Source organism: Bombina bombina, chromosome 5 (assembly GCF_027579735.1).
Source record: "Bombina bombina isolate aBomBom1 chromosome 5, aBomBom1.pri, whole genome shotgun sequence".
NCBI classification, from domain to species: domain Eukaryota; kingdom Metazoa; phylum Chordata; class Amphibia; order Anura; family Bombinatoridae; genus Bombina; species Bombina bombina.
The window spans coordinates 146,153,517-146,225,605 of NC_069503.1; positions in this window are offsets into that span (position 1 = coordinate 146,153,517).

A 72,089-nucleotide genomic window follows, 5' to 3' on the forward strand; every position below is an offset into this window, starting at 1 on the left:
AGTTCCCTTTCATGTTTTGTATATGTCTAGGGTGATTACATATTCCTGTGCACCCTTCCCTTGTTCCCAGTTTGTTTGGATTTGAAAGCTTGCATTGTGTGGCTGTTTTAGGTTCTCAGGTATTGGAAAGGACCTTGACGTGGTACCTGAGCTTGTCCCATTTGGCCAGATGCGGTAACTAACCTTTCCATTTTTGCTTTTAAATCTTAGCTGAGAGCTTGTAAGTGAGTGCTGGGTTTTCTCTGTGTGTTATATATATATATATATATATATATATATATATATATATATAAATCAATGAAAATATTTTCATTGATTTAATTTTGAGACATGGAGGATTTTAATTTCAGTTTTTTATCTCCCCCCCCCATAATTTTAATGAATATATATATATATATATATATATATATATATATATATTGTTATATTATTTTTTTTTAAATTGTATTCTCTATCTGAATCACAAAAGAAAATTTTTGGGGTTCATATGCTTTTAAGTAAAAAAAATTTTTTTACTTAAATTTGAACTAATACTCCAGTTTTTTATTTATTTTTTTACTAATCTTCACTGACAAAAATACAACTCACACCTTTATTGGGGAGACCATTAAGTATTTGATAGCCTAAGCAAAGTCGTAAGCACTATGAGAGTTAAAATTTGACTTCTCTTCGGGAGCAGTCGCACACTGAAGGAGCTCCTCTGTTAAATAATTTATGTACTGCTTTACTCGAAGTTATCTCAAAGGGCTTGCAAAAAAGGACTACAGGTATACACCAAAAGTACCCTAAGATGGATCTGGCACCTAAATTGGGGTAGATATTGAAAGCACATATTTCACACCCCGGTCTGCAACGCCAAGGATGTACCTAACAGGCCCAAATGCCATTTCTGTGAGTACTCTTGACCCCACTTCCATTACAAGAACATAGAGCAGTAGCGATCTGATCAACCCTGCAAAGACTCAGCGCGGCGACACAACAGACGGATAAGCGGCTCATTAACTTTACTATAACACTCCATTTGAGTGGCGCGAGTCGCCATCTTTGTCAGAGACTGCTCTGTATTCCACTCCCGGCACCCGCATCAACTTATCCTACAGAAGTGGCACCTATACGGAGTTATCAGCACCAGTATCAAATAAGCCTGTACGTCATGGAGCTGGAGGTCTCTCTATTAAGAGCGCTATGTGATCGGCTTGACTACTACCAGGCGAGCCTAGTGGATACTATACATACAGCTATGACATCCTCCTTCACTACGGGCCCCATCACGATCCTCCATACTAGCAACTCTGAAGCCCTACCCGATGTACTAGATGAGTGCGGTTGTCAATTGCCCACTACCAGCTGTGAAACTTTCCCTAAGTTCGCTCTACTAAGAGAGCAAGAGCCTGATGACACTTTGCAGTATTCAGTTTCAGGAGTCACTGAAGGCCTGCAGCCCGGACACTGTTTAGCTTCACCTGCAAGCTGTAGGTTGGAGCAACAAGACGCAGGAACTTGTAATTCTCATATAGTGAATGCAGATAGCAGCAGAAGCCTCCAATCTGAGAAGGGGAGAGATAATCAGAAGTCTGCATCTGGAATCCCATATCGAAGAACGCAGCTGTTATCCCATTTTAATTGGGCCCACGGGATCCTGACAATCACAGACCTGATGCCGCATCACCTTAGGTTTCATAGAGGATCATCACAAATGCTGGGAAGCACTGACCGCAAACCTAATCTAGACTCGGTGAGATTAGGGGTGGGCTGAGTCACCCCTGACCCCAGGACAGTGACTGTTCAAAACTGGACTTGAGTTACTTAAATTGTACAACCACATTGCTCCTACTGTCGGACTCCATTAGATCCCTATCCTGCAACAGATAGCTTTCCAAATGTTTATGTACTACATTATTTTCTGTTTATTTGGTTAAATGTCTATATGATATAATAATTGCTCAAGTTACAGATTGAAGCTACTTTAACACATCTTCATACAGTTTAAAACTGAGTATATATTTTGGAAATACCTAATATGATGTTGTTAGTGTCCAGTGTCATAATATGTTTCATCTGGGTAATATTCAGATAGCGCTTGATATTCTCTGTCTTTTTTTTTTTTTTTTTTTTTGCAGCTAACGTTTAGGACTTATATATCTGCTCATTTATCTTTAGATAATAATAGCACTCATTTAAGTCCATTAACATGTTCTGTAATGATTCTCTCTGCTTTATAATTTATGCAGCTAACGCTTAAGACTTATATATCTGCTCATCTATTCTATACAGTCCTTTTGAATATAGACTTCAGAAATACTTATATAACTTGGCCAATAAGGACTTGGATTCTAATGTCTAGTCTTACTGTGCTCCCTCAGAAGCTAGTACCCTAGGCCTGCTCTTAATATTTTATATGACTTAGCTTGAATCATTTTGGCTCTAATATTACTGGGTCAACACTATAGCAATTACATTTGAACTCACTTGTACGCAAGCATATACAGCACCTATTTGTTGTTATATTATAGTAGTTTCCTATGTGAACAGTGATAGGTGTCTCTAGAACCTGGCTTAAGTTGATCACTCTGAACCTATAGTTGGCGCTAGCTAAAGACCCCGCATAAGGACTAATGGTTCCTTGCCATTGCTACACAACTTCGAAATCTTGACCAGTGTCTTGTTATACTGTGCTACTATGCTGTTATCCGCTTGTATTTATATTTTTACCAGGTATATTTTGTATGCTTCACTAACACTACTATAATATCCGCTCATCTCATTGTCCTCACAGGGTAAACTGGTAGTGTTAAGATGTCTTTATTTAGTTAGTTAAACTACAACTGCCATATAATTGTCTATTTGAATGTAATACTAACATAAGACAGGAAGTTAGGTATTAACACCATGTTAGCTTATCTTATACCTGTCCATAGAAGTGTATTATTGCCTGTTTATTGTTAACTATGCCTACTGTATATTTTGTATAACGCAGGAATATTTACAATGTTTAAGCATTCTACATTGGACACATTAGGGGATTTCCCATCTCTTACTATTGCTCTCTTGTACATTAATTTGTCCTTTAAGGACAACGATATATACCTCTTGTATGTTACTTTTGTGTCTGACTTGTTTTAGCGTGATGCAGAGACTACTTTCTATTATATTTGACCCTGCTCCCTCTACAACTCTTAAGATAGCAGGTTAAATGGAGGGACTCTGTGCATTATGTAGACAGGTATTTACACACCTACTTAACACCTCTATATTATATTTTTATAAAGCTTCCCACTAGATACCTGTTACAACTGTCATTAGAGATAGCGCTGCTTTTTGCATATCAGAGGTATACGGGGAATACTTTGATATATAGCCGTACAATTTGCCCTACCGCCCACGCCAGAAACACTGGGTCCGTTGGAGAGCAGACCCTTAGCTGAACTCATTACTTTTCAGTTTGAGGGACTACTTTTGATATATTGTGGTACCTCAATACATGGTCTAACGGATACTGCTGGGCCGTGTTAACTGGGAAGACACGGCTCAGCATGTCAGATAAATTAGGGATTATAGTTGAGGTATATATGCAGTAGCTGACAGCGTACACGGTATTAGAGATGTATAGCTATGTGGGTGTCCTCTTTATCTTTAGTTTTTAATTTACCTAGTTATCCCCCCCTGTCTATATCCTACTCGGGAAACTACCCTTACTCTTGCATGCCCTAGCTTAAATTTGTTCACGTTATACATAGAGGAATGGTCTATGTCGTAGTCTATCTTAAAGCTCTGAGGTCTTAATACATTTACAAACTTGTCATATTAATTGGCTCCCCCCCCCACCCCTCCTACTCTACTTAAAGTGGCTCTGGCCCACTGACTTCCCCCTCCCTCAAGCCAGACTACTACCCATGTATACTTATAAGTACCCTACTTGTATAATTGAATTCATAAGGTTTTTCAATTCAGAGATGCCTAACTTTCCATAATCCTAAACTATTCTACGCAATATCTACCTTGTCATTAGGATTCCTGAACACGTGTGCTTACTTTATATCTTGTCTTGTTATATATGGTAGTGGCTGGTTTATGAAGAAAAAAAAAAGAGGTCATTCCTACCCCTGCACAGGTTAGTTTGATAGTTTTCACTACCTTTTTGTTATTATTTAACATGAATACCTGATTTGCACCGTTCTCATCTTATGTACTAAGTATTAATACTGCTTTATATTTTGTATTTACCTTGTGTGGGTGGAACATTGTTTGTTACCTATGACTTTAACCTCAATAAAAAAAATATTTTTCAAAAAAAAAAAATTTGACTTCTTAACAAATTTTATGTGAATGACTCTAAAGTATTTAAAGGACCACTCAATCAGTAGAATTGCATAATTAACAAGTGCATAATAAAAACACAATGCAATAACACTTACTCTGAATTTCAAAATAAGCAGTAGATTTTTTTTCAGACAAATGTATTTCTTCTCCCATTTTCCGGCCCCCTGTATCATGTGACAGACATCAGCCAATCACAGACTAGTATACGTATACCCGGTGAGTTTGTGCACATGCTCGGTAGGATCTTGTTCCATAGAAAGTGTGAATATAAAAAGAATATGGATAATGTGATAATGGAAGTAAATTGGAATGTTTCTTAAAACTGCTGCTCTTTTTTAACCATAAAAGTTTATTTTGACTTGAGTGTCCCTTTAAGTGCAAAGATTACCTAATTGATCATAATTTTCCATAGGTATAAATCAATGGAGAAGCAATTATTACAAATGCAGCACTTAGAAAGCACACATTCAAATCAAGGCTAAAATGCTTGCGTTACAGCCTATACTGCCGCAACTCGTAATATGCGCTACCAGCCATTGCACTCAAAATGGCCAATTTTTCAGCGGTATAACCGTACCGCACCATAACGAAAAACTTGCAATCTAGGCCTTTGTTAACCCCTTAACGACCAACAACGTACAGGGTACATCCTACAAAAAGAGGTGCTTAATGACCAATGATGTACCCTGTATGTTGTTAGTCTTTCCAAGAAAACACATATTCAAATCACGTTTTGTAAATGTTTTTCACCTAAAACTCATTAAATTGTGCATAATTTATACTTTATGCAGTTTATTTATTTAGACTCTAGTATCCTGTGAATATTCATCTCGATGAGTCTGTCTATTTCTTATTTTAGTTATTTTTATCTGTTTCCAAGTTTTTTATTTTGCATATGTTAGAGTGGACTGTTTTATAGAAGGAATTTGTATTCATTTATTTGTGTAGTAAGTTTTTGAAGGTAAAACATAGAATTTGACAGTAGATAAGAACCAAAGGCTCATAAAGTCTACCGATATTAGGTCCAGTTTCTATTGAGGTACTAAAAATTCTCTGTATCACCAGTTTCCAACTTTACTACCGTAATGGAAATTTTATTCCTTACCGCTTAGTTAGAATCAAGCGCTGTTGCTAATCAGTAATTCCGATTGCTCCAGCTTGATCATGCTGTACTGGTTATGCAGACCTAAATTGGATGTCTAGGTTTCCTTTTTGGTCTTTACTACTCACTCAATATTCCTCTTTTTCTTTTATCTCAGGAGCTTTAGTTTAACAACCCATAGATTGATCTTTTGATTCATAAACTAGGTTTTATGGTTTTGGAGAAGATAGGGGAGACCTTTATTTAGGCAATGCAGCCTGTAACCAGTTTTGAAATAAATGCCCCTTGTTCCTGGTGAAAAACATGACTTTTGCCAATATTTCTCAGAATTCTTAGAAATTCTTCAGTTTTTATAAATAATTTAGACAAGGATTTATCTGAATGTTTCTGATAAGAACCCTGACATTTAGATCTTTGTTTTATATCTAGTCACAATATATCAAATAGACATCTTCTTTTCCTGAGAAGGCTATTGGTTTTAATAGTTTTATAAACTCTTTTTTAACCTATGAATGGTTTATACATTCTGCTTATTTTGAAAGTCATTGTGTCTTTTGCAATATTTTTACCAGCAGAGTGTTTGGTTTCTTAGTTTTTCTGTGAGGTATCTTATCTTAGTTTCTTTTAGAATAATGAGTTTTTTAAGGGTTCTTTTTATTTGTCCATGTATGAGTCAGAAGACTACAGCCGTTGCTTTAGCTTCCTGGTTAAAGCAGTTATTAAGTATGGCTTTACTTGCATATTTTTTACAGCCCATTCTACTAGATTAGTTTCTACTTTGTGTGCTTTTTAAAAGGAGACTTCTGTTGTGTAGATTACCCAGAAGCAGCTTGGTCATCTTTACTCTCCTTTTTTTTGGGATAGCTTTTGCCAGGAATGTCCTACAGTTTTAGTGGTTAATTAAGTGACTGACTAAACTATTAGCCACCCATTTCCTCATGGACTCCACAGCTTGGGAATTAGATCTCAGGAGTAAGGACTCATGGACTCCCACCATCTTATGAAAGAAAACAAAATTTACTCTTACCTGATAAATTAACTTCTTTCATGGTGGTGAGAGTCCATGAGACTCGACTTTTTATATTTTTTCCAATAGGCGGCAGTTTTAGTATGCACCTCATTTACCTTGTCCTTTTTTGCTTCTCTATTTTTCTCCTTTTCTCAGCTATACGTTAGACTGGGATATCAGAGAGGTGAGATGGCTGAAAAGCTTGTAAAGTGTACGGTACCTTTGCCTCCCCCTATGAACCAGGAGTTGAATTCCCACTCATGAACTCTTACCACCATAAAGAAAGAAGAGGCGCACTACTGGAGTCAAGTTGGTGACTCCAAAACCTTGGGGTTAAGCTTTAAATATTTTTGTGGGTGCTTTTAGTTTTTTGTGGGAGCTTTTAGTTTTTTAACCCCCCCCCCCCCAAAAAAAAGAGCTGTTTAACTTTAGGGCAATGCCCTACCAAATGCGCTTTTAAGGGCAATACTTTTTTTTTTTTTTTTAGTTTAGTTTTCTTTTTTTATACTAGTTTTTTTTTTTTGGGGGGGTGGGGGTTGCAGTATTTATTTGAAAACAAGCTGTGACACTTTAGAACACTGCCATAAAAAAGCCATTCTAAGGGCTATTGTTATAGTAACTGTTAGTGTTAGTTTAGTTGTTTTTTTTTATTTTGGAGTGTTTTCTTTTTTTTAAAGATGGTTTTAGTACAGGCATAACTGTATGGTTTTTATTTTTTGTAAATGTAGTGTTAGTTATTTTTTGTAACTTAGGGGGTTTTTGCTTAGAGGTTGGTGTTTTTTTTTAGATGTTAGGTAGTTAAGTAGTGTAGGAGCAGTTTGCATAGGGGAGTTGTGGCAGTAATGGGGTTAATATGTTAAGGGTATTGGCAGTATAGGGGTTAAGTATGTAGGGGGTGTTTGCGGAGGGCTATTAGGGGTTTAGGGGTTAATAGGTTAGGAAGATAATTGTGGTGGGCTATTGACGGTTTAAGGTTAGTTAGTGCAGGTTTAGTTTGCGGTGGTGGGTTATGCTGGTTTAGGGGTAAATAGGTATAGTTATTAGGTTGTGTGTGATATATTTAAAAGGGATCCTTTACTTTACATTGACAATGTTGGTGCCAATGCTACTTGGAATATTTTGCGAGCATCGGTACCCAATGCAATGTATAAGCCTCTGCGGTGCTGCCTTTAAAGAGTAATGTCGTCACTTTTAAATATTTCGCCGGCATTCTCAACATTGCATCTCTTTTGAATATATTGCCGCTTCACAAAACTTTTGATCCTCAGGGCTCTGTGAGGAGTTAACAACTGTGAAATTAGAATAGAGCTGATCTCGCAACTCGTAGCTGTGATGTGGTAAGACTACAAAAGTGCAAAATTCTACAATATTGTTCCGCTGCAAAATATTAATGACATTAATTTAATTCTGGCCATTGACTCTACCGTTTGTAAAATAAATTTAAAAAAAATAATTATTCTCAAAAAGTTTTTACTTGCTATTAGTAAATTTGTTTAATTTACATTTTTTTTTCACTAGCATTGCATGTATATTTAATGTGGGGTATCCAGCAAATGTAACATTTGTTCAGTGCTTTAATGTTGGAGTCATAAAAAAAATACACATAATTGCACTTAGGTAATTTAATTGTTATTCTACAGATTTGATATTTTTTTTATAAAAATAGTTAGCTGACAACAATATAAATCACAGCTTATTAGAAAAATAAATATAATGAAACTCGATACTGCTCTCAGATGTATAACTATGAAATTCTTATCTCATTTTCAGTTTGTTTTATCTTTTTATATTTCTTGTTAAATATAAAAAAAAGCAGGTGGACAGAGCTATTTGTTGCCTTTGGCATCTCAGAAACAATTTTCTATAACGATATTGTAGTGACAAGGGAAATAAAATAAATAAAACATACATTATATTTTATCTCCCCTGCCATTACCTGAAATATACTCCAGTAATATTACATTATGTCATTAATCACATTCACCTTTAATTTCTCATCTGACCCTGAAAGTATTAAAGGGACATTAAAGGGATATGAAACCCAAACTTTTTCTTTCATGATTCAACTATATAACATAATTTTAACACCATTCCATTTTACTTCTATTGTCTAATTTGCTTTATTATTTAAATATCCTTTGTTGAAGAAATAGCAATACAAATGGGTGAGCCAATCACAGATGGCATCTATGTGCAGCCACCAATCAGCAGCTACTGAGTCTATTTAGATCAGACATCCTCAAACCTGGCCCTCCAGAGGTTTTGGAAATACATTTCCTATGATGCTCAGCCAGCTAATATGCTGGCTGAGGATCATGGGAAATGTAGTTCCAAAACCTCTGGAGGGCCAAATTTGAGGATGTCTGATTAAAATATTCTTTTTTTAACAAAGGATATCAAGAGATTGAAGCAAATTAGATTATAGAAGTAAATTAGAAAGTTGTTTACAAATGCATGATCTTCCTAAATCATGAAAGAAAAAATTGTGTCTAGTGTCCCTTTAATGTATTTTATTCTGCAAATATTTATATGGATGTTCATACAAACAAAAAAAAAACAACAAAAAACAAAATTTTTGCTTTAATGCACAATGATTATGTCATTGTCCAAGAATAGAACAGCAGAGTCCTATAAAACCAAGGAACAATAAATCCCTAGGGATTTATTTTGCACCCTAGAGATGAAGACTGCACATACGTGCATTTTCAGTTAGAATTATAATCAGTTAAAATCAAAGACCAAAATAAACAACTTTAACTTAACTTAATTTTATTTTTATTTTTTTAAATGCAAAACTTAGGGCTCCATGTACTAAGCCGTCAATTCATCCGTCATTTTAGACGCGGATAAACTCGCCGTTACTCGCCGCGGGCGAAATGGTGTCCGCTGTCACTATGTACTAATAATCCCCCAATAAATAGACAAGTCTAGCCCGCCGCGAGCAGTGGCGGATTATTGATAAATTTGACGCCTCGCTCGCCACGACTAAGCTGATGTACTTAACTTTCAGTTGAATTGTCTGGCCAATTATTAACACGTGACATGCAAGGTGTCACGAACATCATAGTAGTCGCGGGAATAGAATTTTGCTCCTATAAAAGTTCAACTTATCTAAACAACTTTATTATTGTTCAAAATTTTTTGAAGAGTGATAACAGAGCGTTATTTTTGTAATATTTATTTACAATTTGGATATGGCTTCATCTGGATCTGATAATATATAAATATTAATATAAAAATAATTATAAAGATTGACAACTATACAATACAAATTTAAAATATAGATTACTCTTTAATTACAGTTGACAAATTTGGCGCAATTTATGTACATGGAAATGAGAGACAAATTAGACGCCAGTTATGCTGTAAGTACAATGCTGATATTACTGCCTTTTATATATGTCTAGACTGGCGTCTAGATTGACTTTCCTATTGTTTTGTACCTTGCCCGCCACCTAAAAGGTGGCGAGGCAAAAATAACGAGGTGGGAGCGGAAATTGTAGCGAGCGGACAAATAGATTTTTTAGTACATTCGTTTTTGGCTAGTTGGTGGTCAAATGTGTCTAATTACAGTGAAAAATGGAGAGGTAGCGAGATTTGGCGGATAAGTACGCTCGCAATTTTAAAGATGCAAGTTTGAACATAGTTGACGACTTTGTACATATCAGTTTGCGAGTTTTGACGCGAGATTTGTTGCGGGTAGCTCGCTGACTGCTTAGTACATGGAGCCCTTAGATTTATATATTTTCATAGTGGTATTTCATTCACATTAATAATACAATACCAGCAGCACTGTGAACTTGAGATACAAATACTCACCTTTATTCCAGCATAGAGGGAACAGTAAAACGTTTCGGGCTATCTGCCCTTTTTCATGGTAGGTAGCCCGAAACATTGTCTTTTTCTGTCCCCTCTATGCTGGAATACAGCTGAGTATTAGTATCTCAAGTTCACAGTGCTGCTGGTATTGTATTATTACTTTGATAGTTTGGGGTTGCAGGCCCCTACAGCTTGCATGGGAGTTAAAAGGAGGTCACATTGACTGTTTTCTTCTGATATTTCATTCACATGAAAGATTTTGCTTCATGTAATGCCCTTTTGAAAAAAAATTATTAAAATCATCCTAATATGTAAATAAAAAAAGTAGAAGAATTTGAAATGGTGCGGTAATGCACTTAAAAATTCAAATGAAACAGTTGTGTATTTGCGGAAGGAAAGTTCTTGTTAAAAGGCGTTGATTGAACAGGTTTACAGGAAAGACATTCTATGTGCCTTATTTTTGAAAGCACTGTTTTATTTAATAAAGGAGGAACTTCTTTATGGAATTACACTATGTTGCAAATTTTCCTTGGCTACCGATAAAGTTTTTTTTTTTAAATATTTTTTTTTTATTGAGGTTTAGTTCCCAGCACAAAAATAATGCATTTCAGTAAAATCCATACATAAAGGTTGTTTCAATTTATACATCTGAAAGAAGTTCAGCAAAAATATACATAGCATAGTTATATGGCATTGTTTAAAATAAATCAGTAGTGTAATTGTGTATCTTCTAAATGGTGTCTGAGGCCACTTTTGGACCACACTATACTACAGAGGGTATGAAGCTACAGAAGACAGCCATGAACAGTAGGGGACCGCTTTTGGATCCCAACTGATAAACCTCCATTTAAAATTTTATAGGATAATTTCAGCAGGTTTTAGTCTTCAAGTGTTATGGGCTCTAAATGAGAAGAAACTATATCATCAATTTAGAGCACTTAGGGGCCCTTATAAACTATTTTACAACTTGTGATAGGTTAGGTAGTAGATAATGTAAAAAAAAATGTCAACAAGCTGCTAATAACAAGAATGTGCACCTTTGAAGACTAATACAAAACCACTCATGTTTAGAGTCTAGTAAGAGTTTATGGAACTATTAACAACAACACAATATCTGGAAGGCTGTTGGAGGAAATAGATTATGTCTTAGGGGTAGGTAGGAGTAAGAGCTAAAGGAGCACAGGGGCTATTATATAAAGGATCATATCTCTTGGGGGGCGGGGGGTTAAGGAGGGATCTTGGAGCAACTTTTTATAAACAGAGTTATAAACAATAAGAGTAGTTCTGCTCCGGTATGTACTATGCCCTTTGCTTAAGTTGCTAGGAAAAGGTTGTAGAACATATGCGTATTAAAGATGAAAACCAATAAAGATACATGAATTCCTTATATAAAGTCATGATGCAAGACCCCTTAATAAGAGAACAGAAAACAGAATCCAGAAGGAACAAAAATATTTGTCAAAGATGAAAAAATAGGCAGGATTTTGAGTCAAAGACTTCTATTTATCCGTTCCACATATCCCAGACTTATCTCTATTGCATACACAATAACATATAGTATTTTGAGTGCCAAAATGTTAGGTTGTGGGCAATACACCCAAACATAATTGTATATGATGGATCTCTCCTTAAGGTCTGAACAAGATACATATCATCTCCTTTAGTTTAATGTGGGCGCCCTGCCTTGGCCACTGGCACCACGCCTTTCTGATCAAATAACATAAATGAAAGGAGAAAGGGTGATAAATGAAATGCAAACATTCTTTTAACACAAATACATTAATTTGTATCAGCTTTTTAGTGTACCTTATCTAATAGAGCTACTGTAAGGGATTTGATTAGCTACTTCGTCTGCAAGTTAAACTGTATATATGCATATACAGATAGCACACACAAAAAACAAACAAAAAATTGGAACTACTATATTAATTCTGTGCTAAGTAATCTAGCATTAGCATCTAATCTTATCTATGATAGGTGCATACAACCATATGATGAGAGTGTCCAAGTTAGTCAATAGTGAGTATGTGTAGGGGATAGTAATTTGTTAATGGAGTTTGTAGAGAGCTTGTTCGATAGCGACTTCAGATCAGTCCGTTCCTCATTCGATGCCAGCTCTTTTGTGGAGGTCTTCATCTGTGGGGCTAGCAAGTGGCTTCCAAGGTAGCACTTTCCTGATCTTGTCTCCTCCATCAAAGGGTCGGACCTCTATTGGCAACAGAGCCCCAGTCCTTAGCTTATTAGCGTCCTTTTGTTCCTCTGAGTCTATCAGTGGCTGCATGTGCGGCTCTGTACAAGAGAGATGTGAAGCTAAGAGGCGAAGATGTGGAGCTACCTTCGTGCTGTTCCCTTTCTCATAGGCACTCATGTATACAGAAGCCTTCCGGTCCTGATCGCCACGTGGAGATATCTGCAGCTTAGAGAGGTATGTCCACTGACAATACTGATGTCTCTGAGCTGTGCGGGAGATTATAATTTTCTGTTCGATGTCGGTCCACTAGTGACAGCACTAGTCTTAAACTTTCTAGTAGGTCATGTTAGTGCTGGGGGGGGGGGGGTAGAGATGGTGTGGTGAGGCCGCCTCAAATAGCTAACAGTCTGGTATCGGTGTTCCAGATAATGCAATCTTCTTAAAAATAGTATAGATTGGTCTGGTAATGTTTCATAGAGCTGCGTCAAGGTAACAGAAGTCTGAATTTTTTGTAAATGTTCAGGTAATTCGCAGATTATCCATGAGTTATCAGGAGCTCTTATTTTTATGGCTAAACATGGCCTACGCCCGGACACTCCCGGCTACCAATAAAGTTGATACAAAAACACTACCACTTAAAAGGAGAGTTATTAGGTGCTGTATTGTAAAGAAATTATTGTATCTGACAATAATTCGTAACAGATAAAAAAATAAATAAATTATATATATATATATATATATATATATATATAATAAAATAAAATATAAAATAATAAAAATAAACAATGTTAACAATAATAAAATAGGATATTTGTAATAGAATGTTCAAGAAGTCCCTTATAGTCCTTGTAGTTGGGAAAGAAGTGGTTGTGATATCCCAAATAGTGTTAAGGACAAGATGCAGGCAGCTCTTCAGGAGTGAGATGGCCTCTCACCATGATAATACACCTATAAATAAACAGAATAGAAAGCGCCCATACCGTAATATGTTCCAAATGTTGGTGGAGTATATAAAGGTGAATAATATGCACTCACATTTAAGGAAGCACTATCAAGTGCTATATGGACAGGCCAGAAATTCTAGAAAATAGAAATAGGTAGGAGAATATTTTATCTTCTTCCTTGAGATATATCAGCAAAGAGCATCCATAGCGCAATATGTATAATACATAAAAAAAGATACCAAATCTTTTGCACTCACATTTGGTGAAGCACTTCCAAGTGCTATATTTGCAGGCCAGACATTCTAGAGTAGTCTGACTAACTATTTAGCCATATCAGGAACATAAAATGGATATCTCTCAGTAGTTGATTGGATACAAAAAGAAACATATAGCAAATAGCAAGAAATTGGCAGTGTTCAAATATATACTACTTGCTAAAAAATGTGTATAAAAATCAGTTTTGATTAAAAAAATATTATTTATTATCAAAACTAAAACACAGCGATGTGTTTCTCAGTATAACACTGTTTCATCAGGCTGATATTGTTAGAAAGTTTTTGTAAGCCTTTTATACACATATTATCCAATCAAATATGTTACATTCAAAAAACACTCCCCTTCCTAGAAACTCCCCCCTGTATAAAATAGGCGCCATACAACGACCTTAACATATTCATTAAAATCTTTCTAAAAGTCCCTTCTTTGTGTGACTCTCCAAGTGATAATGCATCTAGCTACAATATAATTGTTTTGAACATGTATAAAATTCTAGTATCAGTCATTGTTGTTTAAAGCCTAATTTGTGGCCGTGTTTTTAATATTCGCACTATCGAGTCTACTCTGCCTATTGGTTTTGCGTATGACCATATGACTAAACATCTAATATTGTGTAGTTCTAATTGGCTAATTCCTATACAACCTACAACTCTCCCCTGTATGAGAATGACACTTTAATACAGCTTTAGTATGATAGTTAAAAATTGTTCTAAAAGTCCCTTCTTTGTGTGATTCTCAGTGTGCTAATACATCTCGCCACAATATAATTTCATAAAACATGTAGAATTTTATATCAGTCATTGCTGTTTAAAGGGTATTTTATGGGCGTGTTTTTGTCATTCTTACTAGCGTGTCTGCACCCTTAAGCTATTGGTGATGCATGTGGCCATGTGACTAAACATCTGATATTGTGTAGTTCTAATTGGCTAATTCCTCTTCTACCTCTATTGTATATGATAATTTGGAAAAGTTCATTCATAAAAAAGAGAGTCAACAGTATTACCATCGATCTCATACTGAAGAGATGGACCACAGAGCCCCCGTTATTCCTCCGTACAAGGACCTCCACCCTCAGTGACCCCAGCCACGGGACACAAGCAATGGATGATGATACCTCAATGGCAGTGACAGCCACTCAAGCAATGGATGGTGGGACATCATTGACAGTGACTACAATTGTATACCACAATCACACCACCCACTGGAATCGATCTCAAAAACTATCAGTTCACATTTGTCAAACTTCGGAATATTAGTTTGTTGCACTTTATTATATGTATAAGACCATAGTGTATAGGTTATGTGTAATCATAAATAATACATATGTGTAAGTGTAAAAATAAAATAGCCCCAAATGTATAAACACTAACAGACAAGTGAAGATTTGAAAATGACATATGTAATGAGTGTAAGATGCTTATATAGTGTAAAAATTGGAAATAAATACATAATAATAAGTTTATATATAATTATTTTAAATCGTGATAAGAATAATGATAATTATTATTATTATTCTTTATTTATAAAGCGCCAACAGATTCCGCAGCGCTGCCCATGGGTACAAGGATAACAGTACAATGGAGAAACAATATGATAAGACAAATACAGGGAGAATTGAGGGCCCTATTCCCCTGGGAACTTACAATCTAGATGGGTAGGAGGATGGGAGACAGGAGGTGGGGACTGCAAAGGTGAGAATGATAGTAGTGAGGAGATAGAGGGCAACTATTAGTAAAGTGAAGTTAGTTTGTTAATAAGTCGGATGATAGGATTCCCTGATCAGAAAGGTCTTTAGGGAACGTTTAAAAGAGGAGAGGTTAGGGGCAAGTCTGACAGCTTGAGGAAGTACGTTCCAGAGGTTTGGTGCCGCATGAGAGAAGTCCTGTAGTATAGCATGAGAGGAGGTGATGGTAGAGGACGCAAGAAGCAGATCATCGTTGGATCTTAGGAGACGGGCAGGAGTACATTTGTTGATGAGTGAGGACAGGTAGGGTGGGGCAACATTGGTGAGGGCTTTGTAGGTCAGGCTGAGAATTTTGAATTTAACTCTGTTGTGAATGGGGAGCCAGTGAAGGGACTCACAGAGAGGTTCAGCAGAAACAGAGCATCGAGAGAGGTGGATTAGCCTGGCAGATGCATTTAGGATGGATTGGAGGGGAGAGAGGCGGGAGAGAGGGAGGCCAGTTAGTAAGTTGTTACAATAGTCAAGTCGGGAATTTACCAGGGAGTGGATTAGCTGTTTTAGTAGTTTCAGCATTCCAAAACGGATGAATTTTGGAGATTTTGCGAAGGTGGTTGCGGCAGGATGAAGAGAGTAGTTGGATGTGGGGAATGAAGGACAGATTTGAGTCAAGCCTGACTCAGAGGCAGCGGACTTGGTGTGATGGGGAGATAGTGGTGCCGCCAACAGGGATAGAAAAATTAGAAACTGGAGTGGAGTTAGAGGGGGGAATTAGAAGTAGTTCAGTCTTGGACATATTTATTTTTAGGTGGTGAGAGGCCATCCAGGAGGAAATGCCAGATAAGCAGTCGCTGATGTGAGAATTGACAGAAGGAGAGAGTGCAGGGGTGGAAAGGTAGATCTGGGTGTCATCAGCATAGAGATGATAGCTGAAGCCATAGCTGTTGATAGGTTTACCCAGTGAAGAAGTGTAAATAAAGAAGAGTAGAGGACCCAGGACAGAGCCTTGGGGTACTCCAACAGACAGAGGTAATAGAGAGGAGGAGTCACCAGCAAAAGAGATGGAGAAGTATCTGTTAGAGAGATAAGAGTGAATCCAGGAGAGTGCAGTGTCACAGAGACCAAGAGAGCTGAGAGACCATAGGAGAAGGGGGTGGTCAACAGTGTCAAAGGCAGCAGAAAGGTCAAGTAAGATGAGTATGGAGTAGTAGCCTTTATTTTTAGCAGAAAGGAGATCATTAGTAACCTTGGTGAGGGCAGTCTCAGTTGAGTGTTGAGGACGGAAGCCAGATTGCAGGGGGTCGAGCAATGAGTTGGAGGACAGGAAGAGGGTTAAGCGATTGAAGACTAGTTTTTCAAGTAATTTTGAAGCTAGCGGGAGCAGTGATACGGGGCAGTAGTTTACAGGGGAGTTAGGGTCAAGGGAGGGTTTTTTGGGGATGGGGGTGACCTATGCATATTTGAAAGAGGCAGGGAATGAGCCGGTAGAAAGGGATAGGTTGAATATGTGAGCAAGAGCCGAAGTGAGGGTGGGAGACAGAGGAGGAATTAGATGTGAAGGAATAGGGTCAAGTGGGCAGGTAGTGAGGTGTGAGGAAGACAAAAGGGAAGCCACTTTACTCTCAGTGGTTGGGAGGAGGGTGCAGAGAGTGGCAAAGGGGGTGACTGGGAGTGGAGTTGGGAGATTGCAGGTTTGTGTCGGGATGTTTCCTCGGATTGCAAGTGTTTTATTGAAAAAATTGTTGGCAAGGTCTTGAGCACTGAATGCAGATGAGGGGGGTGGTGCAGGTGGGTGGAGGAGAGAGTTGAAAATGGAGAAGAGTATTTTGGGGTTTGAGGAGTGAGTGGATATAAGAGAAGAGAAGTAGGTTTGCTTAGCTAAGCAAAGGGCAGAGGTGTAAGAGTCAAGAATGAACTTATAGTGCATGAAATCAGGTTCATATATATCATCAATTATTAATTAATATCTACTATGGTTCCCTAATGTGTGATGTATAAGATGACAGTGCAAGGTGTCCTTTGTGATCTCATACAAGGTAAGATTGCAATATAGTGATCAAATTCATTAAATTGTTGTGTGGGGATCAATATTTGTTTTAAAAAAGGCAAAGTTCATTATAGTGATTTTGTCTATACTAGACGTGTTGTGTAAGCTAAAACTAGTGTTTATGTATATACAAATATATACTGTATATACATATGGAACATAACCTGGTGTCTTACAATATAATTTCATACATATAAATAGTTAATCAAACGCTGCTAAATCCATATTCGTGTTAAGACCTTTAGGGAATAAAGCATTCAAACGGAAAATCCAGAAAGTTTCCCTTTGCCTAAGTCTGATATATCTATTGTATAGGTGAGATGTGGGGATCAGGGATTAGAAAAATGTTGGTGTCCCCATTGTGTTGTAAATTACAGTGTCGAGATACACTATGATGTTTGTAATTTTTCTCCATATTACGGAAGTGTTCATTCCACCTATCTCTTATTTTTCTGCAGGTTCTAACAACATATTGTATCCCACACAATTGGCATGTCAGAATATATATAATGTATGTAGAGTTACATGTGATATAACTATGTATTGGATAAGTGGTACCTGCAGTATATGATTTGAACTTGTTAGTACCTGGCTTGAAAAAAATACATTCTACAATTTTTAATTAGGCATTTATAAACACCTTTTTTCTTTATAATACTGGTGGATCTAGTTTGTTGTGTATTTATATTCCTCCTACATTTGTTGACTACAACTTTACTAGGTGCCAAGATGTTTTTCAAAGTCGGTACCCTTCTATATACACATATTTGGATTATTACAATATTCATTATACTCCATGGAAACGTAATGTTCCATATGGACAGTTTAAGAGATTAATGAGAAAATGTAGTCACAAATCAGATTTCATAAACCAGAGTAAAATATTAACCAAAAGGTTCATAGAAAAAGGATATGAATTTAATACAACAGAGCTTTATGAAAGCAGAGTCAGAGAATAGGGTAGAAATGAACAAATACTCAAAACCGACAAAAAAAATAAAAATGAACAACAAACTATGTTCATTACACAGTATATCTCTAACCACCAGATAAAGAGAATTTTAAATAGACATTGGAAGATATTACGTAGAGATCCAAGGTTAGGTAGTGTACTGAATGAACAACCAAGATGTGTTTATAGAAGGGCACCGACTTTGAAAAACATCTTGGCACCTACTAAAGTTGTTGTCAACAAATGTAGGAGGAATATAAATACACAACAAAATAGATCCACCAGTATTATAAAGAAAAAAGGTGTTTTTAAATGCCTAACTAAAAATTGTAGAATGTGTAAATTTTTCAAGCCAGGTACTAACAAGTTCAAATCATATACTGCAGGTACCACTTATCTGATACATAGTTATATCACATGTAACTCTACATACATTATATATATTCTGACAAGCCAATTTTGTGGGATACAATATGTTGGTAGAACCTGCAGAAAAATAAGAGATAGGTGGAATGAATACTAATAATATGGAGAAAAATTACAAACATCATAGTGTATCTTGAAACTGTAATTTACAACACAATGGGGACACCAATATTTTTCTAATCACTCCTATAGAACAGATCCCCACATCTCAATTATACAATAGATATACCAGACTTAGGCAAAGGGAAACTATCTGGATTTTCCGACTGAATAGTTTATTCCCTAAAGGTCTAAACATGAATATGGATTTAGCAGTGTTTGATTAACAAATTATATGTATGAACTTATATTGTAAGACACCAGGTTATGTATATTTTTACACTATATAAGCATCTTACACTCATTACATATGTCATTTTCAAATCTTCACTTCTCTGTTAGTGTTTATAAATTTGGGGCTATTTTATTTTTACACTTACACATATGTATTATTTATGATTACACATAACCTATACACTATGGTCTTATACATATAATAAAGTGCAACAAACTAATATTCTGAAGTTTGACAATGTGAACTGATAGTTTTTGAGATCGATTCCAGTGGGTGATGTGATTGTGGTATACAATTGTAGTCACTGTCAATGGTGTCCCACCATCCACTGCTTGAGTGGTGGTCACTGCCAGTGGAGTATCGTCATCCATTGCTTGTGTCCTGTGACTGGGGTCACTGAGGGTGGAGGTCCTTGTACGGAGGAATAACGGGGGCTCTGTGGTCCATCTCTTCAGTATGAGATCAATGGTAATACTGTCAACTCTCTTTTTTATGAATGAACTTTTCCAAATTATCATATACGATAGAGGTAGAAGAGGAATTAGCCAAATAGAACTACACAATATCAGATGTTTAGTCACATGGCCACATGCATCACCAATAGCTTAAGGGTGGAGACACGCTAGTAAGAATGACAAAAACACACCCATAAAATATGCTTTAAACAGCAATGACTGATATAAAATTCTACATGTTTTATGCAATTATATTGTGGCGAGATGTATTATCACACTGAGAATCACACAAAGAAGGGACTTTTAGAACGATTTTTAACTATCATACTAAAGCTGTATTAAAGTGTCAATCTCACACAGGGGAGAGTTGTAGGTTGTATAGGAATTAGCCAATTAGAACTACACAATATCAGATGTTTAGTCATATGGTCATACGCACCACCAATAGGCAAAGAGAGTAGACTCAATAGTGAGAATAATAAAAACACGTCCACAAATTACGCTTTAAACAACAATGACTGATACTAGAATTTTATACATGTTCAAATTAATTATATTGTAGCAAGGTGCATTATCACTTAGAGATTCACACAAAGAAGGGACTTTAAATTTTTTTTAATGAATATGTTAAGGTCGTTTTTAGCGCCAATTTTACACAGGGGTGAGTTTCTAGGAAGGGGAGTGTTTTTGAATGTAACATCTTTGATTGGATACTATGTGTATAAAAGGCTCACAAAAACTTTGTAACAATATTAGCCTGATGAAACAGTGTTATACTGAGAAACGCGTCGCTGTGTTTTAGCTTTGATAATAAATAATATTTTTTTAATCAAAACTGATTTTTATACACATTTTTTAGCAAGTAGTATATATTTGAATACTGCCAATTTCTTGCTATTTGCTATATGTTTCTTTTTGTATCCAATCAACTACTGAGAGATATCCATTTTATGTTCCTGATACGGTGAAAGAGTTAGCCAGACTACTTTAGAATATCAGGCCTGCGAGTATAGCACTTGGAAGTGCTTGACCAAATGTGAGTGCAAAAGATTTGGTATCTTTTTTATACTTTATATGTATTATATATATTGCGCTATGGATGCTCTTTTTTGATTTATCTCAAGGAAGAAGATAAAATATTCTCCTACCTATATCTGCTGTTGTTACAGGAAGAGAGTTAGCCAGTTTACTCTAGAATTTCTGGCCTGTACATATAGCACTTGATAGTGCTTCCTTAAATGTGAATGCATATTATTCACCTTTATATACTCCACCAACATTTGGAACATATTACGTTATGGGCGCCTTCTCTTCTGTTTATTTATAGGTGTACCAATAAAGTTGATCTGTTAAGAGTTCATATTTTATACCATTACTCTTTCTTTCATGTAATTAGCAAGAGTCCATGAGCTAGTGACGTATGGAATATACATTCCTACCAGGAGGGGCAAAGTTTCCCAAACCTCAAAATGCCTTTAAATACACCCCTCACCACACCCACAAATCTGTTTTACAAACTTTGCCTCCTATGGAGGTGGTGAAGTAAGTTTGTGCTAGATTCTACGTTGATATGCGCTCCGCAGCAGGTTGGAGCCCGGTTTTCCTCTCAGCGTGCAGTGAATGTCAGAGGGATGTGAGGAGAGTATTGCCTGTTTGAATTCAATGATCTCCTTCTACGGGGTCTATTTCATAGGTTCTCTGTTATCGGTCGTAGAGATTCATCTCTTACCTCCCTTTTCAGATCGACAATATACTCTTATATATATACCATTACCTCTGCTGATTTTCGTTTCAGTACTGGTTTGGCTTTCTACAAACATGTAGATGAGTGTCCTGGGGTAAGTAAGTCTTATTTTCTGTGACACTCTAAGCTATGGTTGGGCACTTTTTTAATAAAGTTCTAAATATATGTATTCAAACATTTATTTGCCTTGACTCAGGATGTTCAACATTCCTTATTTTCAGACAGTCAGTTTCATATTTGGGATAATGCATTTGAATCAATCATTTTTCTTACCTTAAAAAAATTTGACTTTTTTTCCCTGTGGGCTGTTAGGCTCGCGGGGGCTGAAAATGCTTCATTTTATTGCGTCATTCTTGGCGCAGACTTTTTTGGCGCAAAAAATCTTTTCTGTTTCCGGCGTCATACGTGTCACCGGAAGTTGCGTCATTTTTTGACGTTCTTTTGCGCCAAAAATGTCGGCGTTCCGGATGTGGCGTCATTTTTTGGCGCCAAAAGCATTTAGGCGCCAAATAATGTGGGCGTCTTATTTGGCGCTAAAAAAAAATATGGGCGTCGCTTTTGTCTCCACATTATTTAAGTCTCATTTTTCATTGCTTCTGGTTGCTAGAAGCTTGTTCCTTGGCATTTTTTCCCATTCCTGAAACTGTCATTTAAGGAATTTGATCAATTTTGCTTTATATGTTGTTTTTTCTCTTACATATTGCAAGATGTCTCACGTTGCATCTGAGTCAGAAGATACTTCAGGAAAATCGCTGTCTGGTGCTGGAACTACCAAAGCTAAGTGTTACGGTTACCCTTAGTCTCGCTGAGAGATGGACCGCTTAGTAGCCTGGATCCCTATTGCTAAAGAGGGGAGAAGCTGCTTTCCATAGTATTCTATATGAGTCTCGCAAATATAGAATAATCTCCCTTAGCTGCAGTACAGCTAGGATACCCTTCTGCCCACAAAAACGAGTCAACGCTGCGATTGAGGGTCAAACAAGAACTCAGGACTGGGATGCCCAGCCTGCTTTTTATTAAGGTTACATGCACACAGGGCACTCCCAGGGGGAGAGGGGGGGAAGCACAAAATCCCCCATCACACATTTAGATAGAGAGCACTGTCCTTTGACAGGCCACAATAGGATTACAGTACTTAAGATAACAAGTTTACAAGTTCATCTTATCAATTAGCAGTCTGGCTCCAGAGGTGATTAGACAATAGTTTCTAAAAGCTGAAAAAAAAGAGTTAACTCTTTATGAAATGATACTTGTTACGGTTTTCTTGGAGCCCTTCTTAGGCGCTGGCTTGCTGGTTCAGGCATTGCTGCTGGGAAATAAGCTCTTCACAACAAAATAACTAATGCTTCTGTAACAGTGCTCCCTTTCTGTGGAACACTCTGGCAGACACGGTCTGACCCCTTTTCGGGGCAGACTAAGGCTGTCCAGACCGCTGGTTATGCGGGGCTGAGGTCAGTTTGTCTGGACAACCCGTCGGCGTTGCCATTCTGTTTCCCAGGTCTGTAAGTAATGGTGAAATTGAAGGGTTGCAACGATAAGCTCCAACGTAATAGCCTGCCGTTATCTCCAGAGACCCGGTTCAGCCACACCAACGGGTTATGGTCGGTGACCAGAGTGAACTCCTGACCATATAAATAGGGAGTCAATTTCTTTAATGCCCACACCAAAGCCAAACACTCCTTTTCGACCGCTGCATAGCTGACTTCGCGTGGCAGGAGCTTCCGGCTGATGTAGGCAACTGGATGCTCCCCTCCATCTTCGCCTACTTGGCTGAGGACGGCTCCCAGCCCGAACATGGAAGCATCTGTATGGACGATAAAACGTTTGTTAAGGGCTGGGGCCGCCAAGACAGGAGCGTTAATTAGAGCATTTTTGAGAGCCTGGAAAGCCATTTCACAGTGGGGAGACCACAGGACCTGTCGAGGTAAGTTCTTTTTGGTCAAGTCAGTCAGGGGTTTGGCAAGTGTGCTGTAGTCTGGTACGAACCGTCTATAGTACCCTGCCGTGCCCAGGGAGGCTAGGACCTGAGTCTTAGTGATGGGGTGGGCCAATTGGCGACAGCTTCTATTTTGGCCGGCTCTGGTCGCTGCGTTCCACACCCCACCCGGTGACCCAGGTACTGTACCTCGGCCATCCCAAAGTGGCATTTTTCTGGCTTCAGAGTCAGGCCAGCAGCCCGGATCTGATCCAGAACCATTCCCACATGAGCTAAGTGGTCCTCCCAGGACTCACTGTGGATCGCTATGTCGTCCAGGTAGGCGCAAGCAAAACTCTGGAAGCCATCCAGGAGCCTATCCACCAAGCGCTGGAATGTAGCTGGGGCATTCTTCATCCCAAACGGCATTACCCTAAACTGATATAAGCCGAATGGAGTGACGAATGCCGACTTGGGGATAGCCTCCGGGGCCAGGGGAATCTGCCAGTAACCTTTGCAGAGGTCAATAGTGGTCAGGTAATTTCACCTGGCTATACGATCGAGTAGCTCGTCTACCCTGGGCATAGGGTAAGCGTCCGTCACGGTCTTTTCATTGAGCCTCTGATAGTCTACGCAGAACCGGGTGGTCCCATCTTTCTTGGGCACCAAGACAACTGGGGAGGCCCAGGGACTATCGGAGGGCTCAATTACCCTGAGCTGGAGCATCTCATCGATCTCCTTCTTCATTCCTGTCCTAACTGCTTCGGGGATTCGGTACGGAGCCTGGCGCAAGGGAGCTTGTCCCGGAGTATCTACCTGGTGGGTGGTTAAAGTAGTGTACCCTGGCTTCGGGGAGAAGGTGAGGTGTTTGGACTGGAGGAGTTGGTTGAGCTGCTCCCTTTCAGTGGGGCTAAGTCGGTCCCCTATCTGAACCTGCGCCACTATACCTGTGGGGAGGCTCTTTTCTAATAGGTCTGGAATGGGTAAACTGTCGGGGTCTTCCTGAGGGGAACAACATACGGCCGTCACGTTCTCTGGTCACTCAAAATATTCCTTGAGCATGTTTACATGGAATGTCTTTCTAAGATTGTTGTCGTGGCAGCTAGCTATCACATAAGTGGTGTCTCCCCTTTTCTCTACGATCTGGTAGGGACCCTGCCAGGACGCCTGCAATTTGTCTGTCTTCACCGGCTTAAGTACTAACACCTTTTGTCCTATGGTGAAGATTCTCTTTCGGGCCCCCCGATCGTACCATACTTTCTGTCTTCTCTGGGCCAACTGGAGATTAGCCCGCACGGATTTGGCTAATTGCTCCATTCGGTCCCTGAGTTCCAGCACGTATGGCACAATGGGGACACCGTCAGCCTCCATCTCTCCCTCCCAGTGCTCCCGGATCAGGTTTAGGGGTCCCCGTACCTTTCTTCCGTAGAGCAACTCGAAGGGAGAGAACCCTGTCGTTTCCTGGGGCACCTCCCGATAAGCAAATAGGAGGTGCGGCAGGAAGCGTTCCCAGTCTCGGTATTCCTGAGTGAACGTCTTGAGCATTTGCTTGAGGGTCCCATTGAACCTCTCACACAGCCCGTTCGTCTGGGGGTGGTATGGGGAGCTCAGGAGGGACTTAATTTTGCAAACCTGCCAGAGTTGTTGGGTCAATTCAGCCGTAAATTGGGTGCCTCGGTCGGATAGGATTTCTTTTGGAAATCCTACCCGGGAGAACACCTGTACTAGTGCATTCGCTACCGTATCCGCTTGTATGTTGGATAGGGCGACAGCCTCTGGGTACCTGGTAGCGTAGTCCACTACGGTAAGAATGTATCGCTTACCGGAGGGACTAGGGGTAGCCAGTGGTCCCACTAGGTCAATAGCAACCCGGCTGAAGGGTTCCTCTACAATGGGCATATTTACTAGCTGGGCTTTAGGGTGATCGCCTCGCCTTCCTACTCGTTGACACACATCGCAGGTGTTACAGTAAGTTCTAACGTCAGCGTGCACCCCTGGCCAAAAGAACGTGTGAGTAATGCGGTGTAGGGTACGGGTAACGGCTAGGTGGCCTGCTAAGGGGATGTCGTGGCCTATTTTGAGGATTTCTTGACGGTATTTGTGGGGCACTACCAGCTGTCGCCTACGCTGTCCCCTTTTCTCTGTCCAGCGGTATAGTTTCCCTTTTTCCCATAAGAATGTTTCGTTATCTGCCCCGCCCCCTCCGGTCTCTGCTCGTTCCCGGTACTTTTGTAAGGTCGGGTCAGTCTTAGACTCTGCCTCGAAAGCATCTGGGGTGTCCCAGGGTATAGGGCCTAACCTGTCAGGCAAGGTCGGGGTAGGTCTTACCTGTGTCTCCCGCACTGGTGAGAGCTCTCGCTCCGTCCGGGCTTGGGCCCGTGTAGTCACTGGGTCCGCCTCGTTGTTGCATACTGGAGCATAGGCAGAAGTCACGGGGCCTAAATCGTTGCCCAGTAGTACTTCGGCAGGTAAATTATCCATTAGGCCCACGTTCACAGCCCCCTTTCCCGCTCCCCAATCAAGATGCACTTTAGCTGTTGGAATTTTGTACACATCCCCCCCCGCCACTCTAACGGCCACAGTCTGTCCGGATCGCTTGTGCTCTGGCACCAAATGACTCTGTACCAGCGTGATAGTAGCCCCTGTGTCTCGCAATCCCTCGGTAGATCGCCCCTCGAGCCATAAACTCTGCCGATGGTGCTGGCGGTTATCTGAGGCAGCATATACAGGGTCTGCCTCGTGAAGCGGCCCCACATATCCCTCCATAGGGGCCTCTTGGTTAACACAGAGGGCCCGGGCCGGACGATAGGACCCAGAGGGGTAATTGTAATTCCTGGGTGTCTGGTGCTTATTAAGGGGGCAGCTAGCCATGAAATGCCCTGGTTGCTTGCATCGGTGGCAAGTCGGTCTGGGACGCTCAGAGCTGTTATTGGGTGGTCCTGAGTGTCGGACGGGCCCTGTGGGCACCGGGGCTCGGAATTCAGCACGAGGGGGTGCACGGTAAACCTCTCTGGGTTCGACCCGTGCTGGAGCTCGGTAGTTCATGGGTTCGTGAAGACGGGAGTCATAATGTTCATCGGCCAATTTGGCTGCTTCTTCTAAGGTAGAAGGCCGCCTGTCTCGCAGCCATTCCTTCCCTTGCTGTTCCATGCCATTATAAAAATGTTCTAAGAGAAACAATTGTAAAATTTCCTCCCCATTCGGTGCGCCCATTCCATATGGGTATCGTTAGGCTTCTTTTCCGTGCCCCGAAACTGTCGGCGATACGTGTCCGGAGTTACAGCGTACCGTCGCAACAGTGTCTCCTTAACTAGCTCATACTGTGTCACTTCCTCAGCACCCAGAGTACGAAAGGCTTCCAGGGCTCGCCCGGATAGTTTCCCAGACAATATCGTGGGCCACTCTCTGTTGGGAATCTGGTGCAGGGCACATTGCCTTTCGAAGTCCGCCAAATATTCATCAATCCCTGTCTCGCTCTCTAGGAAGGGTCGAAATGCCGCATAGGGTATCTTGGGCCTCCCAGCATTTTCGACAGGGATGATTACCTGCGGGGCTTCAGCATTGCGGTGTGCGTTCGCTAGGTTGAGTTTGTGGGCTCGAGTCTCTCGTATATCCTCGTCCGCTTCCGCCATCAACTGCTGTACCAATTCCATGGAGGGGTTCGGCCCGTATAATGAGAGCCTTTCCCGAACAACCCTTGTTTTTTCGTCACTAATCGTGGTCGGTGTTTCCGCCATTGTGAAGCTCTGATCCAGTTCGGTCAATTCTGCGATCAGCTCTCTCCTCGGCCGGTTGCTGGCGTACCCCCCTCTGCTTTCAAGTAAATCTTTTAGGGTTGTACGCTTCAATTTTTCGTAAGCGCTCTCCATCCGTTCTGTACCTCTCCTAGGAAATCCAGGAAAATCCCGCCGCTGCCGCCAAATGTTACGGTTACCCTTAGTCTCGCTGAGAGATGGACCGCTTAGTAGCCTGGATCCCTATTGCTAAAGAGGGGAGAAGCTGCTTTCCATAGTATTCTATATGAGTCTCGCAAATATAGAATAATCTCCCTTAGCTGCAGTACAGCTAGGATACCCTTCTGCCCACAAAAACGAGTCAACGCTGCGATTGAGGGTCAAACAAGAACTCAGGACTGGGATGCCCAGCCTGCTTTTTATTAAGGTTACATGCACACAGGGCACTCCCAGGGGGAGAGGGGGGGAAGCACAAAATCCCCCATCACACATTTAGATAGAGAGCACTGTCCTTTGACAGGCCACAATAGGATTACAGTACTTAAGATAACAAGTTTACAAGTTCATCTTATCAATTAGCAGTCTGGCTCCAGAGGTGATTAGACAATAGTTTCTAAAAGCTGAAAAAAAAGAGTTAACTCTTTATGAAATGATACTTGTTACAGTTTTCTTGGAGCCCTTCTAAGGCGCTGGCTTGCTGGTTCAGGCATTGCTGCTGGGAAATAAGCTCTTCACAACAAAATAACTAATGCTTCTGTAACACTAAGTGTATCTGCTGTAAACTTTTGGTAGCTGTTCCTCCAGCTGTTGTTTGTATTAATTGTCATGACAAACTTGTTAATGCAGATAATATTTCCTTTAGTAAAGTACCATTACCTGTTGCAGTTCCATCAACATCTAATGTTCAGAGTGTTCCTGATAACATAAGAGATTTTGTTTCTGAATCCATCAAGAAGGCTATGTCTGTTATTCCTCCTTCTAGTAAACATAAAAAATCTTTTAAAACTTCTCTTTATACAGATGAATTTTTAAATGAACATCATCATTCTGATTCTAATGACTCTTCTGGTTCAGAGGATTCTGTCTCAGAGGTTGATGCTGATAAATCTTCATATTTATTTAAAATGGAATTTATTCGTTCTTTACTTAAAGAAGTACTAATTGCTTTAGAAATTGAGGATTCTGGTCCTCTTGATACTAAATCTAAACGTTTAGATAAGGTCTTTAAATCTCCTGTGGTTATTCCAGAAGTTTTTCCTGTTCCTGGTGCTATTTCTGAAGTAATTTCCAGAGAGTGGAATAATTTGGGTAATTCATTTACTCCTTCTAAACGTTTTAAGCAATTATATCCTGTGCCGTCTGACAGATTAGAATTTTGGGACAAAATCCCTAAAGTTGATGGGGCTATTTCTACCCTTGCTAAACGTACTACTATTCCTACGGCAGATGGTACTTCGTTTAAGGATCCTTTAGATAGGAAAATTGAATCCTTTCTAAGAAAAGCTTATCTGTGTTCAGGTAATCTTCTTAGACCTGCTATATCATTGGCTGATGTTGCTGCAGCTTCAACTTTTTGGTTGGAAACTTTAGCGCAACAAGTAACAGATCATGATTCTCATAATATTATTATTCTTCTTCAACATGCTAATAATTTTATCTGTGATGCCATTTTTGATATTATCAGAGTTGATGTCAGGTTTATGTCTCTAGCTATTTTAGCTAGAAGAGCTTTATGGCTTAAAACTTGGAATGCTGATATGTCTTCTAAATCAACTCTACTTTCCCTTTCTTTCCAGGGTAACACATTATTTGGTTCTCAGTTGGATTCTATTATCTCAACTGTTACTGGTGGGAAAGGAACTTTTTTACCACAGGAAAAAAATCTAAGGGTAAAAACAGGGCTAATAATCGTTTTCGTTCCTTTCGTTTCAACAAAGAACAAAAGCCTGATCCTTCATCCTCAGGAGCAGTTTCAGTTTGGAAACCATCTCCAGTCTGGAATAAATCCAAGCCTTCTAGAAAGCAAAGCCAGCTTCTAAGTCCACATGAAGGTGCGGCCCTCATTCCAGCTCAGCTGGTAGGGGGCAGGTTACGTTTTTTCAAAGAAATTTGGATCAATTCTGTTCACAATCTTTGGATTCAGAACATTGTTTCAGAAGGGTACAGAATTGGTTTCAAGATAAGACCTCCTGCAAAGAGATTTTTTCTTTCCCGTGTCCCAGTAAATCCAGTGAAAGCTCAAGCATTTCTGAAATGTGTTTCAGATCTAGAGTTGGCTGGAGTAATTATGCCAGTTCCAGTTCTGGAACAGGGGCTGGGGTTTTATTCAAATCTCTTCATTGTACCAAAGAAGGAGAATTCCTTCAGACCAGTTCTGGATCTAAAAATATTGAATCGTTATGTAAGGATACCAACATTCAAAATGGTAACTGTAAGGACTATCTTGCCTTTTGTTCAGCAAGGGCATTATATGTCCACAATAGATTTACAGGATGCATATCTGCATATTCCGATTCATCCAGATCACTATCAGTTCCTGAGATTCTCTTTCCTGGACAAGCATTACCAGTTTGTGGCTCTGCCGTTTTGCCTAGCTACAGCTCCAAGAATTTTTACAAAAGTTCTCAGTGCCCTTCTGTCTGTAATCAGAGAACAGGGTATTGTGGTATTTCCTTATTTGGACGATATCTTGGTACTTGCTCAGTCTTTACATTTAGCAGAATCTCATACGAATCGACTTGTGTTGTTTCTTCAAGATCATGGTTGGAGGATCAATTCACTAAAAAGTTCATTGATTCCTCAGACAAGGGTAACCTTTCTGGGTTTCCAGATAGATTCAGTGTCCATGACTCTGTCTTTGACAGACAAGAGACGTCTAAAATTGATTTCAGCTTGTCGAAACCTTCAGTCACAATCATTCCCTTCGGTAGCCTTATGCATGGAAATTCTAGGTCTTATGACTGCTGCATCGGACGCGATCCCCTTTGCTCGTTTTCACATGCGACCTCTTCAGCTCTGTATGCTGAATCAATGGTGCAGGGATTACACAAAGATATCTCAATTAATATCTTTAAAACCGATTGTACGACACTCTCTGACGTGGTGGACAGATCACCATCGTTTAATTCAGGGGGCTTCTTTTGTTCTTCCGACCTGGACTGTAATTTCAACAGATGCAAGTCTTACAGGTTGGGGAGCTGTGTGGGGATCTCTGACGGCACAAGGAGTTTGGGAATCTCAGGAGGTGAGATTACCGATCAATATTTTGGAACTCCGTGCAATTTTCAGAGCTCTTCAGTCTTGGCCTCTTCTGAAGAGAGAATCGTTCATTTGTTTTCAGACAGACAATGTCACAACTGTGGCATACATCAATCATCAAGGAGGGACTCACAGTCCTCTGGCTATGAAAGAAGTTTCTCGAATTCTGGTTTGGGCGGAATCCAGCTCCTGTCTAATCTCTGCGGTTCATATCCCAGGTATAGACAATTGGGAAGCGGATTATCTCAGTCACCAAACATTGCATCCGGGCGAATGGTCTCTTCACCCAGAGGTATTTCTTCAGATTGTTCAAATGTGGGAACTTCCAGAAAAAGATCTGATGGCGTCTCATCTAAACAAGAAACTTCCCAGGTATCTGTCCAGATCCCGGGATCCTCAGGCAGAGGCAGTGGATGCATTATCACTTCCTTGGAAGTATCATCCTGCCTATATCTTTCCGCCTCTAGTTCTTCTTCCAAGAGTAATCTCCAAGATTCTGAAGGAATGCTCATTTGTTCTGCTGGTAGCTCCGGCATGGCCTCACAGGTTTTGGTATGCGGATCTTGTCCGGATGGCCTCTTGCCAACCGTGGACTCTTCCGTTAAGACCAGACCTTCTGTCGCAAAGGTCCTTTTTTCCATCAGGATCTCAAATCCTGTCAGGAATATAGCCACTTCCTTATTTCAGTTACTGTTTCTTTAATTATTGGGACGTTCATCAGCTCCTCCCCTATAAAAGAAGGACTAACCTAACACACATTGCTTGTTATTGAGTTGTTACCTCCTGCAGGTAGCTAACGTACTTGCCATTCTAGGATTCCTATTCCCAGTGTACTGTTCTTTCGCTACTGCTGTCTGCTGAAACTTACAGCCGGATCTACACCGGATCACTACGCGGTGACGTCACACGCCAACCAAGGACCGCAACTGAGCTGCAGCTCTCTCCTGAATCATCTCCGGTATTTATCTGCTCTTGACTAAAAACCATTACCGATTCCTACTCCTATCCAACATTGGGTATTCACCCCATCCAGGTACTTCCAACTTAATTACTCCATATTCCGGACAATTGTATATGTGAGCTCTATGATCTGGGACTTTAACATTTCTTATCATGTTTGTTTAAAAGATCGAACCACACTGGTTTTCTGTTTATTTTAGTTAAAGTTATAAACCAGGCACTTGTTTCCGTTACATTATACACTACTGTTAATGGTTAATATGTGAGAACACTGCTACAATTATTTGGTGTATATTTCGCACAGGTGGTAGCTATAGTGTTTCCTCACTAAATAACCTAAAATCAATTTAGCTACCTGAGTTATCTATTGCTTGACACTATTCTATTGGATATTCATGTTAAGTAATAATAAATCACTTGCTACAAACCAAATATTTAATTATAAACACATAGATAAATCTCAGCAGCTGAGGCTCCACTCTTACAATTTGATTTTTTCCTTGAATATTTAGTGAACGAAAAACAGTTCCTGACAAAATAACAAGCCTTAAAAATTACAATGGACCCAGCTGAGATGACTGCTCACATACAAACCTTAAATCAAAAGGTAGATTTACTTACAGAGGGGTTAACTTCACTAAAAGCTGAAAACGATGCCCTTAAAGCTTATATCAAGGACCATGTTGAATCTAAAATAAATACACCCGAACCCCAAATAAGTTTGCCTGAGAAGTTTTCTGGGGACAGGTCCCAATTTAGAGACTTTAAAAATGCTTGCCTTTTACTCTTTACACTTAGGCCCCAATCATACCCCAATGATAGGATACGAGTGTTAACTGTAATCTCTTATCTAAGAGGGGAGCCCCGTTCATGGGCCAACACTTTCTTTGAAACGAATGAAGCCATACTTAATTCTTTGAATGATTTTTTTTTAGCAATGGGTCAGTTGTATGAAGATCCATTTAAACAACAAACTGCTGAGACAGCACTTAGGGCTTTAAAACAAAAGAAACGAATTGTAGAAGAATACATCAGTGATTTCAAGAGATGGGCAAAGGATTCCCAGTGGAATGAGATATCTCTTAAAAACCAGTTTAGACTCGGCCTTTCAGACCCTATTAAGGATGAGTTGTCCCGCACAGAGCTACCTCCCACTTTAGAAGGCCTTATCAATCTCAGTATCACAATAGACAGACGCCTTAGAGAAAGGATACATGAAAGATCCTATCAGGACACACATTATAAAAAACATAGTACAAACACTAACCCTCATGCTTCCAGTAAGGCAGTAGTAGAACCAATGGATATAGGGTTCTTAAAGGGGCCTCTGACTACTCAAGAAAAAAACAGAAGAAGAGAGAACAATCTCTGTTTATACTGTGCCTCTGATGAGCATACCGTGAGGGACTGTCCTTCTTTGCAAAGACAACGAAAGGGTAAGATGGATTCTACCATATCCTGTTGTAATACCTATGACTCAACAACTGCATACTGTAAACTCACTCTTCTATTACAGTGGGATCTCCACCGAGTCAACGTTCCAGCACTTATTGACTCCGGAGCAACAGCGTGTTATATTGATAAAGAATTCACAAATAAAAACAAAATACCACTTGTGCAGAAAAAGTCTCCCATTCTTTTGCGTGGTATTGATGGTAGGGTTATTACATCAGGACCGGTTGAACATCAAACCATACCACTATTGGTTAGCACGAGTGACCATCATAGAGAATATATATCTTTTGATGTTATAACCTCTTCTGGAATCCATATGGAGGAGACAAAAGTACAAACCATCAAAGATTGGCCTACCCCTAGATCGCGAAAAGAAGTTCAACAATTTTTAGGTTTCGCGAACTTTTATCGAAAATTTATTAAAAATTTCTCTAAGCTTGCCAAACCTCTAACCATTTTAACAAAAACCACAGTGCCATTTGTTTGGAATCAAGAATCACAAAAAGCTTTTGACTTTCTGAAAGTACAATTTACAACCGCACCAATCCTTAGGTTCCCAAACCCCGAATACCAATACATTCTGGAGGTTGATGCCTCGGATGTCGCTGTTGGTGCAGTTCTCTCACAACGAGAAGCAATTAAACAACCGCTACATCCAGTAGCTTTTTTTTCTCGATCACTAAATGCAGCCGAACAGAATTATCCTATTGGGGACAAAGAACTGCTCGCCATTAAGATGTCCCTTGAACATTGGAGACATCTCCTAGAAGGTACTACTCTCCCAGTATTAATTTATACGGATCATAGAAACTTGCAGTACCTCAAAAGCACAAGAACTCTTTCCGCGAGACAAGTTCGCTGGAATCTGTTTCTCACAAGATTCAACTACCAAATAGTCTACCGACCAGCAAGCAAGAACCACAAAGCAGATGCTCTCTCTAGGTTACCTCATTTTGAACGTCACCGCACACCTGATCAAAGCTTGATACCAGAAGAAAGATTTGTATTCTTTACTTGTAACTTTAAGTCTAAATTCCTTCAGGAACAAACAGTAGATCAAACAAAACCTCTAACCCTTTTACAAAGAAAAGAGGATGGATTATACTACCATCAGGATCTTTTGTACATTCCTCCTACCTGTAGACAGATGGTATTACAGACATCCCATGATTCCTTGTTAGCTGGACACCCAGGGTTTAAAAAAACTCTAGAACTTGTAAGAAGATCATACTGGTGGCCCACCATGTGTTCAGATATAAAGGATTATATCATGTCGTGTCATACATGCACCGTTTCAAAGTCCACAAAACAAGCACCTTATGGGCTACTCCTACCACTTACCACTCCATCGAAACCATGGTCTGAGATCGCTATTGATTTTATAGTTGACCTACCAAAATCAAACAACAACAACACCATTCTGGTAGTAGTAGACCTATTCAGCAAGATGTCCCATTTTATTGCATACCATAAATTACCCACTGCTATGGAAACCATACAACTCCTTATAAGACATGTATTTAAACTTCATGGTCTTCCAACTTCTATCCTTAGTGACAGAGGAAGTCAATTTTCCAGTAGATTATGGACAGAGTTCTGTAAAATATTTAACATCAACAAAAAACTTACAACAGCCTATCATCCTCAAAGTAATGGACAGACTGAGAGATGTAACCAATGGATCGAACAATATTTAAGACTTTATTGTTCAACTCAACAACATCTATGGTCCATATATCTCCCTTATGCCGAATACTCATTTAACAATACTGTCCACTCTACAACCAAAACCACACTTTTTTTTCCAACTACGGGTTCCACCCCAGGTTTCATCTGCTGCCAGATAAACAGAGTCTCTTTCCCAACATATCTGATCTCACGGATACTATATCATCCAACTTCGCTAACATACAAACAGCAATAGAAGAATCCAAGAAAACACAGAAATTCTATTATGACCGGAAAAGAAGGAAACCACCAACTTATGCTATTGGAGACCTTGTCTGGTTGTCCACCAGGAATCTTAAACTCAATACACCCACAAGAAAATTCTCACCCCTATATATCGGACCCTATCCTATAACTCATGTCATAAATGTAAACGCAGTAAGACTCAAACTACCCGACACCATGAAAGTACATCCTACTTTCCATGTCTCCCTGCTTAAGCCTTACAAATCTTTGAGAGACACTCCTTCGGATTCTGGTCCCCAGGTTTCCATAGATCCAAACACCGAATATGAGGTTCAAAACATCCTAGACTCTCTGAGATTCCGTGGAACCCTACAGTATCTTGTTAGTTGGAAGGGTTACTCTTCGGAACATGATTCTTGGGAACCCGCTTCTAACATCTCAGCCCCCCGTATACTCTCATTGTTTCATCGCAGGAATCCAGATCGTCCTCGACCTTGAGCACCAGTGTTGCTCTTAGAAGGGGGGATACTGTCAGGAATATAGCCACTTCCTTATTTCAGTTACTGTTTCTTTAATTATTGGGACGTTCATCAGCTCCTCCCCTATAAAAGAAGGACTAACCTAACACACATTGCTTGTTATTGAGTTGTTACCTCCTGCAGGTAGCTAACGTACTTGCCATTCTAGGATTCCTATTCCCAGTGTACTGTTCTTTCGCTACTGCTGTCTGCTGAAACTTACAGCCGGATCTACACCGGATCACTACGCGGTGACGTCACACGCCAACCAAGGACCGCAACTGAGCTGCAGCTCTCTCCTGAATCATCTCCGGTATTTATCTGCTCTTGACTAAAAACCATTACCGATTCCTACTCCTATCCAACATTGGGTATTCACCCCATCCAGGTACTTCCAACTTAATTACTCCATATTCCGGACAATTGTATATGTGAGCTCTATGATCTGGGACTTTAACATTTCTTATCATGTTTGTTTAAAAGATCGAACCACACTGGTTTTCTGTTTATTTTAGTTAAAGTTATAAACCAGGCACTTGTTTCCGTTACATTATACACTACTGTTAATGGTTAATATGTGAGAACACTGCTACAATTATTTGGTGTATATTTCGCACAGGTGGTAGCTATAGTGTTTCCTCACTAATTAACCTAAAATCAATTTAGCTACCTGAGTTATCTATTGCTTGACACTATTCTATTGGATATTCATGTTAAGTAATAATAAATCACTTGCTACAAACCAAATATTTAATTATAAACACATAGATAAATCTCAGCAGCTGAGGCTCCACTCTTACAATTTGATTTTTTCCTTGAATATTTAGTGAACGAAAAACAGTTCCTGACAAATCCTTAAATTTAAAGGTATGGAGATTGAACGCTTGATTCTTGGTCAAAGAGGTTTCTCTGACTCTGTGATTAATACTATGTTACAGGCTCGTAAATCTGTATCTAGAGAGATATATTATAGAGTCTGGAAGACTTATATTTCTTGGTGTCTTTCTCATCATTTTTCTTGGCATTCGTTTAGAATACCGAGAATTTTACAGTTTCTTCAGGATGGTTTAGATAAAGGTTTGTCCGCAAGTTCCTTGAAAGGACAAATCTCTGCTCTTTCTGTTCTTTTTCACAGAAAGATTGCTAATCTTCCTGATATTCATTGTTTTGTACAAGCTTTGGTTCGTATAAAACCTGTCATTAAGTCAATTTCTCCTCCTTGGAGTTTGAATTTGGTTCTGGGGGCTCTTCAAGCTCCTCCGTTTGAACCCATGCATTCATTGGACATTAAATTACTTTCTTGGAAAGTTTTGTTCCTTTTGGCGATCTCTTCTGCCAGAAGAGTCTCTGAATTATCTGCTCTTTCTTGTGAGTCTCCTTTTCTGATTTTTCATCAGGATAAGGCAGTGTTGCGAACTTCTTTTCAATTTTTACCTAAGGTTGTGAATTCCAACAACATTAGTAGAGAAATTGTGGTTCCTTCATTATGTCCTAATCCTAAGAATTCTAAGGAGAAATCGTTGCATTCTTTGGATGTTGTTAGAGCTTTGAAATATTATGTTGAAGCTACTAGGTCTTTCCGAAAGACTTCTAGTCTATTTGTTATCTTTTCCGGTTCTAGAAAAGGCCAGAAAGCTTCTGCCATTTCTTTGGCATCTTGGTTGAAATCTTTAATTCATCATGCCTATGTCGAGTCGGGTAAAACTCCGCCTCAAAGGATTACAGCTCATTCTACTAGGTCAGTTTCTACTTCCTGGGCGTTTAGGAATGAAGCTTTGGTTGATCAGATTTGCAAAGCAGCAACTTGGTCCTCTTTGCATACTTTTACTAAATTCTACCATTTTGATGTGTTTTCTTCTTCTGAAGCAGTTTTTGGTAGAAAAGTACTTCAGGCAGCGGTTTAAGTTTGAATCTTCTGCTTATGTTTTCATTAAACTTTATTTTGGGTGTGGATTATTTTCAGCAGGAATTGGCTGTCTTTATTTTATCCCTCCCTCTCTAGTGACTCTTGCGTGGAAAGATCCACATCTTGGGTAGTCATTATCCCATACGTCACTAGCTCATGGACTCTTGCTAATTACATGAAAGAAAACATAATTTATGTAAGAACTTACCTGATAAATTCATTTCTTTCATATTAGCAAGAGTCCATGAGGCCCACCCTTTTTTGTGGTGGTTATGATTTTTTTGTATAAAGCACAATTATTCCAATTCCTTATTTTATATGCTTTCGCACTTTTTTCTTATCACCCCACTTCTTGGCTATTCGTTAAACTGATTTGTGGGTGTGGTGTGGGGTGTATTTATAGGCATTTTGAGGTTTGGGAAACTTTGCCCCTCCTGGTAGGAATGTATATTCCATACGTCACTAGCTCATGGACTCTTGCTAATATGAAAGAAATTAATTTATCAGGTAAGTTCTTACATAAATTATGTTTTTTTGACATGCTAATACTGATATTTAGAAGCTTCAATTTACTTTTACCTTCATTCTGTATAAGAAAGAAGGCTTTACAACTAGTTGGCACTTTGAAAACATGCAAAACAATTACATAAAAAAATCCAAAACATATGAATATTTAAGAATGATGCTCAATCTCTCTCTATTTCTTTCTTACTCTCTCTCTCTCTCTCTCTCTCTCTCTCTCTATTGCAGCTGAGTTGATCACATGTAAATATAGGTTGTGCAGATCAATTATTTTATACAATTGGGTTTCAGTTGCTAAGCAATATGCTCTAAGACACTAATAATCTTCTATGACTCACCAGGCTGCTGAATGTTATAGGAAAATATAGTTACTTTTAACACCTGATAAAATTTCTGGGCAATTGTAAAATGGAGTAAAGAAGCAACTTAACAAGTTGTAAGTAATTTATGGCCGAATTTAATTATACTTTTTTGCTCAGTTTTACATTTGCAATGTAGACTAAGTTATAAGTTCATATTCATACCAGCACTACATTTTATTGGGCTTTAAAATATCCTATAGAAGAAATGAAGCATATCTGGACCTACAGCATTTATCAAAATGTATTATCTCACTAGCTACTTATAGTTTGTTTCTAATTATCCAGCCTGCAGTACATAATTATAAATTGTAAATAAATTTGACTTGAATTAAGCTGATTTTATTTATATATATATATATATATATATATATATATATATATATATATATATATACTGTATATATATATATAATAATAATAACAACAACAATTATAAGAAGAAGAAAGATTACGAAAGAGGAAACGTAGCAGAACTCAATGAATAAGCATAAGCAAGCGGCCAAAACCTTCTCTATCATTATTAAAATTGAATAAAAAAAATATTTGACAGGGTCTTGCTAACTACTACAGAAATAAAAATATAGAATGACCTATTGTACACAAAAGTAATGTCAAGTTTTTGATTCATTAGTTAACACAGGCTCCATTCATTGTACAATTAAAGTCATTTTAGGTTTATCTAAATACCAGTGTCCTTGAGCAAAATAAGTTAAAATATATGTTCATATTTCTATATACCACAGTATTCTTGATGAAGGTCTATTGTTAATTTAAGCTTATATATTTGGCAGCGAAGTCTATGTACATGTCATGAATATATAAATATATCTAGTTTCTGGCACAGAGAAGAAGAGATTAGATATTCCCAAATGGGTTAGTTCATGTTTCTCCTCCAAACATAACATAATACCAACTGTTTTACATCCTAATTAGTGATGCATTTTATTTATTTTCTTTAGTATTTTATAAATATATTGTATATAGTGTTGTACTAATTTCCTGAAATTCTTTCTGAATTTTTTAATATATTTTTTTATATATAAAAGAGTAATATATTTCTCCATATTAATTATACAGGAATCAAATTAAAGATAATTTTCCTTAAGTGTACAAATGAGGAGAGGTTTCAACATAAACTTTGTAACTCCAAATCCCTTCGTACCATATTGCTGCTTTTTTTTTACATACACTCTTAAAGTCTTGAAAGAATTGGAGAACGATATTATACAGAGCTGCAAGAGAGTTAAAAATCATTATGCATTTATCATTGCTGGAATTTTATTCTGTATTATAGTTTTTTTTTGTTTTGTTTATTAAAAATGATTGTTCTTTTATTTGTATATACAACCCCAATGTCCAAAAAAGTTGGGACAGTATGAAAAATGCAAAAAAAAAAACAAAATTTGAAAATTCAAATCACCCTGTACTATATTGAAAACACATTATTAACACATTATCTGATGTTTTACTTCAAATCTGATTACTCATTCCAAAAAAGTTGGGACAGGGGCAATTTAGGACTTATAGTGATGTGACAAGTTAAAAAAAGAAGGTGATGTGAAACAGGAGAGACAATCGTGTAATCATAGTATATAAGGAGCTTCCAAAAAAGGCCTAGTCCTTCAAGAGCAAGGATGTGTTGAGGCTTGCCTATCTGCCAACAGATGCGTCAGCGAATAATCCAAAACTTTGAGAACAACATTCCCCAAAAACAAATCGGTAGGATTTGGGGCATTTAACCTTCTACAGTGCCCAATGTAATTAAAAATTCAAGGAATCTGGTCAAATCTCTTTGCGTCTGTAATGGATATCCTGACATGGGCTCGGAAATACTTTAGCAAACCGTTGTCAGTCAACACCATTCACCACAGCATCAACAGATGCAAGTTAAGAATTTTTTATGCAAAGCAGAAGCCATACATCAACACTGTCAGGAAGCGCTGCAGACTTCTCTGGGCTCAGTCGCATCTTAGATTGACAGTAGCACAGTGGAGTCGTGTTTTGTGGTTTGACAAGTTAACATTTCAAATAGTTTTTGGAAAAAACAGCCGTTGTGTTCTCTGGACCAAAGAGGAAAAAGACCATCCAAACTGTTTTCAGCGCCAGGTTTAAAAGTCAGTGTCTGTCATGTTATGGGGTTGTGGCAGTGCCCATGGCATGGGTAACTTGAACACCTGTGAGGGCATCATTAATGCAGAAATATATGTATACATTTTGGAGCAACATATGCTGCCATCCAGATGTTGTCTTTTCCAGGGACATCCCTGGATTTTCCAGCAGGACAATAGCAAAATAGATTCTGCCCAGATTACAAGTGCATTGTTGAGTGCAGGTGCTAGCATGGTCTGCCTGCAGTCCTGAATTGTCTCCGGATGAGAATGTGTGGTGCATTATGAAGTGCAAACTAATGCAATGAAGGCCCTGTACAGTTGCACAGCTGAAGACATGTATAATGGTTGAATGGGGAAAACTTTGCTTGCTAAACTTAACCAACTGGTGTCTTCAGTGCCCAAATGCTTAGTTAGTGTTTTTAAAAGAAAAGATGATGTTGCACAGTGGTAGACAGTCGACTGTCCCAACTTTTTTGGAGTGTTTTGCAGTCATCAGATTTGGAATGAGTCTATATTTTCAAAAATACATTAAATTCACTAAGTAAAACACCAAATAAAGTATTAATGATGTGTTTTCAATATAGGACAGGGTAAATTGAATTTTTAAATTACTCTTTTTGTTTGTTTGTTTGTTTGTTTTGCATTTTTCCATACTGTCCCAACTCTTTCGGAATTGGGGTTGTAGTATTATTTGCTAAAATATTAGAAATAACATGTATATCCAGAGCAATTTGAGTAGGGCTATTGAGGGTGCTACTCACTCCTATTAATTACTATTGTCCCTATAAACCTCAGACATGCCAGCTGCCTTGTTTTAGAGAGGTAAAGAAGAGATAAATATAGGTAGAAAAAGGTTGCATAATTTGGGTTACACCACCTGTATCCCCGCAACCTGGATATTTCGCTTTGAGATCAACTTTTGCACCCAAAAATTAATTTTATATTCTAGAACCAGTGTTTCATCTAGAAACAGAGGTTGCTTTGGAACTTGTGAGAACCTCAGCCAAGCATTCCAACCCTTTTGTGAGATATCTTCTTTTTTAGTAAAGTGTGACAAATTATTTTCTTACACACCAAATGGTCTTCTGTTTGTGACCTGAATGATAACTTATTCATGAAAAATACCTGGTTTGCTCTTGAGATCAAAGTTGTGGTGCATAGTGTACCTTGTACGAAACAGTCACATGATTCTTTTAAGTGGATACACTGTTATTACAACTGACAGTGTTGAAAATGGAAAATCAAACAACAATCCTCAGATTTACTGGTCTGCACTGAGATCTACTGGAAGATCACAATGAAGCTTTTAGGCATTGATGCCCTAGAAAAAGCTCAAATATAAAGTCTATAATAAGGGTAAAAACATGAAACTTTGTAACTTGAAATATTGGTATAATTTTTATTTTTAAATGAAATAGGTGAATGAAATTTCTATTAGGCCCCAAGAATGTGATTCATACATGTCTAAATAATAATTTAGTTGTCCATTGAAATAATAGATACCAGTCCTTGTTTTTTTCACATTGTAATTAATCATTTTTATAACCAGCCAATCATATCTCCTACTGCTAACCACATGTCTTAGTGTATCAGCCAATCCCCTTCTTTAAAAAAAAAAAAAACTCCATACAATCTCAACTGAAAAATCAGCTCCTTATTGGTATTCACATAGGTACTTTTAGCCAATAACGATCTTTTGCTCAATTAAACTGCAAACACTTTAAGGCTCTGAAGATATATTTGTTTTTTTATGTTTGACCATGCTGCATTGTCTTTACATTTGTACTGACACAGCTAGTTATGGCTGGAAACTTGACCTTACTGTTATTAAGAGACAACAATGAGCCAGCTGCATTAATAAAAAAAAAAAAAATATCCCAGAAAACTGAGCTTCCAAGAAATGATTTGTCTGTTCCATTAACAAACGAGTTATATCATGCTGTGAGTTAAACCTCTTCAGTTCCATCACATAAAACTTGCTGCAAAGGAAACATTTTTAAACAAAGCAGGGGTTCATACTAAATAGCTTAGAGTGAGATATTAATATGGTTATCTCTTTATAATGGTCTTAATGAGAATATATAGGTCTTAACCATTATTTCACTGTGGCCCATATTTGACTATCATGAATATTCTTCTAGGTTAAAAAGGAATCTCTCACACACACACACACACACAAATAAGACTGTGACAATTAGATTGATTTAGGTAAGAACTTAAATAGCTATCACTATGCACCTTTAATTGTGAAACATGTAACTGATATGTGAGCTTGAGATGATGTGGTATGACATATAAAAAGGACACTACACTTTGTCAAAGTAAAAGCTTTCTCCCAAATAGATCTAATATTGTTTATTGTCCCAATCTCCTGCCACCAGAGCAACAGGTTAGCCAAGTCATAAAAAAAGTTAATCAACTGATAATCTAACACAAGATTCAAAAGCTGTATCTAAAGTTTGAGTCTGATGTTTTTATAAAGACTGTCTAAAGTAAGTAGCAATTTATAGAACATATCTATAAAAAGTAAGTGGTAGATTAAATCTATCATTTTGGACTTCACTAAAATTGTGAAGATAACTAACATTTCACCCCTAATATGTAGTGCAAAGTTTTCCTTCTATTTTGTATTAATCTTTCTTTGTTTTTAAGTTAATAGTTAGAGGTCAAATCGATGTGTCAATAAATGTGTTTATATAAAAACAAAACAAAATTATATATAATACAACTTATATACAAAATATGAATATCCCATTTAATAAAAATAATTAATTACATGTATTAATAATAAATATAACATAATATAATGTTATGTCTATTAATTGTGACATCTTAATATCCTTAAAATACCACTGTGAAGATGTCCTTGTCAATTATCTCAATGACAATTTTAAGGGCAAATGCATCTGGTAATATTGTGGTAATAAGGGGTAGGGTTAAGTCTAAGGTTAGGATTATGGTTAGTGTTAGGATCAATGGAAGTTTGTACTTACAGAGACACTGCACCCATGATGTAAGAAGCTGCAAATGCAGCTTTGGAGCACCTTTAGACTGCAGGAGCACCTGTCAATGCAGCTTTGGAGCAACTTTAGACTACAGCACCTGCCAATGCAGCTTTGGAGCACCTTTAGACTGCAAGAGCACCTGTCAATGCAGCTTTGAAATCCCATCAGGCCGTTTCTTCCTAACCTACTACATCAACTTTAAAGTTGCATTTCTCTATCCCCCAGACTTCTCTTACTGGGGTGATTGACAGCTCCTGCTTGTACTTCATTGGCCATACATGAGTAGTAAGCTAGCTGTGTTGAGCAAGCAGCAACTTGTGTAATGATAAATGCAAGTAAAGTGTTGCTGCCAGCTAGCCGCAATGCTGGGTAGACAGGGGCAGAGATGTCTGCCCTTGTCCATCCAGCCATTGTTAAATGGACCCATTATGTTCATTGTAGCTATTGCAAAATAACTGATATAATATCACTGCAGTCGTATTATTGCTAATGATTGTATTTATTTATCTATTAATAAATAGACAAAGCATTTTTTAAAGGGAATCCAATGGAAAAAATAGTTAATGCGATTAAGTTCCAAGACTTGCTATTTTTTTTAAATGTCTTCTCGTGTTGTTAAAATACTATGACCTATATACATTATTTTATTATTTGAAAGCATCTTCCCATCCCAAATCCCAACCCAGCATTACTATATAAGAGAAAGAGCAATGTGTATATTTGTACCCAGGACTCATATAAACTTGGTACCAAACTAAGAGCTAGATTTAGAATATAGTGCTATTTATCGTTCCCGATCATAAGCTAACTACGCTCGACTTTTTGCGAGCGTTGGATACCGCATTTACTACAAGTAGAAAGTAAAAGGTTTTTGCACACGCTCAATAACCATACATGAGCAAAAAGTGCAAAAAAATCCTAACACCCAACAAGTCATGCAAAGCTTTTTGCATTTAACCATTTTTTTCGTTCTCTTGCTATCTTTATTTTAAAAGCAGGAATGTAAATCTTAGCAGCCAGCCCATTTTAAGTTCAGCACCATGGATAGCGCTTGCTTATTGGAGGCTTGCATTTACCCACCAATAAGCAAACATAACCCAGGTTCTCAATCAAAAATGGGCCGGCTCCTCTGCATCACATTCCTGCTTTTTAAATAGAGATAGCAAGAGAACGAAGAGCAATTGATAATAGGAGTAAATTAGAAAGTTGCTAAAAATTGCATGCTCTATCTGAATCATGAAAGAAAGAATTTGGGTTTAGTGTCCCTTTAAATACACGATTTTATATATATATATATATATATATATACATATATATATACATATATACATACTATATGAAGAACTTAGGAATGTAAAATATGCATTTTATGCATCGTGTTTCTCCGTTTAGATCTTAATGTGGTCAGGTTAGGGCACATGCAAACTTTGGATTCTTAAGGTGCATTCTTCAAATATTACATCTAAAATATCAAGTACAACCTCGATTCAAAGTGGTGTTATATTTCAATAATAATAATTAAACATATGTGGATGCACTTACTAAATAAAGATAATATATGCACATAAAACATCATGCAGTAGTCCCTGCAGTTTTCTAGGTGTCTGTGTTTTTGTCCAACTTGTAAGTTATTCCACTCTGGGCTCCCTCTACGTGATGTGTGCCGTAGAAGGAGCCCAGAGTGGATTCTTGAAAAAGCCCCGAGTGAGGGGTGAAACATGTCGAACTGAATTGCTAAATTTTCTACTCAATACCAACAACTGACGAGCAGCTGTGAAATAATACAGTGCACCTTACGGATTTACAGACCCTCAACCCGGATTGATCATAAAGAGGGATATAACCAGTGGAAACCAGCCCATCCTAAAGTTGGACACAGCCTATAAAAACTTGCTACCAGGAAAAAAGGGCCAACAACTAAAAAGCTTGACGTTAGGACTTACATCACAAGAAGAAGACAGGGGCTCACCACTAAAAACCGCCCTCTGCTACATACAACAGGCGGATCAGATCTGCAACGCCGGAACACAACAAAGGCGTGATTTTAGAATACAGACCGCATCACCGAAGCAGTAACACCTCGACGCCGGAAGACTACCTGGGCCCAGGAAAAGTTTCAGAGACTTTGAATTCGCAAAGTACCAGTACAGTGACAGCGTGATATTCCAAGTACAATTTAATGAGAACCGGATCCATTCGTATCAACACTGTGGCACATTAATATCCTCTCTCTAGACGTAGAGAGAGGCATTAAAAACTTTTAAGGTACCGCTTAAAAACTTCTTATCTACATACTCTATGCCTACACTGCATCTCAGCAGGTTATTTATATGTGATTTCTAATCTGAATTTTAGTACTCTATTTTTTGAACTATTGGACGTCCAATTTTAGTTTTACCCCATTTCCATTTTATAAGCAACTGTATATGTATATTTTATAAGTGTTTGTGTAGATGTTTTGTATAATAAATGTTATTTATCAATCACTTACAGTCTGTTATATAGATTGGTATACGTTTTGAGATTAATCCTATTCTCCTACACTTTTGTAACCTGCTTATATCGAGCTAGTCTCAAGTGATAGGGAGCTTTAGTCATCTAAGAATTTAACATATAAGTGTTATACCGATCCACACAACTGATTAATACACATGAGCTTATAGCTATATTGAATTATCTCAGTACAACTTATATTTATTGTCTCCTTTACCGAACCTAAAAAGGGTCCTCTGAGAATATATTAACGTACTTTATATTGATCTAATCAATACTCATAATCACTTTATGAAATCATTTTTTCCTTGATATAACTATCTAAAAGGTCCTTATCTATATTGAGAATATTTATGATTTATTAATTATTACAAAAAACAATACTCATTAACCCTTAGGCTTCCAAGCGCCAGTACTACCTAGCCGAATCTGTCCTCACTAACCCCTGGATCTTTGTATGAGGGATCCTTTTCGTACTTGGCATATAAGGGGTCCTTAGCGCCACTTCTTTCCCTACTTAGCTCAAATGATATGGTGTATAGTGCCAGTTTTCGGTAATTTTTATGTATGGGATATATGGACGAGTGCTTTATCTTCATAAATGTTGATGTATATTTTCCTCTTACCGGCCTTTACAGTGTTTGCAATGTTATTATACACCTATGTATCTGATTAAGGTATATGCTTAATCACTGTCTTAGCACATCTATACAGCTCCCCCCTGTAGTTTTCCTTATCTCTCACTAGTTATATCTGTGACTTAGCTCTTTAATGTGGGTATCCAAAATATGTACTTCCCTAAGGAAAAAACTCCACATTTTCTATGTTAATATCAAATCTGAAATGTTAGCAACTTTACTCTTTATACAGAGTCAATGCTTACTTTCCTAACATTATTAAAGGAACTTCTGTTTAGATATATATTATCAGATCATACCTGGATTGGTTCTTTAACCTGTACTAGCATTATAGGCTCAGACATGTACCCCGCCTTATTGTTTATTTCACGCTAATCTGTTTCATGTTACTGTTTATGTCTTCTGCACATTTCTCTACGTTTTATATTTAGTTTGGCTATAACAACCCCAGAGAGCTATAAGGACAAATATTTACTATGATTTACTTCAATCACTGCTTAAAATAGCTATTTCTTAAGTTATTTTATCTTGATATGAGTATACTCTATATGGTATAGATACTGTTTAGTGCCAATATTTTATCTTGCTATATACTATATCAGTTATCTCTTGCCTACCCCGCGGGTCATCCCACTTTAACTTTAAAGAAAACATTTTATTTTAACTACCTCTCTCCTCTACGTTTAGTAACTAGTATAATGTGTATTTATTATCATCCGATTGCTCACTATTGTTATTACTGTATGTTGATGTATCCAGACTTTGGTGTTAGATATATATCACAAATATCCACTCTTTCAGCTCAGGTGCCTAGAAGATAGCGCAAATTACATCTGACGCTCTATGGATCTTGAATGCATTGCATAAGAGAGTTGTAGGCTAACTCAGTATAGGTAGGAGATGCTATGTTATGTGATAACCTTTCATTTACTAGTAGCTTATCTCCCCTGCCTCTGTGCTGTGTATATAAAACTAATTATACCTTGACGATATAATAGATACTTCTTAGTTATTCCTTGCACCATCTATCTCCCCCTAATTTAATATAAATAATCTCAAAATAGTCATACTCCCCCTCTAGGAAGAGTGCAAAAGAGAGTTGGGAGAGAAAGCGCAAAAGAGAGGGGGGAGAGAGAGTGCAAAAGAGAGGGGGGAGAGAGCATGCAAAAGAGAGGGGGGGAGAGAGAGTGCAAAAGAGAGGGGGGAGAGAGCGCAAAAGAGAGGGGGGAGAGAGAGCACAAAAGAGAGGGGGGAGAGAGAGCGCAAAAGAGAGGGGGAGAGAGTGCAAACGAGAGGGGTGTAGTGAGAGCGCAAAAGAGAGGGGGAGAGAGAGAGCAAAAGAGAGGTGGGAGAGAGAGCGCAAAAGAGATGGGGGGAGAGAGAGCGCAAAAGAGAGGGGAGAGAGAGCACAAAAGAGAGGGGGAGAGAGAGCAAAAGAGAGGGGGAGAGAGAGCGCAAAAGAGAGGGGAGAGAGAGAGGGGGGAGAGAGCGCAAAAGAGATGGGGGAGAGAGAGAGCGCAAAAGAGATGGGGGAGAGAGAGAGAGCGCAAAAGAGAGGGGGAGAGAGAGAGCAAAAAAGAGAGGGGGGAGAGAGTGCAAAAGAGGGGGGAGAGAGAGCGCAAAAGAGAGGGGGGAGAGGGAGAGTGCAAAAGAGAGGGGGGAGAGAGAGAGCTCAAAAGAGAGGGGGAGAGAGAGAGCGCAAAAGAGAGGGGGGAGAGAGAGAGCAAAAGAGAGGGGGGAGAGAGAGCATGAAAGAGAGGGGGGAGAGAGAGAGCACAAAAGAGGGGGGGGAGAGAGAGCGCAAAAGAGAGGGGGAGAGAGCGCAAACGAGAGGGATGAGAGAGAGCGCGAAAGAGAGGGGGGAGAGAGAGAGCGCAAAAGAGAGGGGGAGAGAGAGAGCAAAAGAGAGGGAGAGAGCACAAGGGGTGAGACCGCTGTACTGCAAAAAAATGGCCCGTGTGAACGGGCTTTAGGACTAGTAATAAATAAACGGCTAGATTATGAGTTGTGCGTTAAGGTAAAAAAGCAGCGTTAACAGGTCCTGAAGCTGCTTTTTTACGCCCACTGCTATTATGAGTCTTGCAGTTATAGGTGTACCGCACACTTGTTTGGCCTTACCGCAAACTGACTTGCGTAAAGTTTGTAAACCCTTTTTTCTATGGGACTTCCATAGCGCCCGTATTAAGAGTTTGTCCTGGGAGGCCAAAAAGTGAGCGGTACAATCCCTTTCCAGTATTGGTAATCTCTTCCTAATGATGTTACAGACATCATTATATTGATTACTGTTAGTGATGTCCCGAATAGTTCGCCGGCGAATAGTTCCCGGCGAACATAGCTTGTTCGCGTTCGCCGCGGCGGACGAACATATGCGATGTTTGGTCCGCCCCCTATTCGTCATCATTGAGTAAACTTTGACCCTGTACCTCACAGTCAGCAGACACATTCCAGCCAATCAACAGCAGACCCTCCCTCCCAGACCCTCCCACCTCCTGGACAGCATCCATTTTAGATTCATTCGGAAGCTGCATTCTTAGTGAGAGGAGGGACAGTGTAGCTGCTGCTGATTTAATAGGGAAATCGATAGCTAGGCTAGTGTATTCAGTGTCCACTACAGTCCTGAAGGACTCATCTGATCTCTGCTGTAAGGACAGCACCCCAAAAAGCCCTTTTTAGGGCTAGAACATCAGTCTGCTTTTTTTTTTTTTTGCTGTGAAATAATAGCAGTCAGTTTCCTTCACACATGTGCGTTTCAGGGCCTGCCAGGGCACAGTGTCACACCAGTGCAACTCATATCTGGTGTAACAGTAGTGTACATTTAAAAAAAAAACAACACTTTTTTGACTGTGAAATAATAGAAGTCAGTTTCCTTCACACGTGTGCGTTTCAGGGCCTGCCAGGGCACAGTGTCACACCAGTGCAACTCATATCTGGTGTAAAAAAAAGGCAGTTAACGCCTGAGGACGTACCCTGCACGTCCTTGGTGTGGAAAGCAGCTGGAAGCCATCCTGCTCGCTTCCAGCTGCTTTCTGGTTATTGCAGTGATGCCTCAATATGGAGGCATCCTGCAATAACCTTTGGTAGCCATCCGATGCAGAGAGAGCCACTCTGTGGCCCTCTCTGCATTGGAGATCGGTGGCTTTCCTTGTTGGTGGGTGGGAGCAGACTAGGGAGGCGGGTGGCGGCCATCGATGGCCCTGGTCATGTGGAGGGGGGCGGGATTGTGGGCGGGGATGGCCGGGGGCGCGCACGGACATGCACACGTGCACGGGAGGGCGGGGGCGGGCACGTGCACGGGGAGGGAGCGGGTGGGAACCGCTACACTACAGCAAAATCTGTAATAAAAAAATGTTGAAAAAAGTAAGTAAGTAAAGTAGAAGTAAAAAAAAAAAAAAAACGACCAGTAAGGTGGTGGGGGTTTGTCTGTGGAGGGGGGGAAGCTACACTACAGAAAAAAAAACCTAACAAAAAAGCCCTTTTTTTTGCAAACTGGGTACTTGCAGACAGCTTCCTGTCCCCTTCACTGCTGGGCATAATACACGTGTGGTGCACAGTGGCATTTAGCGGCCTTCTAATTACCAAAAAGCAACGCCAAAGCCATATAAGTCTGCTATTTCTGAACAAAGGGGATCCCAGAGAAGAATTTACAACCATTTATGCCATAATTGCACAAGCTGTTTGTAAATAATTTCAGTGAGAAACCGAAAGTTTGTGAAAAAGTGAACGATTTTTTGTATTTGATCGCATTTGGCGGTGAAATGGTGGCATGAAATATACCAAAATTGGCCTGGATCAATACTTTGGGATGTCTTCTAAAAAAAATATATACATTTCAATGGATATTCAGGGATTCCTGAAAGATATTAGTGTTCCAATGTAACTAGCACTAATTTTGAAAAAAAGTGGTTTGGAAATAGCAAAGTGCTACTTGTATTTATGGCCCTATAACTTGCAAAAAAAGCATAGAACATGTAAACATTGGGTATTTCTGAACTCAGGACAAAATTTAGAAACTATTTAGCATGGTTTTTTTTTGGTCGTTGTAGATGTGTAACAGATTTTGGGGGTCAAAGTTAAAAAAAAGTGTGGTTTTTTTTCCATTTTTTCCTCATATTTTATAATTTTTTTTATAGTAAATTATAAGATATGATGAAAATAATGGTATCTTTCAAAAGTCCATTTAATGGCGAGAAAAACAGTATATAATATGTGTGGGTACAGTAAATGAGTAAGAGGAAAATTACAGCTAAACACAAACACTGCAAAAATGTAAAAATAGCCTTGGTCCCAAACGGACAGAAAATGGAAAAGTGCTGTGGTCATTAAGGGGTTAAAAAAAAACTAGAAATTTGACTGTGAAATAATAGCAGTCAGTTTCCATCACACGTGTGCGTTTCAGGGCCTGCCAGGGCACAGTGTCACACCAGTGCAACTCATATCTGGTGTAACAGTAGTGTACATTAAAAAAAATAGAAATTTGACTGTGAAATAATAGCAGTCAGTTTCCTTCACACATATGCGTTTCAGGGCCTGCCAGGGCACAGTGTCACACCAGTGCAACTCATATCTGGTGTAACAGTAGTGTACATTAAAAAAAAAAACTAGAAATTTGACTGTGAAATAATAGCAGTCAGTTTCCTTCACACATATGCGTTTCAGGGCCTGCCAGGGCACAGTGTCACACCAGTGCAACTCATATCTGGTGTAACAGTAGTGTACATTAAAAAAAAAAAACTAGAAATTTGACTGTGAAATAAAAGCAGTCAGTTTCCTTCACACGTGTGCGTTTCAGGGCCTGCCAGGGCACAGTGTCACACCAGTGCAACTCATATCTGGTGTAACAGTAGTGTACATTTAAAAAAAAAAATACAATTTTGACTGTAATAGATTGAATAGCAGTTAGTTGTCTGCAAGCGTGTGTGTCAGGCCTACAGCGTCTACTCTGCCAACTTCTGCCAGTGCCCAGTGCCACTCATATCTGTTGTCACAGTAGCTTGCACGCATAGTACCACTAATCGGAAAAAAAATGACAGGCAGAGGCAGGCCACCCCGCAGGGGCCGTCGTGGTCGTGGTACTGTGATTCCCTTTGGCCCTAGAATAATGCCCAGTGTTCAGAGGCCACGTACCCTGAACTCGAAAAGTTATGAGGACATAGTTTACTGGCTAACACAGGACACCCAATCTTCTACAGCTTCCGCTCGGAACCTTGACGCACCATCCTCCTCCAGCTTAGCTTCGGGCACCTCTCAAGTTAACACTCACCCACCTGCCGCCACCACCAACACTAGCACCACAGCCGCTTCACTTGATCTGTCAGAGGAGTTATTTACACATCAGTTGGAATAAATGAGTGATGCGCAACCATTATTGCCAGAAGATGTAGATAACAGGGATATGTCTCAGTCAGGCAGCATTACACACATGGATGTACGGTGTGATGATGATGATGTTGTACCCGCTGCTGCTTCCTTTGCTGAGTTGTCAGATACAAGTGAAGCGGTTGATGATGACGATGCATCCATGGATGTCACGTGGGTGCCCGCTAGAAGAGAAGAAGAACAGGGGGAAAGTTCAGATGGGGATACAGAGAGGAGGAGGAGACGAGTTTGAAGCAGGGGGAGGTCGTCGCAAGGAGCTAGTGGCACAGTCAGACAGCATGCATCGGCACCCGGGGTCAGCCAGACAGCACACCAATCAACGCATGCTGTTGCCACTACCAGAATGCCGTCATTGCAGAGCTCAGCAGTGTGGCATTTTTTTTGTGTGTCTGCCTCTGACAACAGCGATGCCATTTGCAACCTGTGCCAAAAGAAACTGAGTCATGGGAAGTCCAACACCCACCTAGGTACAACTGCTTTGAGAAGGCACATGATCGCACATCACAAACGCCTATGGGATCAACACATGAGTACAAGCAGCACACAAACTCAAAGCCGCCATCCTCATCCTGGTCCAGCATCTTCAGCCACATCAACCACTGCTGTCCTCCTTGCCCCCTCTCAACCATCCGCAACTCCGTCTCTCGCCTTGAGCAGTTCCTGCTCATCTGCCCACAGTCAGGTGTCTGTCAAGGACATGTTTGAGCATAAGAAGCCAATGTCACAAAGTCACCCCCTTGCCCGGCATCTGACAGCTTCCTTGTCTGAACTCTTAGCCCGCCAGCTTTTACCATACAAGCTGGTGGAGTCTGAGGCATTCCAAAAATTTGTAGCTATTGGGACACTGCAGTGGAAGGTACCCGGCCAAAATTTCTTTGCACAAAAGGCAATCCCCAACCTGTACTCGATTGTGCAAAAGGAAGTAATGGCATGTCTGGCACACAGTGTTGGGGCAAGGGTCCATCTGACCACTGATACCTGGTGTGCAAAGCATGGTCAGGGCAGGTATATCACCTACACTGCGAATTGGGTAAACCTGCTGATGGCTGCCAAGCATGGAATGCGTGGCTCTGCAGAGGAGTTGGTGACACCGCCACGACTTGCAGGCAGGCCTGCTGCCACATCCTCTACTCCTCCTACTCCATCCTCTTCCATAACCTCCTCGGCTGAGTCCTCTTCTGCTGCTGCGTCTTGCTCCACATCAACGGCACCCCCAGCTCCCCAGGTACTATTCCACATCCCAGATATGGCAGTGTCACGCCGTCTTGGGGTTGACTTGCCTGAAAGCAGAGAGTCACACCGCACCAGCACTCCTGTCTGCCCTGAACGCACAGGTGGATCAGTGGCTGACTCCTGGAGATTGGCAAAGTGGTTTATGACAACGGAAGAAATTTGTTGGCGGCATTGAATTTGGGCAAGTTGACACATGTGCCGTGCATGGCACATGTGTGTAATCTGACACATGTGCCGTGCATGGCACATGTGTGTAATCTGATCGTGCAACGCTTTGTGCATAAGTACCCAGGCTTACAGGACGTCTTGAAGCAGGCCAGGAAGGTGTGTGGCCATTTCAGGCGTTCCTACACGGCCATGGCGCACTTTTCAGATATCCAGTGGTGAAACAACATGCCAGTGAGGCGCTTGATTTGCGACAGCCCGACACGTTGGAATTCAACACTCCTAATGTTCGACTGCCTGCTCCAACAAGAAAAAGCCATTAACGACTATTTGTATGACCGGGGTGCTAGGACAGCCTCTGCGGAGCTGGAAAATTTTTTGCCACGTTACTGGACGCTCCTGCGCAATGCCTGTAGGCTCATGCATCCTTTTGAGGAGGTGACAAACCTAGTCAGTTGCACCGAAGGCACCATCAGCGACATCATACCATTTGTTTTCTTCCTGGAGCGTGCCCTGCGAAGAGTGCTGGATCTTGCCATAGATGAGCGTGAAGAGGAAGAGTTGTGGTCACCATCACCACCAGAAACAGCCTTATCAGCATCGCTTGCTGGACCTGCGGCAACGCTGTAGGAGGATTGTGAGGAAGAGGAGTGAGAGGAGGAATGTGGCTTTGAGGAGGAAGAGGAAGACCAACCACAACAGGCATCCCAGGGTGCTCGTTGTCACCTATCTGGTACCCGTGGTGTTGTACGTGGCTGGGGGGAAGAACATACCTTCAGTGAGATCACTGAGGACGAGGAACGGGACATGAGTAACTCAGCATACAACCTTGTGCAAATGGGGTCTTTCATGCTGTCGTGCCTGTTGAGGGACCCTCGTATAAAAAGGCTGAAGGAGAACGACCTGTACTGGGTGTCCACGCTACTAGACCCCCGGTATAAGCAGAAAGTGCCTGAAATGTTACCGAATTACCGCAAGTCGGAAAGGATGCAGCAGTTCCAAAATAAATTAAAAAGTATGCTTTACACAGCGTATAAGGGTGATGTCACAGCACAACGGGAATCTAACAGGGGAAGAGGTGAAAGTAATCCTCCTCCTCCCACGACCACACCGGCAAGGACAGGATGCTTTACAGACGTGTTGTTGATGGAGGACATGCAGAGATTTTTAAGTCCTACGCATCACCACAGCCCTTCGGGGTCCACCCTCAGAGAACGACTCGACCGACAGGTAGCAGACTACCTCGCCTTAACTGAACCCCTTAACTACTGGGTATGCAGGCTTGACCTGTGGCCTGAGCTATCCCAATTTGTGATAGAACTTCTGGCCTGCCCCGCTTCAAGTGTCCTGTCAGAAAGGACCTTCAGTGCAGCAGGAGGTTTTGTCACTGAGAAGAGAAGTCGCCTAGGTCAAAAAAGTCCAGATTACCTCACCTTTATTAAGATGAATGAGGGTTGGATCCCGAAGGGACTGACAGTGGGTGATACATTTGACTAAAAAAGGCCTGATGAGATGAGCTGCCTTGGGCTAAAATGGTCCACACGCTGCTGTATTTTATCTCTGAATGCCGGATGACTTGCGTGACTTATCCGCCACCAACTAGGGTTCAAGCCGCAATGTTTTAGGGCACTTTCTGCCTGGGAAACAAACATCAATTATTCTGGCCGCTGCTACAGCAACGGCTGCAACAATACCTAATTTTTCAGGCATGTGTACATGCCTAATTTTTCTGGACTCTGGTGCTGCACTGTGGCTTCAAAAACCAATCCAAAAAAAGGCACCTAACAGGGATTAAACTTATAGAAATAGTACTACTTAACACACCACTCCTATCTGGTGGCACATTAGATTGCACGCGCAGTGCCCCAAATTTGAAGTAGGAGGTCCGATCAAGCATCTTTTTCCATCTCCCGGTTCCTAAAATCGATGCCATATACACATCCCCTAAAAGGGGACGTAACAGGGATTAAACTGATAAGAATAGAACTACTTAACACACTACTCCTATCTGGTTGCACATTAGATTGCACGCGCAGTGCCCCAAATTTGAAGTAGGAGGACCGACCAAGCATCTTTTTCCATCTCCCGGTTCCTAAAATCGATCCCATATACACGTCCCCTGATAGGGGACATAACAGGGATTAAACTGATAAGAATAGTACTACTTAACACACCACTCCTATCTTGTGGCACATTAGATTGCACGCGCAGTGCCCCAAATTTGAAGTAGGAGGACCGACCAAGCATCTTTTTCCATCTCCCGGTTCCTAAAATCGATGCCATATACATATCCCCTGATAGGGGATGTAACAGGGATTAAACTGATAGGAATAGTACTACTTAACACACCTTATAATAACGCAGAGAGAGGCAACGCAGAGAGAGGAGTCTGAAGAAGAGGAGTCAGAGGAGGAAGGTGGCTTTGAGGAGGTGGAAGACCAAACACAGCAGGCGTCCCAGGGGGCTTGTTGTCACCTTTCGGGGACCCATGGTGTTGTACGTGGCTGGGTGGAGGAAGAGACCTTCAATGACATCAGTGAGGACAAGGAACGGGACAGGGCTAGCTTGGTATCCAACCTTGTGCAAATGGGGAGTTTGCGGTTGTGCAAATGGACTGTTTGTGGTTGTTTGCGGTGCGTTAAACAGGGAGTTTGGTCTGTCACTGTGAAGCGGGCGTAACCCTTACACTACCTGAGCGATACAACATCATACCTGATGTTTTAAAGCACGTTATTCCAAACAATTTAGGAATGTTAGGTGATTTATGCCCTTAATGGATTAAAACCAGACTCTGCATCAACTATGTAATTTTCCATGGGAGTTTTGCCATGGATCCCCCTCCGGCATGCCACAGTCCAGGTGTTAGTCCCCTTGAAACAACTTTTCCATCACTTTTGTGGCCATAAAGAGTCCCTGTGGGTTTTAAAATTCGCCTGCCTATTGAAGTCTATGGCGGTTCGCCTGGTTCGCCCGTTCGCGAACATTTGCGGAAATTCGTGTTCGCCGTTTGCGAACGAAAATTTTTATGTTTGCGACATCACTAATTACTGTATGTTGTTATAAGTTAATGTAGTGATTTAAAACTTTTTATAGATGTTTAATGGAAGTATACGTATATTACGTATATTACTTTGTTTATCTTATATTTCAATGAATTGTCATCTTTATACAAATTGGTTACAAATATTCTATGTATGTTTTTCTTCACTCTGACATTTGGTGCATGGACGATGATCCTCTTATATATATTTATATTTATTTGCCTGCTTATTGATGCATTTATTTCTATATTTTAAAGTATTGATGTTTTAAATAATATATTCTGCATCTTGATAGCGGCATATTTTTGTATCTACGCACTAGCACCAATGCTGTAGGTTTGGATATTTGCATATTTGTATATTTGCATATATTAGGATATGTGCTCTAAATATTACTGTTGTCTTAACAGGTGTCCTAATGGGTTAAATTACATTTTATCGCAATTATGTTTCATGACCACTGTTCCCTCTAACACCAGTTTTGTGAGCCGCCCAGCAGTGAAACAGTTACAGTAATTAGAGCAATTAGCAAACCCTTCACAATGCAGACTGCAAGGTGTAGTTCCCTTATTAACTGTTTCACTGCTGTGCCGCTCACAAAATTGGCCTTAGAGGGAACACTGTTCATGACATGAGGTTCTATTTATGTTCACTTATGCCTGATCGATGTTTTTCTCTGTCTTTCAACCTCATATTATAATAATGAATTCTTTGTGTACTCACCATAATGATTCATTGTTTCATATGTAACTGATACTGTGCTCCTCTTTGATAATATGATGTTATTAATTGTGTGTTGTGTGTATATTTTGTATTGATTTGCTTTGTATTGATTCTTTGAATTGTGAAGGAATTATATTAGAATGGATCTGATTGGTTAGATATTAGGTCCTGACACGCTAAATACTCATGCTACACACCTGTACAACAGCTCTGATGAAGTGCCGTTGAGGCAGGAAACGCGTCAGCTGTTCTGTGTCCTGTATGCTGTAACCCTTATGTTTTAACTATTTGAACAATAAATGGATATTTTATATTTCATACTCTAGCTCTCCTGAAAATTTGTCGTGTTCTGGTTGGGACTTTTCTCAATATTATACTTATTAACCCCTAATCTTCCACTCCGGACATCGCCGCAACCTACATTATATCTATTAACCCCTAATCTGCCGTCCCCAACATCGCCGCCACTATTCTAAACTTATTAACCCTTTAAACCTAAGTCTAACCCTAACCCTAACACCCCCTAACTTAAATATAATTTTTTAAATCTAAATAAAATTACTATCATTAACTAAATTATTCCTATTTAAAACTAAATAGTTACCTATAAAATAAACCCTAAGCTAGCTACAATATAACTAATAGTTACATTGTAGCTAGCTTAGGGTTTATTTTTATTTTACTGGCAAGTTTGTATTTATTTTAACTAGGTAGAATAGTTACTAAATAGTTATTAACTATTTAATAACTACCTAGCTAAAATAAATACAAATTTACGTATAACATAAAACCTAACCTATGTTACCATAGCACCTAACACTACACTACAATTAAATCAATTCCCTACATTAAATATAATTAAATAAATTCAATTCAATTAGCTAAATCACAAGAACCCTCCCCACTAAATTACAGAAAATAAAAACAAATTACACATCTTTAAACTAATTACACCTAATCTAAGAGCCCTATAAAATTAAAAAAAGCCCACCCAAAATAAATAAAAAAACCCTAGCCTAAACTAAACTACCAATAGCACTTAAAAGGGCCTTTTGCGGGGCATTGCCCCTTTGAAATCAGCTCTTTTACCTGTAAAAAAAAATACACACTCATGTTATTTCCCCATTCAGTTTTAGGAAGTTTACTATGAAATCTCATGAGATCACAGTAAAACAGTTCAGGACCTCAGCACTGCTGATGCTGATTGGCTGCTGTTTTTTTTAAACCTGCAGCTGGGCAGTGACTGAAAGATACATTTTTACAGAACACTTACTCTGGTGAGCTAAGGACATTTTGAGGTAAAATATCTTCCTTTTTTACATAATGTTCAGGTGAAATTTTCATGTCAGCATTTTACAGTTATGCTGCAACACTTTCAATTGATTTAGCATATACGTATTATGTCCCTTTAAGTAAGTTCTATTAAATCTCACGAGTTTTCAGTAAAATCTCATGAGATCACAGCAAAGGCAAAGCATTACCTAAGCACTGCTGATGTCTATTGTTTTTTTTTTTTTCAACTTGCAGCTGGACAGCAACTGAAGTATAACTGTTACCAGAGCACTTACTCTGGTGAGCTGAATACATTTTGAGGTAAAATATCTTTTTACAGTTCAAGTGAAATATTCATGTCAGCTTTTTACAGTTATGCTGCATCACTTTCAAGTGATTTAGCATATGAGTATTATGTCCCTTTGATGTGCTATATTATAACTTTAAAGAGTCATTAAACATTTGTGTAAAAATTGTGTGTCTCAATCTTCATAAAGAGGCCAAAGAGCAAATTCTGTAACCTAGTTTTTTTCTGGATTAGGCAATTTGTGGTATTTTAAAGAAAACATAGGTAAACTTTTTTTTTAACAAAGATCCAAGGGGTTCAATGTCCCTTTAATGTCAACTAAAATTAAAGTTCCTTTAAAGTAGGGTTGTGAATACCCAAGAATATAAGGATGTCCAAAAAACTTCCAGGATACTGAAAGGATTTGTGAAACAACTGCAAGGACATGCTGGCACAGCACTGAATGGATAAAAGGATTAGAGAAGAAGCTGATTTGCAAAAAAAAGGAAATATTGCTTTTCTCATTTGATGTTTATGGAATTAGTTCAAAGAGCCCTGCAGAGACAGACCACGTCTACATACTCTCTAAGTTTTATGTAAAAATAAAACTTAAGTAAGCACTAATTTTGATTTTATCTTGCTTATAGTTAAAATAAGCTGTTTTACAAAAGAAAAGGAGTATAGAATGAACATTTTGGGAAATAACTAGCTAAAATAATAACAATGTAAAAAATCTACAAGAGGAAAAAAATATAAAAAATGCACAAAGGGCATGATGATAATAGATTCACCTGATTGGAAATAAATTGTAGCTCAGACATCTATTACCAGATTCTAGACAGGCAAAATGTGCTAGTCTTATCTAATGGGCATTCCTGTATTTGAGTGAGAGAAAATCCCAGTACAAAATAGAACTGCATGATATGAGAGTTTTGTTAAACGTACACTTTGTGCTTTCTATTTTAATATTACTTTACTCTTCACATTGGGTCCATTCAGTATTATTACATTTAAGGTTTGCACTTTCTATTTTATGTTTTAATACATTTTGATCTAGATCAAGCAGTGGTTTTACAAATTATGTTTTGAAAGTTTCTCTGTTACTTTAACAAATTAGGATCATACTTATTTCTGTGTATCTCTTACCAATTACATTACACTTTGTATTTTTTCTATTGTAAAATAAAACAGCTCCAGAAAGTGGGAGGGACAGTGCAGTTACCTGGGCTGAACAGGGGATTTCCTATGATATGCCGTAAACTCTTTCACAATTCTTGCGACATTCTGTAAGTATTTTAAATAAACTGATCTCAATTAATTATCTTGCCAGCTGTATGCAATTGAAGCTTGCTCAAAATTTGCAATACACTTTTTTAACTGACAGAAAAGTAATATATACTGAACTACTGGCAAAATCAAATTAAATTGCAGTGAAAACATTTCAGTTTAATTTGTAGTTCTTCAAACTGAGATTTTATTTCAGCCCCAGGTGTTCTGTTTACTTTTCTCTCCCCTGTGAACTTGTCTGTCCAGAGAGCCTCATTAATTTATATGGAAGGCATCTCTTATCTCTTTGGGACTTTCAGGCTCTTTCCTTTTTCTTATAGAGTTACATGAGTTCAGCCCCTTTGAAGTATGCACTATAATTTCTATCCAAACTGGAGAATCTTTACTTATCGGGCTCATGGAAATTAATAAATAAACATACAAAATGCAATGTAATTTGTAAAAGATACACATACATATATAACGTATGAGTCTATGGGGCCCATTTATCAAGCTCCGAATGGAGCTTGTGGGGTTGTGTTTCTGGCGAGTCTTCAGACTCGCCAGAAACAGCAGTTATGAAGCAGCGGTAACAAAGACCACTGCTCCATAACCCTGTCCGCCTGCTCTGATGAGGCGGACATGAATCGACGGAAATCAACCTGATTGAGTACGATCAGGTTGATTGACACCCCCCTGCTGGCGGCCCATTGACCGCGAATCTGCAGGGGGCGGCGTTGCACCAGCAGCTCTTGTGAGCTGCTGGTGCAATGCTGAATACGGAGAGCGTATTGCTCTCTGCATTCAATGAGGTCTTGTGGACCTGATCCACACTGTCGGATCAGGTCCGCAAGACCTTTGATAAATAGGCCCCTATTTGTTAAAGTTACACAGAAACTGTGAAAGCATAATCAGAATTTGTAAAATCACAATCCTAAATACACTGCTGTATGCAAAATAAAATACAAAATAGAAAGTGCAATGTTAAAATGTAATAAAAGTTATTCTGAAGTTAAAAGTAATATAAAATACAAAGCACAAAGTTTAAATGCTGCATAACTCTCATGTCAAGCAGTGTTATATTGCACTGGGATTGTCTTTCCTTTACATACAGAAATGCAAGGAATGCCCATTCAAAGAATTATAGCAAATTCTACCTTTTTTTGACTAGGAATCTTGCAATACTGGAGGATCAATTTAAATCATCTCGTCTGAGAAGAGAGGTTTATATCATCAAATCCTAAATGTTTACAATGTGAGAAATTCCAGATACTTTAGGACATAATGATAGAATGTCAAAATATGAGTATTGTAGCAAGTAAAGTAATACCTTTTAATAGGAATAAATGTAATTAATGTTCTGTCTTACACAGATAAGAAGGAACTGGGTATTGATTGAGACCCGAGGTCACAGACAGAATGCTCAAAATCTTGTCTCTCAATATGCATTGATTATCCAATAAAAATGTATTTCTACTTATTATATTACTTTATTATTTTTAGCACCTGGATGGCAGGACCTAGATGGCTAATACAAATGACATGACTAATGTTCCTAAGATATTCAGAATATTTTATATTTATAGATTACATATAGATTCAGAATACAGTGAATGTAACCACTTGTTTGGCAGGCAGTACTGGTATAAATGATGCACAATTAATTCCAGATCTCTTTATAAACCACCTGGTTAGATTTTAAATGTATTATTCAAATTAAATAGATAAAACTACCATTAAGTGTGTTCAATTGTAAAGAATTGAGATGTGTGTATAGTTCAACTAAATGGAAAGACATTTAAACCAGATGACAGGAGATGATGGGAGTGATAAATGCCAGTGTCTTGTCTAACCTCATCTAAAAAAGTAAGTAAAAAACAAAAAATGCCCTATTGTCTTGGATGTTTGTCTTGGACCTGATGTCCTTAGCTGTACATAGCACTCTAATAGCCTCCGACGTACCAGAGATCTCACTCAGCATAAACTATTTTTTAAGGCCACAACAGAGCACTCTGGGGCAGTGGCTTCCAGAGCTTTTCACAACCAACCTTGTTAACCATGGTTGGGAATGTGAAGGCAATGACTTAAACTGTTACTCAGCTTTTAAAGGGAAATGGTAAAAGTTTTCTTTCCCTGGTGGGAATCAAAATAACACATTAAGACACCCCCAACAGTCTCTAGATCTCTCATATTTGCAGTTCAAATGGAAATCCGATTCATCATAAATGGAACACAATAAAGGCTAGATTACGAGTGGCACACTTACTATTGCTTATTAAAGGCTAGATTAAAAGTAGAGTGCAAAATATAGATTCTGTGAAAGTGATATTTGCACTCCATTTAGTAATACCAGTGCACGGCAATATGCGATGGTGTTAAAAATTAGGTCTCGTTTGCATTGCACTTAAGCTTTGTGCTCATGAGAGCGTTATTCATTCAGCTCTGATCAGAGCCTCATTCTTCTGCAGATCTGGCACATTTTAAAAATTAACCAGAGGTCTGATCTCTGATTAATTCTTTTAGCACTAATTGCTACCTCAAGGTCACGGATTAGCCTAGAAGAGGCATTTAGGATGGATTGAAGGGGGGAGAGGCAGCAGAGAGAAAGGCCAGTTAGTAGGTTATTACAGTAGTCAAGTTGGGAAATTACCAGGTTGTGGATTAGTTGCTTAGTGGTTGCTTAGGGGTGTCAGCGCTCAGAAATGAACAAATTTTGAAGATATTGTGTAGGTGGTTGCAGCAGGATGAAGAGAGCATATATATATATATATATATATATATATATATATATATATATATATATATATATATATATATACCATATGAAGGACATATTGGAGTAACTCCGAAGCAGCAGACTTGAGGTGCCCCCAACAATGATAGAAAAGTCAGAAATTGGAGTAGAGCTAGAGGGGGGATTAGAAGGAGCTTAGTCTTGGACATGTTAATCTTTAGGTGGTGAGAGGCCATCCAGGAAGAACTGACAGATAAGCAGTCACTGACATGAGAAAGTACAGGAGGAGAAGAGAGAGTATAGGTGGAGAAGTAGTTCTGAATATCATCAGCATAGACGTGATATTTGAAGCCGTAGCTGTTGATAAGTTTACCCAGTGAGGAAGCATAAATATAGATGAGTAGAGGACCCAGGACAGAGCCTTGAGGTACTCCAACAGACAGAGGCAATGTAGAGGAGGAGTCGCCAGAAAATAAGACAGAAAAGGACCTGTTAGAGCAGTGCTTTCCAAACTGTGTGTTGTGACACATTAGTGTATCAGCAGCAGTGTGTAGGCGTGTCCCTGCTTCAGCACAAATTTTTTTGAAGGTAACATTTAAAAAAAAATAAAAAAAATTTGGTTTCTGACTTTCCGCCTACCTGCTACGCATATCACGTGATTGATACCTAGTGGGTCACAGATCATCTTAACCGATTGGCGCAGCTCAGCAGGAACTAAAACTATTCTCATTGGTGGCTTTGGTGGGACAATTGGCTCCTGACTGCACATGTAGTCTCCTCAATCGGCTTGTGACTGCACATGTAGTCAGTGAGTGGGACAGCAGTGTGTTTGCAGTGCGGCCAGTAGTCAGTCGGACTCGCAGAGCTCTGATGGCTGCAGCTTAAATGATGATAAAATGCGAGTGTCTTTATCTAATATTCCACCAAATATTCAGAAACTGTGTTCATAACATCAACCTCATACAGCCCATTAAAATAGTAACTAACTTTTGGTGTTATTAAACTTTTTTTTAATTCTTGCACATACACACTGTTACCTGTAAATACATTTCATTATTATATAATTTATGTATGTGTCCGTATTTCTTAAAACAAGTTAGTTTAACCTCCTGTTTGCTAGTACAACTGAAATACTGTGTCGCAAAATGATGTAGGACTAAACAGTGTGTCACCAACATGAAAAGTTTGGAAAGCTCTGTGTTAGAGAGATGAGGATCCAAGAGAGGGCAGTGTCACAGACACCAAGAGAGCTGAGAGTCTGTAGGAGGAGAGAGTGGTCAATGGTGTTGAAGGTAGCTGGGAGGTCAAGTAAGGTAAGCATAAAGTAGTGGCTGTAATGTTTAGGAGAAAGAAGTTAATTAGTAACCTTGGTGAGGGCAGTCTCAGTTAGATTGCAGGGGGCAAGCAAGGAGTTGGAGGACAGGAAGCGGGAAAGGCAGTCAAAAACAAGTTTTTTTCCAGGAGTTTTGAAGCTATTGGAAGCAGTGATTTGGGCAGTAGTTTGCAGGAGGTTTTTTTTTTTTTTAGGATGGGATGATCTTTGTATGTTTCAAAGACACATGTCACTGAATCCCTGGTTGTATGTCCACATCATACATCCTAAAGCCCTTGCCAGTTAAACCCATATCATTCCAATGATAAGACACATGACTCTGCAGCTATAGTCAGCTATGTGCACACAATATTTAAATTGCAATCTCATGGGAAATATGTCTAGCATTGTAATTAATGCTTTACATACTAAGGGGAAGATTTACCAATGTCTGTCCAACATGATACACTGTAGCGTATCACGTCCGACAGACATCGCTGAATGCCGACAGCATACGCTGTTGGCATTTATCATTGTACAAGCAGTTCACCCGAACTGTTTGTGCAATGCCGCCCCCTGCAGATTCGCAGCCAATCGGATGCTAGCAGGGGGTGTCAAGCAGCCCAATCATATAGGATCCGGGGGATTGAAGACTGCAACCTCAGAGGCAGTGAATCAGTTATGGAGCATTAGTCTTTAGACCGCTGCTTCATAACTGCTAACCTGAAGGCTCGCGAGGAAACAAGGGGAACAAGGGTCATTCAGGCCTTGTTAAATCTACCCCTAAGCATGGTATGTGCTAATTAAGCGCAATAAAGTCTTTGGTTAATTTTTTTAACCAATGACTTATAAGACTAAATTGCTGAATACTAATAGCACTACCTGGTCAAAAAGTACCATGTAATACACAGTTTGTATCACTCAACTTGTAATCCGACCCATAGTTATTTAAGGTAAGTAATGTAAAAATGAAGTGCTCTAACAAATCAAAGTATGCCATTGTTGTATTGAAAAGTCCCTTTAACTTGTATTGGCATTTGACATTGTTTAGTACAAATATTTTAAAAGACAACACATGCAAACTTTTGATTTCTGCTCTTAGAAGTATTAAAAAAACAACAAAACAAACAATGAGGCAAACAAACAAATGAGAAACGCCTTTCAATATTTTTGTTGAGGGGGAGAGAAAGCAGAATATACAGTATTTTTTCTATTATACATATCCAAAGTGGATGCGGTTTTGAAGCAGATGTTTGTTTGGGCAAATGGGGACACAGAAACATCACCAAATGTAAAATCTGGGATTTCACAGTGATTATAATTAACTCCATAACTTGAAATACCAATATTTCTTTAAACTAAATTGCATTAATCCATTTAGAATGATTACAAAAAATATACAAACCCTATATATGTAAATGATAGATCCCAAATTGTAGTGCGTGTCTCTGGTTGTAATGAGACAAAAACTGTGCGCTCTTTTGGATTATGAGGGATGAAAGAAAAGTGACTAGAATCAAATGCTAACTTAAAGCTAGATTACAAGTGGAGCGCTATTTTAATGTGTGCCCATAAAGGTGCAAATGTGCCTGTTTATGGGCGCATGTTAAATAACCAGTCATTACAAGTGGCTGCTTCATGTTCCCGCCGAGCTTGTGGTAGCACTTTGCACTTAGGTCAGAGCTCTGATTAATTTAAAAAAAAATGTCCTCCAATTGCCCAACAAATGAAGTGGACAGTTTCTTTCTTAAAATAAAAAAATATTATCATCTTTAAAAAATAAATTAAAAAATAACCGCATGAAGCAGTCATAAGGGGTTAAAGTGAGGGGATGTGGGGTGATAGAAAAAAAATAGCACTGAAAAGTGCCTTTACATTGCAGTCTATGGGGAACTGTGTGTTCCCAGTAAATATATATGTATATTCTTATATATAAATGCAAGAGAAAGGAAACCCAGAATATGGTCGGCAGTCCGTAATATATAGTCAGCAAAAAAGAGATATCTCCTAAAGTGCAAAGTGCTAAAGCATGAACTACAATGTTCCTTAAAGTACCACTCATTCACTCGCTCCTATGCAGATAGTGGAGCTCTCACTCACCCAATCCGATGGGGAAGGCGGGTATCGCCGTTCGCGGCTGTAGGTTCTGTCCGGACGCCTCTATGGGGGCACGGCCCAATCCTGGCCAATGAAACACACTCTGGAACGAGGCAGAGATCCCTTGCTCCGCCTCAACTTATTCCAGACACTTGTTCCTCCGGTAAAACCAGTATCCCTCCGCCAGTGACGTAGCAGAAAACAGTTCCTGTTAGCAATAGTGAACTGCTGGAAGTAGGACAGCACACAATGCACTATTTTTTGCGAAGTACACAAACTTGTAATGCACAGCAGGAAACAGCCAAACTCCGGACAATGACAGCTTCAATAAGAGAAAGTGGAGGCTGCTTCCATAAAACAATTCCTTTATTGATTTAGTTTAAAAACGGCAAAACACAGAAAGGATAGGACATGGTGTAGAAGGCGCAGCACAGTCTGGCTTACGCGTTTCGGATGAAATCCGTAGTCATAGCCTACTGTGCTGTGCTCTACACCTGTTTAAAACTAATTAAAACAAGTGTGATTGGTGCACACATAAAGACACGCCTTCAAGTTGTAACCAATGCCTACAATGTATAAAATTAACCCACTGGTGTCTGGACCGCACCTCATAATACATAATAATAGCTTATACAATCGTAATATAAACACGGCAACAAATATGTGCAAAACCAATATTGTAGTATACTACTATACACAAGATGTCAAATCTTGGGGATAAATTAATAATAAATTCTAAATTATAGATTATATTGCCCTAATCCTGCGCATACAGGACTCCATTGGTAAAATTCTCAATATGAAAGAGTCAAATTATCCTTCCTGTCTTATCTAATGCACTGGTGGGCAACAAAATCCAAGTGGTATACATAGTAAAAAAATAATATACTAAGAAAATATACTACAATGAATGGATATCGTGTGACAAGTGAATGAATATATTAACAAACTAATGAACATACAGTGAATAAGAATGTCATAGGGGGAGGGACCTGATGAATATAGGTGAAATAAAGATATCTATGCAAACTGACATCATAATGACATCAGATGGGAAACCCCAAAAAATCAAATGGTGCCTCCCCATGCGTAATTTGTAATATTATACCGGTTAAGCACACCTGACCACCCGATGTGTCTAGCACTATTGTTAACAAGGGAGATCTGTTTGTTAATGTGATGAATGTTACCCTACTAATTCATTCCCACAGGTTCATTACATCATATCTAGAATTTAAACCTTTTGGCACCCGAGTGCCCAAGGTGAATATCCAAAAAGCCTCGCGTCTAGCGAGCAATTGGTCCAAATTGCCACCCCTAGCAGGCCTGGAAACTTTCTCAATCGCACACCATGTAAATCCCTTAAGGTTATTGTCATGGTAGACTCCAAAATGTTGTACTATTGGAGTCGTGGATCTCTTTGTCGAGAAAGAGGAGAGATGTTCCCTAATCCTAGAATTCAGGTCTCTAGAGGTGAGTCCCACATATTGAATCTGGCACAATGTGCATTCAATCATATAGACTACCGATTCCGTTTTGCAATTCATGCACGAATTGATCTTATAGCTTTTCTTTGTTTTTACACTCATAAATTCTTTGGTCACCCTGGCAAAATCACAGAACTTGCATTTTCTGTGACCGCATCTATACATCCCAGTATGTTTCAGCCAAGATCCCTTCTCATCTTTCTCAGTTCTTAACAAGGTTGGCGAAAGAATGGAGCCCAAAGTGGGGCTTTTTCTGTACGCACATCTGAGTCCTTGTCGGACTGTATCAACCAATTTGTCCTCAGCCTTCAATATTGGAAAATGTTTCCTAATTATCTCACATACCTGTGGATATTGGGTACTATGTGTAGTGACAAAAGTAATTCCCTGTTTGGTTGTACTGTGCTTATCTTTTGTTTTTAATAAGCTCTCTCTTGGTATTACTTGTACAGATTCTTTTGCCCTTTTAATCACTTTTTTGGGGTACTTTCTTTCCTTTAATCTCATCTCCAATTTTTTTGCCTCATTATGAAAGTCCTCATTGGAGGTGCAATTCCTTTTGATTCGTGTATATTCACCTTTTGCAATAGCAAAGGGAACATGTCTTGGATGACAACTTGTTCCTAAGAGTAAGGAATTACCTGAAATGGATTTTCTGAAAATCCTGGAAAGTATTCTGCCATTGGGACTACCCTCCAGGGTGATGTCCAAATAATTGATTGAACTCTGACTCTTCTCCGAAGATAAAGGAGTATTAGCACTGAGCACCTTGTTTGAACAAATGGAGACATTGTTACTAAAAGAATCTAAAACCCAGTGGGATATTTGGACACTGGAGAAGTATTTGAGTCTAAGTATGATACCGAGGGGACTAAGGCTATACAAGTTTCCGACCTTTGACGTGGATGCACAAGACAAAGATTTTATAGATGCTTGGAACAGTGTACTATCTGAATGCTCTATGAGGCTTATGAAATTGCTAATACAGTATAAAAATAAGTTGTTGGATAGCATAAGAGCAGATATAAATGAATTACAGATAGAACTGAATAGGAGAAGCAGTCACAATGATTTTGCTAGATTTGATAAAACGTTGAGAGAATTGGTTGCTAAGGGGAGGTCTGGGATCATGGAAACAAAACATACTAAATACATTAGGGACAAATATGATTATTCTAGCAATTCAGTGTATATATGGAATAAAAGTGCTAGGGGGAATTTTAGGGCAAATCAACCGAGGTTTGGCCGTAGGAGAAGGGGCAATAGAAATCGTAGTAGAAATCGTGGTAATGATGGCAAAAGTAATAATAATAAAAAGAATGTGACCTTCTCTGGTAGTGATTCAGAGGGATCAAGTGAGGGTGAGATTATCAGTGAACAAACCCGGCCAGGGTCAGCCCATGAGGATACTGCCCCTCCTAACATCATACATATCCCCCAGATAGCATATACAGATACTATGAGCACTAATCAAGGCTATTTACAACATAACATAGTAGCAGTCAAACCTAAACAAGGTAACTACACTGAATTTGCACCTAATATGCATTTTCAAAACAGACCTGACACTCTGGCCATGAATCAGGTTTTTCCCCAGGACCAGGATGCATCAGCGGGGAGAGGGAAACAGAACAAACAGAACACACAGCCCAAAGCACACTACACAAAGAACCAGGACAAGTATCAATTGAGGGAACCCCATCCACAGACCAAGTACAAATAATCAATTCCAAGATTGTAGGCAACGTTATTAATTTATCTTCCAAACAGCTTAGCATTGCACAATATAGTGTTTTGAATAAAGGTTTAAATTTTGCTCCTACTATAGATTTCGATGTTTTTAGAACTATCATGGATGTTAATAAATTAACACGCAATTTGACTTTAAAGAAACATTTTCATGGTTGGAGTACACTTGATCATACCGATGTGTCAGTTACCCATGTTAATACTACCACTAGGGACCCTATTGATTTTGAACACAATTGTGACACTGTCACACTGCAACAGCTGCAGATTGAATCAAAGGGTAACTCGGGTGGCCGCAACATGGGTCCCAAATTTAAAGAGAAATCCAAATTTTACCCTATTCAAAACAGGGGATCAGTCATTGAAACTTTCTACAACAGGGTTGAAAAGGATCTTTTACAACTAAAGGCCCATCAACCCCCAAGTAAATTCAATTTGTCACTTGCTGAGAAGAGTGCTTTGGCCTCTCTTAAAGAGGATAACAGCCTGGTGATTAAAAATTCTGATAAAGGGGGAATGGTTGTGGTCATGGACCGACAACAGTATATAGATGAAGGCCACAGACAATTATGTAATGAGAACAATTACCTAGTTTTACAAAGGGATCCCACCACTCACTTTCGTTCTAAACTAGCACATCTTCTAGATGATGGATTAGAACAAGGGTTTGTGGATCAGGCAACAATGAACTATTTGCTAGTTGATTGTCCTAAAATACCGCTGTTCCATCATTTACCTAAGACACACAAATCCTTGGACAATGTCCAGGGACGGCCGATAGTGAGTGGTGTGGAGTCCCTTCTAGGTAATTTGTCAGAGTGGTTGGACTCGATCCTTCAACCCCTTGTTGTCACTCTCCATTCTTACATTAGGGATACTAAACATATCCTTAATGTTATGGAAGAAACAAGATGGACACCACAATCTACGTGGCTTACGGTGGATGCAGTGTCGCTCTATTCTAGTATCCCACACTCCAAAGGGATAGAAGCCATTGCCTTTTTTCTGGAACATAATACTGATTACTCTGATGATTTCATTAAATACATTTTGAAGGTCACTCTTTTTCTTTTGTCGCACAATTTTTTCAAATTTGAGGATGTTTTCTATCTCCAAAGATGTGGTACCGCCATGGGGGCCAAATTTGCTCCCTCCTTTGCTAATCTCTTTCTAGGCTGGTGGGAGTTTTACCACATCTTTGGAGATAGAAACCCCTATAGGAAATGTATCTCTTTTTATAAGAGATACATAGATGATCTTCTCTTCATTTGGTCAGGTAATTTATCTGACATACAAGGATTCATTGACTATCTGAATCAAAATGAAATTGGACTTAGCTTCACTTTTGAAGCGAGTCAGAGTTCAATCAATTATTTGGACATCACCCTGGAGGGTAGTCCCAATGGCAGAATACTTTCCAAGTTATCATCCAAGACATGTTCCCTTTGCTATTGCAAAAGGTGAATATACACGAATCAAAAGGAATTGCACCTCCAATGAGGACTTTCATAATGAGGCAAAAAAATTGGAGATGAGATTAAAGGAAAGAAAGTACCCCAAAAAAGTGATTAAAAGGGCAAAAGAATCTGTACAAGTAATACCAAGAGAGAGCTTATTAAAAACAAAAGATAAGCACAGTACAACCAAACAGGGAATTACTTTTGTCACTACACATAGTACCCAATATCCACAGGTATGTGAGATAATTAGGAAACATTTTCCAATATTGAAGGCTGAGGACAAATTGGTTGATACAGTCCGACAAGGACTCAGATGTGCGTACAGAAAAAGCCCCACTTTGGGCTCCATTCTTTCGCCAACCTTGTTAAGAACTGAGAAAGATGAGAAGGGATCTTGGCTGAAACATACTGGGATGTATAGATGCGGTCACAGAAAATGCAAGCCCTGTGATTTTGCCAGGGTGACCAAAGAATTTATGAGTGTAAAAACAAAGAAAAGCTATAAGATCAATTCGTGCATGAATTGCAAAACGGAATCGGTAGTCTATATGATTGAATGCACATTGTGCCAGATTCAATATGTGGGACTCACCTCTAGAGACCTGAATTCTAGGATTAGGGAACATCTCTCCTCTTTCTCGACAAAGAGATCCACGACTCCAATAGTACAACATTTTGGAGTCTACCATGACAATAACCTTAAGGGATTTACATGGTGTGCGATTGAGAAAGTTTCCAGGCCTGCAAGGGGTGGCAATTTGGACCAATTGCTCGCTAGACGCGAGGCTTTTTGGATATTCACCTTGGGCACTCGGGTGCCAGAAGGTTTAAATTCTAGATATGATGTAATGAACCTGTGGGAATGAATTAGTAGGGTAACATTCATCACATTAACAAACAGATCTCCCTTGTTAACAATAGTGCTAGACACATCGGGTGGTCAGGTGTGCTTAACCGGTATAATATTACAAATTACGCATGGGGAGGCACCATTTGATTTTTTGGGGTTTCCCATCTGATGTCATTATGATGTCAGTTTGCATAGATATCTTTATTTCACCTATATTCATCAGGTCCCTCCCCCTATGACATTCTTATTCACTGTATGTTCATTAGTTTGTTAATATATTCATTCACTTGTCACACGATATCCATTCATTGTAGTATATTTTCTTAGTATATTATTTTTTTACTATGTATACCACTTGGATTTTGTTGCCCACCAGCGCATTAGGTAAGACAGGAAGGATAATTTGACTCTTTCATATTGAGAATTTTACCAATGGAGTCCTGTATGCGCAGGATTAGGGCAATATAATCTATAATTTAGAATTTATTATTAATTTATCCCCAAGATTTGACATCTTGTGTATAGTAGTATACTACAATATTGGTTTTGCACATATTTGTTGCCGTGTTTATATTACGATTGTATAAGCTATTATTATGTATTATGAGGTGCGGTCCAGACACCAGTGGGTTAATTTTATACATTGTAGGCATTGGTTACAACTTGAAGGCGTGTCTTTATGTGTGCACCAATCACACTTGTTTTAATTAGTTTTAAACAGGTGTAGAGCACAGCACAGTAGGCTATGACTACGGATTTCATCCGAAACGCGTAAGCCAGACTGTGCTGCGCCTTCTACACCATGTCCTATCCTTGCTGTGTTTTGCCGTTTTTAAACTAAATCAATAAAGGAATTGTTTTATGGAAGCAGCCTCCACTTTCTCTTATTGAAGCTATTCTTATATATATACACATTTAAACACATAAATATATATGTATATTCTTAT